Source organism: Euprymna scolopes, chromosome 36 (genome assembly GCF_053919585.1).
Source record: "Euprymna scolopes isolate OS-2025 chromosome 36, ASM5391958v1, whole genome shotgun sequence".
In the NCBI taxonomy this organism is placed as follows: Eukaryota; Metazoa; Mollusca; class Cephalopoda; order Sepiida; family Sepiolidae; genus Euprymna; species Euprymna scolopes.
Genome location: NC_136517.1, coordinates 79,587,252 through 79,659,340, shown reverse-complemented (window position 1 = coordinate 79,659,340; position 72,089 = coordinate 79,587,252).

The window sequence follows — 72,089 nt, the reverse complement described above, 5'->3', positions numbered from 1 at the left end:
ACAAAAACAACCAACCAACCAACCAACTTTTAGTAAAATCACCTACCGAGAGAAGAAAGCACGTAAAAGTAAACAGCATAAACAGTGAACGTACGTGATACTAAATACAGTTTTTCACGCAACACGCCGAGTCGTCAATCCGCGTCCGTATCCACCTTGAAAAGGCCACCTCCTTATGTGCCATTGCTTATAGCTTTCGGTCGAGTGACTTTGACTTAACACTCTGTTGCCAAATGCCAATTTAAACGCGCTTGTCAGTGACGTCATAATGTTCATCTTTTTTGTTTTTTTCTGGGCAGTATTACTCTCAGATGTTTTTTTCTGTGTGACTTTCCCATACACGCCGTTTGTTGTTAAATATTGTAGACTACTCCATTGATATAAAGATGCCTGAAAAAAAAAAATAGCAAAAGAAAACTAAAACGAACGAATCGGAAAAAATATTGAAACAGAATTTCTTTTTTTTTTTTTCAAATGAATAGAAAGAGAATAAGAGATGACGAATATGCCGGCATTTGTACTCACTTTCCTCCTTTCTTCTTTTATATATATATATATATATATATATATATATATATATATATATATATATATATATATATATATATATATATATATACACACACATATATATATATATATATATATATATATATATACGTATGCATATATATATACATGTATATCTATATCTATATCTATATATATATATATATATATATATATATATATATATATACATATATATATATATTAAGAGGTATATTTGTAGGGGACTAGGATATATAAATACCCCAATCCCGTTACAAAAGAATAATGAAACGAATGGAATTGAAGGAAACAAAGACTCAATTGATGGATAAGATAAACGTCGTTTATTTGCTGTTGAAAGGAATGAACGTTTTAGTTATAACATGTCCGCGCGTATGTAACCAATGTTCGTTGCAGGACTGGTGTTGTAGCAAGGAATAGGAAATATGTTTTCATCTCAAGTTCGGGTCACTATCGTTTGTTCGCACGTGGAATTGAAGTGAGTGTTGTAGTGGAAATGAGAATCCAGCGTATAGACAAAGAAGAGGATATTAGAGTTGTCATTAGTTAGTAGTCAGCTACGCGAAGGTGTTCTTAGTGACCAGTAGTAGATGGAGAAAGAAAGAGTGAGAATGTATACATACAGTCTTTAGCTTGTGCCCCATCGCAGGGGTGTTACGACGCGCGAGCGTGCGCCTCCCAAAGGGGAGGCGGTTGGTTAGCCCAACCTCTCTAGCCGAGAGCTAGTCCTAAAAAGAGGATTAGAAACAGCTTGTCTCCTTGTTTTATACTAGTTTTTGGAGTGTCTTTTGGGCATGTGTATTTCCTTAGAAAGCGGAAGTGACGTCGTCCATGTGTGCGTGTATGAGTACATGTGTATACGTAAGCGTGTGTGTATATATACGTGAATGTGAGTGTATGTACGCGAACGTGAATATGTGTACATGTGTGGACGTGGGCGCGTATGTTTGTGTGCGCGTGTGTATATGACAGCTTGAAATATGAATGTGCGTTTTGTGTGAGACTTAAAAAAGGCCCGTACATATTTGGTACAAAACAGGGGAAAAGTGATCGATACGTTAGTAGAGCTAAATATGTTCTTATTATTGCAACCTCGCGAGTATTTGCTAAAATCATTACCAGCTTGTCTCTATAGACGGGATAAACAAATTATCTAGCCCATATCATCAGACAATTTAAGCCAAAATAAATTATAAGAAAAGCTTTTGATTACATACAGATATTAAAAACCTAGAGTTGGAGTAATGGATAGAGAGGGGAGAGAGGGAGGAGATAGAAAGGAAGGAGAGGAAGGAGTGGGGGTAGAGAAAACGTATATTTATATAAATTAAAATTAGAATTAGAATTTAGAAATAAAAGATAGAAGGAAAGAAATGGGATTGAGGATGTGAAGAAGTTGTTTGTTAGAAGGGATAAAAAAAGGGGAAAATATGACAAAGTAAGAGGAGGACGGAAAGGATAAAATAACGGACGTGTATAGTTTCTGCGTGTCATAAAAAGGCGCTGAAAGGGAAAACAAGTGTGGCTAGCGTAAGTCACCAAAGTTAGGAACGGGTCAAAGTGTCTACAAAACTCGGCGACGGTAGCAGTGGTAGAGGACAGATATAGTCAAGATGCGTCCTATTTAAGATGCGTCCTATTTAAGATGCCTCAAAAAAAATAATATAAAGTCTTTTATAAAATAATCGGAAAAAAAAATTATAGACTTATCAAATAATAGATTTATAATTATCAAGAGTAATAAATGAAAAGGTAACATTTATACATTTATTTATACACTAGCATGGGTGCTCAGCGTTGCCCGGGTGTTTGGAGGTGTATGTTGAGCAAAAAAAGTGGTCATAGGAAGGTAGGCTCGAACCCGTACCGCAAAGGAGGAAAAGAACGGGGGAAAAAACTGACGTATTTGCTGTTACGACCACCGACAAACCGGAAGAGACATAGGTTTAAATAAAGGCTAGACAATCGAAAGGAGAAGATGACTGTAAAAAATATCAGCGAAAAAAGCGACCCCCCTGTCAAAAAGTGTCCAGTTGAAGGTGAAGATATTAATGTTTTAGCAAATTTTTCGATATTTGTCGCTTGAAAGGTCGACATCCAAAACGATACTGATCTTGTAAAAAGCAGTCGCCTCTGTCGAAAGTTTTAGGCTGACATGCAAACATACATACATACATTCATTTATATATTAGTAACTAAATTTTCGACCCAAACCGATTAATAAGCTTGCCCTATCTCTGGATACCCTTTGTGTCAAATTTTAAATGTTTAGACCAGAAAGTGTCTGAGTAAGTTGGTACAGATCGAAGCAGTCAATTTTTTTAAAACTTTGACACCTATTATGACCCCTTAACATTTACTGCTTTGGGGTCAAATCAAGTTATTAAGTTAGATCCATGTCCAACGAACCTATATCTAAAATTTCAATTGTTTATACCCAAAATTGTCGGAGGAGTTAGGTAGAGTTCTCAAAGGTCAAATCGTTGAACTTTGACCCCTTAAAAGCCAACTTTCTGGCCGTAAACGGATTACAAAGATTTTCCCAAATCTCAGTACCCTGTATATAATGTTTCGAGTCTGTAGACTAAAAATTGACAGAGTTATTGTGTCGGGGAAATATACACAGACAGACAGACAGACAGACACAAACACACACAGACACTTTCACTTTTATAGATATAGAGATTATTAAACATTTATACATCTTTTTATTGATAGAGTTGGAGTCAAGTTTAGCGGGAAGGAAAAATATAATAAGATGGATTTTTTTTTTACTTTTCAGAACATTTATAGTTTTTATTAACAAAGGTTGGGTGATTTTATTCAAGAAAACCAAAGTAAAGTAAATATATAATCATGGATTAAAGTTTAGAGTTAAGATAATCTACTCGAGGGAAATAGTATTTAGCGGATTAACGACAGCATGGTGTGAAGTTGCTGAGAAGGTGGGATTTATTATTTCTGCAAACAATCAACGAATAATTACTAAAATTTAATAATTTGTCTCTGTCTCTAAAACTAATAATTAAAAATTTTCATGCAAACAAAGAACGCCAGAGGAATATATGTAACTAAGTTATGGGATTGATATGCCGTTATAGAGAAAGAGCCAAAAGAACGAAAAAATAGGACGATCAAATGACTCTTTGGTTAGAACAGACAAAGGAAAAAGTATGTCAAGAGATACTTATTGTTGTAACGGTCAGAGTTTGGAGTGAGCTGGCTGTTTATTTTGAAACAGAATTCGAGATGAAATGACAGGCGGTTGTTTATTTTAGAAAACAAGGTTTGAAAGCTGATGACAGGCAAGTTTTCTTGTTGTAAACAAATACAAACTCGTGATGTTTAAAGGGCATTGATGGATATGTATATATTCCTCGAACACAGAGAAAAGAACAGAAGGAGAAGAGAGGAGAAGGAGAAGAGAGAAGGAGAGAGAAGGAGAAGAGAGGAGGGGAGAAGAGAGAAAAAGAGAGAATTCGATTTTGGCGAATTCAGATGGTGTTAAAGTCGGGCAGAGATGGCTTTTGACTTAAAACACGTATCTCCAATGGCCGAAAAACTTATCTGAACTCGAGTCACAAACTACCGTTTTAAAATAGCTACAGCCAACTTCCTTCAAACTCTGAAATATTATTAGACTATTATTATTGTGAATAAACCCAGATTAATTGTTTATTCGTGTGTGGAATCGTTTTTATTTCCTTTTTCACCACACTAAAATCCACGGCTCTCTTATCGGCGATGTTCGCCGGTAAGCGAGTACACAATGACAGGTCCGGAGTATAAATTTAGACGATCAACTGATAATTCTGTCACTACCCCATATCAGCAACATTAAAACGGCTAAGAATTATCACCGGCAGTGGTCACTGGAAGGACGAAAATAGTGAGCTGCAAACCGCCAGAGTCGGGTCGTTTTCAGGCTGCCGTAATTGGAGTGGAAGAGTTCTGAGGTCGATGATCGTCTCAACCGACCGGCTGAAGGGGGTGACATATAGAGATTTACAATTATTGGATTCTTTTCGAGAATTTCACATTTGATGGTGGGTTTGAGATTATTTTCAAGTAGACTTAAGTAGTGGGTAGTAAAAGAAGTTTTGTTGGGGTGGTATTTAACGTTTAGATTGTCTATTGGTGCAATGCAATTCCAGACTGTAAACATTATTGTTTTAATGGACATTTTGCCTCATTCATGCAGTTTCAATTTTTCGTATTATTCATATTATTGTAATTATTGTTTACAGTTACCCAAGTATCATAGTTTACAGTTATCCAAAGGTGCTGCGTTCAATCCTGAACGAAGGCAGTGAAAAGTAACATTCAAAACAGAGAATCAGCAACTATGTCCCAGAGCCTAGCTGGATTCCGAACACGGTACCCCCGTAATAATAATAAAGGGTTGGGTTCGAGACTCCTAACAAACGGTTCCCCAGTTCGATACAAAACACCTGATGAAGGCCGGAGGGCAAAACGGCCGAAACGTTGTGACTATAACAACCAAGATGAGGAAGTCAGTTCGACAATCTCAATCAATGAAAACACCTCATCTCAAAAATACAGACAATTACTATTAATACATTACATATGAATCAGTCGCCTGTGGAATTTCCACAGGTCCCGTTAGTTAATTATTAATTAATTATGATTGCCATTTTTGTTATAGTTGTTGTAATTATTACTAGGAGTTCATAATTTTTTTCGTTATCCTTATAATAATAATAATAATAATAATAGTAATAATAATAAAAATAATAATAATTATACTTATATACATACATATATATATAATACTTATTGTATATATATATATATATATATATATATATATATATATATATATATATATATATATATACACGGCCTTACTATATTATTATATATTATTTGAATAAATTTTAAACAATTATTACATTTTATAGATAACCTTCTTAACTATATTGTAAAAAATTCTGGTGTTCAAAATCGTAAAATCTGTAAGGAGGTAAGCGACGCCTTTTATGACTGGTTTCCATAGCAACCACGTCGCTTCAGGGAATACTGTTGCTACTAATTCACTGCAGTCGCGGAAAAAGAAGTACCAAGTGAAAGACAGAGAATAAAAGCATGAAAGGGTGATAATGGGGGGATTTTATTGAAAACATACGAGTGTCGTACATTGTTATTACATATGTGTTTATGGGGGCAAAAACAATATGACTGAAATTAAACAAAGAACAAGTGAATTTACTGGAAGCCTGGAAAATTCATGGATTACAATAGAAAAATACGAGCATGAAAAGTAATCTGGTTAAGCTTACACATGGAAAAGTAAAGGACTAGCTGTTAAAACTGGAAAAGAAAAGGACAAGATATTCTAGTAAAAAATATAATAAATGTATGACTAAAAATATCGCAGCATTAAGATTTTTAAAAAAATTCAATTGATAATATTATATAATCAAGTCTTAATGTTGCAATATTTTAATGTATAAATTTATTATATTTTTTACTACAATATTTTGTCTTTTCCATGTTTAAGCTTAACCATAGTACTTATCATGCTCGCATCTTTCTATCGTAATAATATTATTGTTATTACAGTACTATCATTATCATTGTTATTATTAGTGTTTTTGTATATTTAGGCAGCATCCACCGACTTACTATGCATTTGAACAACACTAGCTCCATATACCAGCATTTAGTAAAAGAAGATTACTGTCTGTCCTCCAATTTTAGACAAAAAATACTTAACATAATTAAATCCTTCTTAGATGAGAGAAAAATCCAGGTTGTCCTTGATGGTCGTACACCTAAACAATATGATATAAATGTGGGGTTGCCTCGGGGGTCTATACTTGGGCCTCTATTATTCCTAATATTCATAAATGACCTCCTTGACAAAATTGTCTGTAAGATGGGTATAGATGCTGATGACACCACGCTCTATAACAGACATGACAGGAAAACAAATGAACACATATCTAAGGTAATGGCAGAAACACTAGAGGATGACCTCCCATTTGTAGTAGAATGAGGACAAAAATAGATGGTCACATTCAATGCTTCCAAGACTAAACCTGTTCCTTCAATAACTACAAGAAACCTTCTCTACCACCAATAGCAATGGCCAAAGACTTTTTATCTGAAAGTAAATCTTTTAAACTCCTTAGCCTAACACTCTCAGGAAACATGAGTTGGAACAATTACATTGAGAGTATTGCCAGAACCGCTGCGAAAAAGGTAGGTTCTCTCTACTGTGCTAGAAAGCTACTGACGCCCAAAAGTATCCTGTACCTCTATAAGGCCACCATTCGTCCACGTATGGAGTATTATTGTCATATTTGGGCTGGTACATCTGCTACTAGTCTCTCACTACTAAACAAGGTTCAAAAGAGAGTCGCCAACTTGATAGGTCCTGAACTGTCATCTAAGCTTCAGCCTCTGTCCCATCGACGAAATGTAGCATCCCTCTGTCTGTTCTACAAGTACTTTAACGGTGAATGCTCCGACGAACTGCAACAACTTGTACCCCCACGACGTAAATACCCCCTGAAAAACCTGGCAAGCAGCAAAATCCCACCCTTCACAGTAGAGATCCCTAGATGTAAGAGAGTTTTCTACTCCAGTAGTTTCTTCCGCAGAACCGCGAGACTTCCGGGTTCCTGCTTCCCCAACTGTACTGACATGCAGCAGTTTAAGTGTAACGTGAACCGACATCTTGCTGCCAAACTCCCCACATAGTACCTCTGTAGCTTATGTCCCTGATAGTAGCCCCTACATCAAAGTAGCAATGTGCCTTGTTTGGGGTGAAAATGTGAAAAATAAATAAATAAATAAAAAAAAATTTCAAGATGATAATACAAAAATTTTATGAAACGAAAACAATTTTAGAAAGTTATGAATTCTCGGGCATCTTACATTAAAATCCTACTATAAATAGAAGAGCAACAAGATATTAAAATAACTGGCGAAGCGCGTAAACGGTATGCTGTGCAAATATTGGCCTATGGGCTTGTTGATTTTAAAACTCAGATTTTTAATCGACTTAGATATTAACCGCACCAGTAGATATCTCACTCCTGATACAATTCTCTACATGTAAAAAAGTCAGATACGACCAACGATGGAGTACTGTGTCCACATCTGGGCAGGAGCTACAAGAAGCAGCTTATCCTGCCTTGACAGAATTCAAAATAGACTTCGTAGCTCAGTGGGGGGAGAGTGCCCTTTTCTGCAACCTCTTTCCCACAGAAGAGACGTTGTGACCCTGTCTCTGCTTTATCGTTATTTTCATGGCAAATGCTCGTCTGAGCTTCAATCTATGCTCCCCTCGTCAAACTTTCACGAAAAACAGTCGCTTAGCCAAAACCGCTATCAATAATTTCTCACACTCTTTATCTGTGCCTAAACCTAAATGTAGATTCCATGAACAAAGCTTCTTTCTTAGAACTGCACGCCTGTCGAACTTTAATCCGTTTGCTTGCTTTCCAGCTGACTACACTTTGATTGTCAAGTCCATACTTTGTGGACCAGGCGCGTAGGCAGATCCCACAATTTTAATGAATCATCATTATGCCAGATCAAACATACCCATTCCTGTGTCTCGATACATCTTCTATCATTATATGTGATCAGTTTTCTATAATAGTCAACCATATAGGAGCCTATTCGTGACCAGACACACACACAGGTGTTCAGATTTATATTATAGATATTAGTGGTGGGGCGATTCCAATTTCTTCCCTGATTCCGATCCAATTACCGATTCCATTCTAAATTTCCAATTCAGATTCGATTCTCGATTCCAGCTCCCATTCTTTTAATATTCATAGATAGTTAATTAGAGATTTTTTTTAATTTTTTTTTTATTTTTTTGTTAAATATTCAAATTATTACATAAATCCCCAGGTAATTTCTTGGTATATTTTTTTCTGAAATGTTTACTTGTAATGTATTGCAAATTGAAAAACAACAAAAGGATTATTTTGATTTTAAACAAAGCAAAATTGTATCAGTTCGTCGTTAGTGTACAACATTAGCAGTATCAGAATTTTGGGGGAATTTTTGACACCCCTAACAGAAAACTGCGAATAAAATATAGAAAACTCGTAATTTCTCTTTCTAAAGTGGGTTATTTATTTTCTTTATAGAATATGCTTCCAAAATAAACTATTTAAGTTGTTTGAAAAATAATAGAAATATTATTTTTCATTGTTTAAAAAACAGTGTTTACAAAGTGCGTGCGTGCGCTCTGGGAGCCATTTTGTTACGTAATGAAATCAATTGATTTTTATGAGATGAATATTTTTCAATTTTTAAACTTTAAAAATCTATCAAAATTTTTTTATTCGTTCAATTGTTACGTTTTTTTCAGGGTGAATGTAAAATTTTATGCTCTTTCCGATAAACTAAATATAATATTTTAGACAAACGTTGTTTTATAAATTCACCCCCCCATTTTGGAATGTCTATGAGAATTTTAATAATTAATTTTGGTTGCCACGTTTTATATATCACAAATTGAAGATAAAACATGAATAAATAAAATACTCAAATTTAAAACAACAAAAAAATATCACTTATCTGTAAATTTACCGGTAAATTCAAAAATGTAAATCCTTCTTTTTTCGATAACCACGTGTTTTTTTTGGTTTTTTTTTTACGTGGAAGCTTAATTTTTGTTTAGAATGTTCCAGTCATTAATGGTCGATCAGTTTATATTTTTATATTTAATTCCTGGGTTCCTTTTTTTCGATATATAAAAAAAAGACGAAACCCGATAATGCAGATTTATAGTATAATAAAAAAAAAATTCAGGTATTTCTTTAAGATATTAAAAAAAAAAATAACATTGCATATCTTCGTCATTATGTAATCCGTGTAAATGCAAACATGAAAAATCCCAGTTTTCATGTACGATAGCGTAAAGGCGCAAAAATAAAAAAAAGGACAAGTTATCTCCCTTAAGTCCGGCAAAAATGTAACTGAGTGCTACTGCTGCTACTCCCACCCCACACTAAGCATTCTTTGGAGCAGACGTATTTACTAGTCTTTAAAATTACGGCCAAATCTGTTCATTGCAATGTGGCCATAAAGTGGGTGCCCATTTGATGTCACATCATTATAGAAAAGTTACTTCCACTTTGTGACCATTTGTAAAATTTTTTATCTTGGAAACTACTAGTTTCGTTTGCCGTATATATAAATGGTTATTTCCGTTTTCAGCGCCTCCGAAAACCTTTAAAAGTGGAAAATTTGAAGGAATATAATCCAATATCGAGATTATTAAGGTTTCTGAAGTAGTGTTTTTTTTTTACACTTATAGGCTTCCGTACATAAGTAAGAGATAATTTTTCACAAGCTCCTTGAAAGACACGCGTGGTCGCGATGTGTGTTGGAAAAATCCTTCCATTTAAAAAATACATGGATTATAATACATAAATATGAATAAATTCTCATACAGGAAGATTAAAAGAAAGCATATCTTACTCATAGAGCAGGTGAGTGACATTTTGCCATTTAAAATATATATCGTAAGATTCAACTGTGTTATTTGTTCGACATTCCGTGAAATGTTAAGTGAAGAAATCGAAGGAAAAATAAATAAAATTGTTTATTTCTCTATTAAAGCTTTTATGATATTAAAACTTGGTCTTTGCTCGTTTTATTGAACTAAAATTTACGGGTTTAAATTACGTTTTCATATTATAAAAATCTGATAGAAATATAGGTGTATATTCAAAATGGCGACTCGGCTGAAAATTCCCCCAAAATTCTGATACTGCTAGTACAACATGCTACTTGCAAGTTTTCATAAACAGTTGAAAATAGTCGACGATTGTTTAGTAAAATGAGAAAACGATGTAAGAACATAATATTAACAACCCCCCTCCCCCATTGTTACGAACGAATTTCTAAATAATAATGGTACTATTTATAAAACCATTTTTAACATGGAGATGGCGTTTGGCTTCGTTAACTATTATGTGCCTTGCTTCTATGAATGTTTAAATTTTATTTTAATTATATAAATTTGGTGGGTTATTAAACTGACTTGCTTTGCTGTAAAAAAAAAACAAAACGGACGGCAGCCATCTTTTCTTCGTGCGTTTAACTAAACTGTCACCATATGGCACTTCTCTGTAAAAAAAAAAAAAAAATTAATTATTAATTTGTTGTTGACCCTTTAAAGTTGCTTTAATCCCCCCAAAATTGTTCATTTAAATTATCAAGAAAAATCAAGAAAGCTTATGAAATGTTCGTCAGCATCAGATTATTAACAAACCAACTCATAGGCAAAGCCTTCCTTCATCAGTATTTTGGAAGTTAAAGTCACCACAAATGTGGATGTTGGCAGAAGGATGACAAACAAGATCTTGTCATTTTTTCTGAAATGTTTTAATTTTTTTTTTTCAAGATGAATTAATGAAGCATAATCAATGAGAAAATGTGTTGTTGGGGAAGGGATTAATCACTTTGCGTGTGTGTGAGAGTTCATTACCTATGAACTCGTAATCGGCTGAGCCTATTTTTGAAATTTCAGACGAAAGTACTTGATGTGTCTGAGAATGTTCATACGTTGATTTTGTATCGGAATGTTTGCGATAAGTCTCGAAAATCGAAAAAGCAAGTTCGATTTTATACAAGTACATCAAGTGCATTGGAGAACGAGAATCAACTATAGATATAAAGTGAGAACGTCTGTTTGTGTGTTTCTGTGTGTGTACATTTTTCTACCAAATAACTCCGTCAATTTTCAGTTTACAGACTCGGGATTTGATATACAGGGTACTAAGATTTGGGAAAATCTTTTTAATTGGTTTTCGGCCAGAAATTTGGCTGTCAAGGGGTCAAAGTTAACCGATTTGACCTTTGAAAATTATTTTATTAGAATTATATTTTATCACGCAGACTTTTAAATAAATGTTTTCATAATTATATATTGATACATTTTTATACAATAAATGTTTTCATAATTATATATTGATACATTTTTATTCAATAAATCTTTTGGTTTTCAAATATTTTTCTGTTCGGAAAAAAAAACTTGTTTGTTACTTATTTGCCGCCTTATTTGACCAAGAAGAAATTGGAGTTATCGCCCCTTAACAATAACCGCCGTCTACATACTGCAGAAGTGCCCCCGAAATGACTTTTAAACAATACACTCCCTTCCCCATGTTAAGAATGACTTTCGAAATAATATCTTTATTATTTCAGCGCGATATCAAAAATACATAAGTACTGTGTTTTCTTTTTTGTTGTTTCGTAATAACACAATAATTATTTAAACTAAATTAATTCTTCTAAATAAAATAATCGTTTTCTTTGATAATGCGTAAGTGTTTTCTTTCTTTTATTTTTGTTTCGTAATAACACAAAAAGTGTTAAAACTAAATATTTTTTAAAAATAAATATATGATTTCGTTTTTCGTGGCTTGACTCCATGATCAAGTTTATTTTTTAAAACAAGAGTTAAAAATAATTTAAAAAATATTATGTGCGTGCGTAGTCTCTTTTAAAAACAATATCTCCTTCCAGAACGGTCATAAAATGTGTTTTCAATAGATATTTATTCAATAGGGGACTAAATTTCCTACCTAGCAAAAAGGAACAAGTTTCCGGGTACGAGTTTTTCGGACAACAAAAAAGTAGATGACAAGTGCCATTAGTTATAATTTGAAACCAAAACTTATGAAAACTTCTTGGTAAAATTATGTATAAGAAGATAAATGACTTGAGTGCCATCAGCTACAATCGAAACCAAAACCAAAATTTATGGAGAATTCTTGGTAAAATTATTTATTATAAGAAATGAGAATCCATACTTAAACAATAGTCGGCCAGATGTAATCGTGACACACAAAATAAATAACACACACTCTATCGTATTAATATATAGTATTGTTAAAAGTCGTAAAAACCACGCTTCGTTCCTACTACTAACCCTAAGTACGGGTGGCAATACGAAAAATATAGCAAATACATGTGATTTTATGCTTTTGCTAATCGGTCTTAGAATTAGTGGGAAAAATTATTTAATTGATTAAAAAGTTATAGTATACTGAAATGGGATCAGTTTACGTTATATTTATATGCACAACTGAATCCTAAAATAACGTTTCTGTGTCCTCACACACAATCACCTAAAAAAGTAGAACCTCATATGTTTAGGGTATTTTAAATGTAAATGAAAGTTTTTTTCAAGCTAACAAAATTCTCAATGTTTGATCTTCCAAAATATTTTATAAACTTGTGAGATTTTCATGTATATTTTTACTTGTGCTAAAACCAAACAAAATATAAGGAAACATGAAATATTCCAAAGGATGTGGTGAACAGGTAAAACTAGCACCAGAAAAAAAATGCCAAGCATGTTAATCTTTGATATTAAAGTCCAAAGTCTCTAATAGACACCATATTGCCATTAAACAAAAAGGTGCGAAAAGCCTTTTTAAATCTGTTATATTGAGTAGGCAAGTGAACTCTAAAATATTTACTTTGCTTACAATAAAAACTAATAAAAAGAAATTAAATTAGGTTTGGAGAGTCTGGGGATTTCCTTGCTCCCAAAAAGGTGCCATAAAACTTTTATTATTTAGAAGAAGCTTATGACAACCACCCCAATGTACAGCTGGCTGAGTCCAACGAAATTTAGTCCCCCTCCCGCCCAGAGCGGAGGGAGTTTATCGAGTTTTAAAAACTTGATAAACTCCTTCCGATGGGGACACATAGACATTTTAGCGAATAGATGCAAAACGATTACAAAGGCATTAGGGAAGTTATAAATGACCAATAAATAAAACAATTTCAACTCTGCTAATCAATGTTAAATCTGTAAATGAGATTTATAAACCATTCTGTGGCATTTCTTAGTCTTATGTTGTAAATGAACAAATTCTTATAATAAAAAAAACAATTTGTGCTTGTTTCATTTCAAAATTTTAAAGAATCGGTTTGGAATCGGAAATTAGACTATAATTTTTCCGATTCCGATACCCCAAAAAGTTCCGATTTTTCCGATTCCTATAATTCGTCCCAACACTAATATATATATATATATATATATATATATATATATATATATATATATATATATATTTCTGTGGAAATATACTTTATTTCCTTTTTATATATACCAATCCTTATTTAAGAAGCCCAATGTAATTACAGAGCAATATAATGAGTGAATGACAAAAGTCTATATTTCAAAGTTCATGGCGTTGACCATCTTACAATTTATTCCTTAAATTCAGTTGACATGGCGTAACGTAAACATATTATAAGGAATTTACAGCTTCTCTTCCAATTCTTTGGATTTTAATCATGTCAAAACGCACTTTATTTCCTTTTGATGGATTGATTGTTGCTATATCGGGTTTGTATTACTGTACACATAGATTTGAAAAAGTGGTCAAAAAACAAATATATAACAAATAAATATTATCAAAGGCAAGATAAGTTACTTTTCTACCTAACTGGATATATTTTTCGTGTCTTTATTCAATGTAACATGTTTATTCAGCTCGAAAAACATGCAGTGTTTACCGATGTATTGGAAAATTCAAAATGGCGCCAAACATTCTCTTTAACATGGTAAGTTTGGGAAAAGGTGTTATAAATAATAAACTAGACAAAATACTATTTAAAAAACACCGAATATATGTCAACTTATGTCACGGTAACATATATTAAGCGAATTTCTAATAGTATTTTGTCTCGTTTATTATTTATAACATCTTTTCCTGAACTTACCGTGTTAAAGAGAGACTCGGGTGCCATTTTGAATTTTCCAATACATCGGTAAACACTGCATGTTTTTCGAGCTGAATAAACATGTTACATTGAATAAAAACACAAAAAATGTATCCAGTTTGGTAGAAAAGTAACTTATCTTGCCTTTGATAACATTTATTTGTTATATATTTGTTTATTGCCCACTTTTTCGAATCTATGTGTACAGTAATACAAACCAGCTATTTCTTCTAATGAGTTAAGGGCAAGATAGATTCACTGATTGATATAATAAGTAAGTGACTGATTTTGTGCTACGAAACAGATACTGTCAAGAATTGTAAATGGCAACTGAATTTAAGGAATGAATTGTAAGGTGGTCAACATCATGTACTTTGGAATATAGACTTTTGTCATTCATTCATTATATATATATATATATATATATATATATATATATATATATATATATATATATATATATATATATATATATATATATATATATATTTCGAAGTTTCCCACAAGGAGTGTCTCTATTTGTTCAAGTGAGTTGTCTTTTCTTTTCGACACGTAACTACAAGTGTACGAATTTGAGGAAGACGTGTTCGCCATGTTTGTGCGTCTACCCGCCCCAAACCAGGCTATTGTAATGCCAACTTAACTCGGCAAAGTTTACTCTGGATTTGTTTGAATTTTACCCCCACGTTTTCCAGAGCGCACGCACGCACACACACACACACACACACACACACACACATCCACCAAATACTCATTCACATACGTACTCATGCACACAGAGGCATTTTCTTTTATTTAGTCAGAATGAGGCCGACGGTAGAGTTTCTTTCTTTCCCAGAGTCACTCGCTCTTTTGTTTGTGAAGTCAAAAAAGTTACGGCGCCAGTCGACATTGTCTGCAGCCTTTTATGCCGGCCACTTGAGAGCTGTTTGCGTAGACATTGCTTCGTGACCTATTCTCTCCATTATACATCTTTATCATAAATAGCAGGCCGCCTTGCATTGTACAGTCGTAAAATACGCTAAAATAAGATATTTTGATTAATGCAGATTTCCTATTTATTATATTGGACACAATATATAGTAATGATTAGGGCTATGACAACAGCATATTCTTTTCATTGTTTTCATTATTGAGTATACATCCGACACAGTTAGACACAGTTAATAAACCGAGAACCACATCACTCTATATAAAAGCATATAAGATACCAACGAATACACACTCGAGAGTCAAAACAATGAAAAGAATATGCTGTTGTCCCAAGCCTAGTAATGATGTAAAAAGTAAAAAAAAAAAAAAAAAAAAACTCGTATGCGATCACCGAGAATGGAAACCAAAACGTTTAGCTTGCGATTTACGTTTTCCTTCGACGTTAATGATTATACTATGAAGAAATGTCCACTGCAAGGGTAAAAATTAAAACATGAATAGACATTTCGTTACGCGTGCATATTCGTAATGCTGTCATTCGACAATCAACTGGCAAATTTCATTAAAAATGTTTTCACACTTTTGCACCGATTTTCCCCGGCTAAAACCCAATTATAAAGTTTCACATGGGTTCGAATACCCTATATATTAAGTTTCATGTCTGTAGATAAAAAAAACTGACAGAGGAATTTGGTAGGCAAATTTTTTTAACAAAAATATATATGCATACATAAATATATATAGAAAGAGGTTTGTGTTTACTATATACATTTTACGCAAATATTATGCAAGTATAAATCATGTAGAATATCTGCATGAATATAATTACACGTAATAGTTAACTAAAGGTGATCATCCCATAAGAAAACCGAAAAAAACTGATAGGGAATTAATTAAAACGAATGTTTAAAAGAATATGCAAATTAGTTAGATCTTTTGCAGATGAATGCATATTCACGACCCATACATAAGAAAAATTGTATTTTCCTTTTAAATAAGTAGAAAAAAGGTTCGTCTTTTTTCTTCTTGGTCTTCGGGTCAAGACCTTTTTTCTGTTATATGTTCTGTTCTGCAGATGTTACAATCAAAGTAATATGTAGGAGCAACTCCACATATCAGACCATTGCTCTTAATCAGTTTTGGTCAATGTAGAGGAAACCCTTCATACCAATTGTCATAATCCAGTTTCCTCTCGGGGTAACTGGTCCCCTTCCCATCACTCTCCACATTAGAAAACGGCCTTGTGCCTAATTTGCTCAGTAGGCAAGCAAATAAATAACTAAATAGAAAAAAAGTTCGCCCTTTTTCTTCTTGGCCTTCGGGCCAAGATTTTTTTCTGTTATCAAAGTGTAGTATCTGTTCCGGCAGATACTGCAATCAAAGTTATATGTGGAGGCAACCCCATATATCAGACCATTGCTCTTAGGCAATCAGTTTTGGTCAATGTAGGGGAAACCCTTCATACTAATTGTCACTATCTAGTTCCCTGTCAGAGGGGCCTGGTCCCCGTCCCCTCACTCTCCACATTAAAAAAAAAAAAACGGCCTTGTGCCTAATTTGCTCAGTGGGCAAGCAAATAAATAACTAAATAGAAAAAAAAGGGTTTCTAATATGAATATCAATACACGCATACAACTTCTCGGAGTATAGATTTAAATAGGTGAGCCATTTCGAGTTCGTACGTTATCACCTTTCACACCTATTAAAAGCATAGGATCGTATGATCAGCAATTATGGGTGATTGCTAAATTAATTTATGTCGATGAATAAAAAAAAACAAGCGATTTCTTCTATTTTAAAATGAATTGTTCACAAATCAGATTAAGTCGTCCCGTCGTTAATGTTAAGTCCCTTTCGGCCGTGATCATAGCGTAGTATCTGTGTTAACTATGGCAAGCAGGGTCAATGGTACAAACCATTATTATTATTATTATTATTATTATTATTATTAATAATAATAATAATTGATTCGAGCGACGGCGGGTCGCTGGATCAATTATTATGATTAGAAAAATAAACAATTGAATTGGAAAAAAATGATATGTATAATAATATCGTAAAAGGAATGTGAAAATAGAAAATAGATGTTAAAATTATTTTTGGTTTGCATAAACAAATAACTAGATTGGGGACATTAGGTTGGTTTTTTTGCCCCCATAAACATGACATACACATATGTAATAACAATGTACCGCACTCGTCTGCTTTCAATAAAAACCCCTTTCATTCTTTAATTCTCTCTTTTTCACATGTTACTTCTTTTTAAGCAAGAGCGATTAATTGGAAGCAACAATAGTCGCTGAAGCGACGTGATTGCTATGGAAACCAGTCATAAAAAAACGTCGCTCAACTCCATAAGTTTGTGCATGATTTTGAACAGCAGTAAATTCATCATAACTTTTGTTTTACTGAACGAAAATTGATTTTTTTTTATTTACAATATATCTGAAAAGGTGATATGTAAACTGTAATAATTGTTTCAAATTTGGTCGAAAAATGAGTGAGCGGTGAAGCTTTAAAGCTGTTCCAAATGACTAATATTTCAGTTTAACCATATATTCAAACACGGTAGTGTTTGAATGATTTATTTATATATATATATATATATATATATATATATATATATATATATATATATATATATATATATATATATATATATTTATTATTTGAGTAATGTTTTAAAAAAGGATAAACATACACACACACACACACAAAATCAATGACTTAATTATTATTTCAATCAGTGAATCTATTATGCCCTTAACTCATCAGAAGAATTAGTTTCTCTTTCAATTTTTGGATTTTAATCATGTAAAATCACACTTTTGACGGATTGATTGTTGCTATTTCTTCTGATGAGTTAAGGGCATAATAGATTCACTGATTGATATAATAATTAAGCGATTGATTTTGCGCTACGAAACAGTACTGTAAAGAATTGTATAAGTCAACGTAATCAAAGGAATAAATTAAAAGATGGTCAACATCATGAATTTTTGGATATAATTTTTGTTATTTATTCTCTATATTGCTCTGTAATTACATTGAGCTTCTTAAATAAGGATTGATATATATATATATATATATATATATATAAGAAAATATATTTCTACAGAAATATATATATATATATATATATATATATATATATATATATATATATATATATGATACAACCACTCTGATGAGTCGTAGACGACGAAACACGTGTCAGTGGATAATTACTTTTTAAAAATAATATATATACCGCTCCCCATGTGGGGATACCAAATTGGTTAAAAGGGAAAATTGTCCCCAACTCGCATTTGGATAAAAAAAAAATGCGCTTTCGTGGGTAATTGAATTCATTCAAAACATATCGCTAACACCAAAACAAAAAACAAAACATATATATATATATATATATATATATATATATATATATATATATATATATATATATATATATATATAATTGAATAATATGAAGTTAGATATAAGTGCCATCGGGTTAAGGGGAATTCGTCGATAGTCAGGCACGATATAAAGCCATAGTCCGTCGAAACAGTAGTCCGAAGAAAGAAAGTATTAGGGACTACTATTTTTATGTGAACTTTTCCAAAATGTACACATGATCTGGTGACGTCATCAATTGATGTGCTTGATGCTGGCCACGGCGAACCATTTTTTAAAAACTATTATTTACTACTGTAATTTTATTTAATAGGAATTTATTTTACATTCAAATAGTTTACTTAAAGATTAAATTATCGAAATGTAAAAAAAAAAGATTCACTATTATCCTTAGAAATAACTAAGTAAAATCCGGGTTTTTTTTTTCAGTGGGGGTAGAAAATAACACAAAACACGTGACTTTTTTGTCATCTACGGAAGAGCAGAAGCGACAATAAAATACCTTGTTAGTTCACTACCCATGTTATTTGTTTATTTAAGTTTTCGATACTTTGGGGCGATTTAAATTATTTATACGAAAGAGCATCCCCATCACTTGAATGCTACTTGGGAATAATTTTCCTTTTTACCAGTTTCGTGCCTCCGACCACTTCATTACTACTAAAATTAAAAACAAACGTTACCGGAAAAAGTTCAGTTTTAAAGTATCTAAAATTGGAAAAAAAAAAGTTTAATAACCTTTAAAATTAAACGTAAATCACAAGGAAAAAAATTATAAAAATAATTTAACAACTAAGATTTAATAGATAATTTGGTTACTTGTTAGTAAACACTAACAGAATAATAGAGTTAAGCTATGAAATTTTAGAACGGCGAAAACAACAGCAGAAGTGAATGTTTTCCAATCAACCAGCTTATTTGGTTCAGTCCCGGCTTCCATATTATACTGCATAAAGCAATACATACAAGAATATCGCAGTGCATGTACAAAAACTGGATTCAAACGCAATATTAATTTTTAATCGGTTTTAATCTGGCCATAAAATAGGTAGCAAGAGCCATGTTTATATTATAAGTTTATATTTAAAAAATATTTTTCACAATTAATTTAAAAGTCTATGTTGTAGCAGACATTTTGAAATAATGGAATTTTAATCGTTTTAATCTTTTAAATATCAGTTCATTTGTAAGAAGTTATTTTGTCTTGGCAATTAAACTGATTATAGTATATATTAATTAGAAAAAACGCTATTTTAAAAAAACATAATAATATTAAATTTATATCAATTTTTTTAATTGAAACTTCAAGGTAAGTTTTTTCAATATGTGTATTTAAACTTTTAAAAAATAAATATTTTTGACTTATTTGAACTCTAATGTTAGCAATGGCCAAGAACACATTGCCTGAAAGTACTTCTTTTAAACTCCTCGGCCTAACGTTTACAGGGAATATGAACTGGAATAGATACATTGAGAGCATTGCCAAGGCTGCTGCAAGGAAGGTTGGCTCCCTCTACCGTGCTAGAAAACTACTTACGCCTGCCAGTATCCTATACCTCTATCAGGCAACCATTCGCCCATGTATGGAGTACTGTTGTCACATCTGGGCTGGTGCATCTGCTGCTTGTCTCTCGCTCCTGGACAGGGTTCAAAAAAGAGTCGCAAACCTGATAGGTCCTGAACTGCCATCTAGGCTTCAACCTCTGTCCCATCGACGAGATGTTGCATCCCTCTGCCTATTCTACAAATACTTTAATGGTGAATGCTCTGACGAACTGCAAACACTTGTACCTCCCCGACGTAACTACCCCCGACAAACCCGACAAGCTACTAAGTCTCATCCCTTTACAGTGGAGATCCCTAGGTGCAAGAAAGCCTTTTACTCCAATAGTTTCTTCCCCAGAACTGCGGGGCTTTGGAACTCCCTTCCGGGATTCTGCTTTCCCAACTGCAATGATATGCAGAAGTTCAAGTGTAATGTTAACAAACATCTTTCTACTCTTCTCCCTTCATAATGACCCCGCTAATTAATTCCCTAATAGTAGCCCCCTGCTTCAAAGTGGCACTGTGCTTTGTTTGGGGTGAAAATTGAATAAAAAAAATAAATAAATAAAATAATACATAGAAATTTATATTGATTTAAATATATTTTATTCGAATTTCGAAATAATATATATATGCGGAGGGAGAAACATGTACTAAACAAATATTCCCCTCATATATTTTACAGAAACTGCATTCTTTATGTAATTTCATTCTAAAATGGATAAGTATACAAAATTTCACGAAAGTCTGACGATTAGTTTGATTTTTGCTAGATTTATTAAACATGGGTATGTTTTCACGATCGGAATGCTTACTACATGGGAACGTTATTTTAAAGCGCCAATTATGTAAACAAGATTTTTGTCTCGCAATTTCATTATTGTCGTACGATGAAAAAAATTTTTGAAAAATTAATATTAGTTTATTTTGCCTTCTTTTAAATGGTACAAAAGTTATATTGATAATATTAATTTATAATAAATTTACATGGTGGGGGGTAAATTCTGTGATGAATTTTGGTTGTTCCCAGAGTTCATCAGAGCATGTGCTATTAAAGTAATGATTAAAGTCTCATCAAACCTTATCCTCGAGTGGCTCTTGGCCTTCACAAGCGATGATTCAATAATGAAGCAAAAAACATTCAACCATTGCGACCCTGTCTCTCAGACACAATCCACCCCTTCCCGACCGTGGTTCGTCTTTATGTTTGCTTAGGCAAGCCAATGATTACACGAGTCCCCGGCGAACATGTACCTCGCCTCTCGGAGAGACATTCGATTCCGACAAACAATTAAACATCAACAAACACGCCAAGGAGACCGAGTACTGAGATGCCCTCGGCAAGAAAGGAAATCTCGTAAACTCACGCGTGATTCACGCAGAATTTGCAACGGGATCTTCTTCGCTAGTTTAAAATCAACGGGTTTTTTCCTTTTATCTGGTACAGACAACGAGAAAGAAATACAATAACAGTTAGACAGGCATATTTCCGTTACCAGCAAAAAAAAAAAAAAAAAAAAAAAAAAACGAAAACAAAACAAAAAACATAATATAATCGGTTTCGTCGTTCATCTAATATTTGTCTTTCTTTCCTTGTCCGTCCACCCTACTCCATTTCTACCTCTAGTCTGTAATACAAACAATTATAAAAATATAAGTTGGCGTTCTTTCTCGGTGCGCAAGATAGCGCGGATGCAACATAACTAAGTAGGTCAGGTTCCAAATCTCAGCTTGAAACACTAACCGTGTCTAGGCATATTGGGCAGCCATTATATTGCGAAACAGCTGTCTGTGGATGAATGTATATATATATATATATATATATATATATATATATATATATATATATATATATATATATATATATATATATATGGCTACTTCATGTAATCACATAAATTAATATACGAAAATATAATTTTATGCGTAAATTTGAGTATTTACTTCAACAGTGCTCAATAGGTAGTAAGTTATAAAAATATATATGGCAATTAAGCTACACAGAGTATTCTGCGTTTCATTCTCGTGGGCCTGAGCCTGACGAATTCTCACGAGAATGAAACGTGGAATATTCTGTGTAGCTTAATTGCCATATATATATTTATAACTTCTATATCTATCTATAATCCTATAAAATCGTTTTTCTTTTGTGTGTATTGATATTCATATTAAAAACTCTCTTTTCCATTTATTTAAAAAGAAAATACAATTTGTTGTGGAATTGCATTCGCTAGCTAATTTGCATATTCTTTTAAACATTCATTTTATTTAATTCCCTATTAGTTTTTTCGGTTTTCTAATGGAATAATCATCTTTAGTTACCTATTACGCATAATTATATTCATGCAGATATTCTACGTGATTTAACTTGTATAATATTTGCGTAAAAAGTTTACAGTAAACACAAAATTGTTTCCATATATATTTATGTATACGCATATATTTTTGTTTAATTTATCTATTCTATATATCTATAAAAGTGAAAGTGTCTGTCTATGTATGCGTGTGTGTCTGTGTGTGTACATTTCCCTACGCAATAACTCTGTCAATTTTCAGCCTACAGACTCGAAATTTGATATACAGAGTACTGAGATTTAGAAAAATCGATGTGATCGGTTTTTGGCCAGAAATTTGGCGATTAAGAGGTGAAACTTAAACGATTTGACCTTTGAGAACTCTACCAAACTCCTCCAACAATTTTGGGTCTACAAACTTGAAATTTTAGATACCGATTCCTTGGACATAGATCTAAGTTAATAACTTGATTTGAGCCCAAAACAATACATTTTAAGGGGTCATAATAGGGGTCAAATTAAAAAAAAAATTGACCGCTTTCTTTTCTCTTTTTTGCTCAACATACACCTCCAAATACTCGGGCAACGGCGGGCACCCATGCTAGTATATCTATAAAACGTGAACATGTCTGTGTGTCTGTTCTGTCAATCTACAGACTCGAAATTTGATATACGGGGTACTGAGATTTGGGAAAATCTCTGTGATCGATTTTCGGTCAGAAATTACACTGATAAGGAGTCAAAGTTAAACGATTTGCCTTTGAGCACTCTACCAAACTCTTCTGACAATTCTCGGTTTAAACACTTGAAATTTTAGATATCGGTTACTTGGACATGCGTCTAACTTAATAACTTGATTTGAGTCCAAAACAATAAATGTTAAGAGGTATAATAGGGGTTAAAGTTAAAAAAATTGACCGCTTTTTTTTTTTGCTACACATACACCTCCAAACACCCGGGTAACGCCGGGCTGAAATGCTAGTACATATATATATATATATAAATATAAATATAAATATATATATATATATATATATATATAAAGAGAGAGAGAGAGAGAGAGAGAGAGAGAGAGAGAGAGAGAGAGATTAACAAATTATACTTCTTAGGCCGGATTAAATAAACGCGGCAAAAGATAAGTTTTTCACCACTATTTCATTAGCATTTTATACAAAGAAACTTCAAATATCATGAAATGGATAATTCTTATAAGGCAAGTATATTCCTACTAAAAGAGAATGAAACAATTTATGTATTACTGAACCGGTGGAGGTATCAACATGTAAGGGTAACATAATTAATAAGTGTAGTGAGATAGTATGCGATTGCTTACATAAAAGCAAATACAAATACAGTTGAAAGTTGAAAGACACATCGAAGTTGAAAGACTACTACAATCGCCAGTGAAACCAAGCGCCATTTCTCTCTCTCTACAAGGGCTTCGGCACTCTTGGGGCTAATACCACCAGACTATGAAGGGAAAAGCAACAACATTTTAACACGGACAGTCTTCTACCCTTGATAAAGGTATGTTTCTATACCGAAAATGTAAACATTATATATATATAAATTAATTTGTTTTCAACTGGAGGACCTGGATATGACCTTAAACTATACGCGATGGTGAGGCCCCAGCTTGCGGGCTTTGGGGAGTGTGGAACCACCCTTTAAATGTCATTGCTCCCAGGTCCGCTCTGACCCGAAGTGGTAGTACCTGTTAGGGTACCAACTGTGGGTTAAATAGAAACCAACACATATATATATATATATATATATATATATATATATATATATATATATATATATATTCTATTAAAAAACTTTTCTTCAAAATCACTGGATTCGGCATTAAATAACCTGAAAAGGGTCGATATACCATAAAAAAAACAATCAATTAACATTGCTTGGTTTTCAAAGACTTTCAATTTTAAATAAATAATTGTTGGGGACGCACCCCTACTACTTGGAATAATGATTTATTCCATGATGTCACTTCTGTGCATGACGTCACTTCCGGGGGACGAACACAGGTTGATGAAGTCAGTCAGAGACAGACTGATCCACAAGTCAGAAACAAGCACAAAAAAATGATGTCTTTTTCGTAAGGACACCAAATCGCCTATGGTAAAACTTTTTTTTTTATTCGATGAAGACATCGATTTGGTACTGGGATGAAAACAAAACTTAAAAAGTTCAATGCGAATTATACGATCAATTTACTGAGAGAAACATTTGATGAACAAATAATTTCATGAAATGGACTCGTCAACTGGCCACTGATTTAACCGCTTAGGTTATTTTTGTTGACCCCTACTAAGAATACAGATCTATTCCATGACTTCATGGCCCTGTCGGTGGGGCATTAGAATACGTCGACTGCCCCCCCCCTGCAGAGGGTAAAAGTCCCTCAATGGGGGTCCTGGATATGGCCTTAAACTATATCCCGTGGTGAGGCCCCAGCTTGTGGGCTTTGGGGAGTGTGGAGCCACCCTTTAATTACCATTGCTCCCAGGTCCACTCTGACCCGGAGTGGTAGTACCTGTTAGGGTTCCAACTATGGGTTAAGTAGAAACCGACGTGAAAACAACAAATATATTCTATTAAAAAAATTTTTCTTCAAAATCTTTGGATTCGGCATTAAATAACCCGAAAAGGGTTGATATGCCGTAAAACCAAAACAACCAACCAACCAACCAACCAACATCCATGACTTCACTTCTATTCATGACGTCACTTCCGGGTAACGAGAACGGTTGCTCACTTACCTCTTTTATGTATTTTTGTTAGTACATATTTATTTAATTGTTACTGTGTCTTTCTCGTGAATTTATCAACCACTAATACCACAACAATAATGTTATAAGTAAATAATTTTCTAAGTCAACTATAACATGCGTTACATAAATTATTATGTCAATAACAACTATATAGATGTATAAATTGTATATCACCTTTGACACAAAATAAAATAATTAACATTAGATACACAGAAAGTGTACTATTGACGATGATAACTTTCTGTCTTGAGAGACAATGATGTTCTGTATCAAGTCCAGTGCGTCTTCTGTGGATATATAGTCCAATTCTGGATTTTTCGCTTTGTGGACACTGGCTGCAGGTGTAGTTATCGGTAGGGATGATGGGCGCGGTAAGAATGATGGGAGAAATAGAGTTACAACCAGTGGCGTAGCAAAGTGGTCCGCTCCGGGCCGCACGTGCCAGAGGGCGGCATTTTAAGACGATACGAAATAAATAAATAAATAAAAATTAAAATAATAAAAAAGCTATTCGTATTATTTGGCTTCATCGGACTTCTGTTCTCATATTGAGTGTGATTTTCACAAAGTTTCGGTCGATGTAACCTACGACCCGTTGCGCAGTGGTTAGAGTACTTGGAAATCAATTGTAAAATAGTGATATTTTCCTGATGGGTGACCGAAAAATACAATTGCGAATTACTTAGGACCTCTATCTAGTCATGGCTGACGGAACAAGAGCATGCTACCCCCGTGAAGCAAATAAAGTTAAATATGATAATTAAAAAAAGGAGGAAAAAGAAAAAAAGCTTTCCACGTTTCTTATTTTCATTAAAAGACTGGCTTTGATGAAGAACAGACGCCATTGTTGCCTGATGAAATCTTTTTAGATTGAAACAGTGAATTTATTGTAGTGAGAAATGGTAATTTTTGTTTAACTTAATTGAATAATATATCTATATATATATATATCTATATATATCTATATATATATATATCTATATATATATATATATATATATATATATATATATATATATATATATATATATATATATATATATATATACTAGCAAAAGTACCAGTCGTTGACTGGATTCAAAAACAGCCGACAGAAAATGGACTCTGATTTATGAAAATATGATAGGTTATGAAAAGGAAGGGCTGTAAAGAGATAGCTTCGAATTTGGGTGTATCAAAACCAAAGCAAAATATGATGAAAGTAAAAATAAAATAGATAAACCCCATAATTTATTATACCATACCTGTTCACACGGAAACACTTATTCTGTGGATCTATATTAAAAAAATCTTTTTAAACTTTGTGACATATTTCCATTCTATGGAGGTCAGGCGCGAACGAACACCCCATAATTTTTTTATACCATATTTCTTCAAATTGAAACATAATTATCAAAGTATACTTAAGCAGATAGATATGAAAAGTCTTTATTAAAGTTTGTGCCTATTTCCATTCTATGGAGGCCATGCGCGAACGCAGACCCCACAATTTTATTATACCATCCCTATTTAAGTTAAAACATATTATCAAAGTATTATTATGTACATCTATATCAAAAACACTTGTAAACGTTTTTTGTTTTTTTTCATTTTTAAATTTTTTATTTCAATACTTTGTGGACCAGGCGCGAACGCAGACCCCACAATTTTAATGAATCATCATTATGCAAGATCAAAAATACCCATTGCTGTGTCTCGATACATCTTCTATCATTATATAAGATCAGTTTTCTATAATAGTCAACCATATAGGAGCCTATTCGTGACCAGAAACACACGCAGACGTTCAGCTTTATATATATATATATATATATATATATATATATATATATATATATATATATATATATATATATATATATATATATATATATACTCGGGTTTTTTTTTATATTCAAAAGTAATGGACTAATGAATTCAACGAGGTTGTTAGAAAGTGCTCAATAAAAAGAGCTGATAATACTGATTATTCATTGAACTTTTGAATAGTCAAGTCGCTGCCTGATGATATCTGTTGTTTGATTGAAACAAGTGGCTATTTGTAGCAGCGGGATGTGAGCATGTTTACAATAAACAAGTATATATATATATATATATATGTGTGTGTGTGTGTATATGTATATGTATATATATATATATATATATATATATATATATATATATATATATATATTTGAACACATTGGGAATGTTTTAAGTACAATAAAATATACTATTTTATGGATAAATTTTTAATGGCTTTGTGTCTAATTTGTTCCAAATAAAATCTGTAAATTTTATAGTTTATTTGCAATTAAGGATTGGAAAATTATAATCTGTGCTGTCTTTGGTCAGAATTCTTTCAAATTGAGGCAATGTTTGCCACAATCCAGAGTATTTCGCTTTTAGAGAGCTGGATTTTCACTACATTAAAAAAAAACTTAAAACTAACTCTGTCCTCCTTTTTCTACATCGTAAGCCTTAGTTCGATTTTTTACGATAGGAGAGGGGGTGCTTCCACCGGGTAACGCCAGTTAAGGGTTCTGCTATTAAGGATGGCGTGTAAACCGACTTTAATGATAAAATTTTTTGGTTGAATCATTGAAATGAAGTCAGGGGTACACTAGTAGTGCTCCTTAAGTAGTAGATATTACTCACTGACTGGCTATAGCCCCACTTCCGCTAAGGGAGGTCACTCTGCATCAATGAAGAACTGCATGTTGTTATTTTTTGTTTTATTTTTGTTTTGTTTTATTTATTTATTTATTTTTTTCTAATTTCCCCATGTACTGATTCATTTAATAAGACTGATAACTTAATTTCCTGGGAAGCAGAGAGTATAAAGTTTATTTATCTTCAATCGAGAAGTGCATTATGTCGGCTAACGACCGCTTCACTTGGATCCGACGTTGGCACTTCCGCTTGAAGCGACGCGGCAGAAATTAACACTACGGATTGTTTGGATAACTAAGATTAATAGAAATTATGCCAATTAAACTTCCTCACCCCCTTCTCTTTCTTAATTTTTTTTATCTCTTTCTTAATATTTTTATCTCTTTCTGTCTCTCTCTCTTTCATTCCCTCTCACTAATATATATATATATATATATATATATATATATATATATATATATATATATATATATATATATATATATAAAGAGAGGGGAGAGAGAGAGAAATAAAAAAGGAACAAACTAAGTTATGTGTTCATCAACGTTTCGTCTTTATTTCGAGACTTTTCAGAGGAAGTCTGGAAATAAAGACGAAACGTTGATGAAAACATAACTTGGTTAGTTCTTTTTTTATTTCTCTATTTTGTAGGGAACACTATTTCTATTATTTTCATAATATATATATATATATATATATATATATATATATATATATATATATATATAATGTATATGTATATATATGAAAAAGTCTATATTCCAAATTTCAAGATGATAACAATCTTACTGTTTATTTCTTTAAGTAGGTTCAAATCCAAAATTCTTTACGGCACCTGTTTAGTTGCGCAGAATCATTCATGTAATATTATGTCAATTTTGAAATTTATTCTGCCCTTAACTAATCAGAACAAATATAATTTAAAAATAATTAAAAAAAAATTATATAGTATAATTTTTACATCGTAAGCCATAATTTGATTTTTTACGAGAGGTGGGGTGTAATGTTTCCACCGGGCAACGCCGGTTAACGGGTCCTGCTAGTCATGCAATAAAAGAAGATTTATAGCTAAACAAAGTTTCGATGGAATTATCAACGGTTATTAACGTAGACAAATTTGATTAGTTTCGTACAAAAATATACATAAACACATACCTTTTCAATTTGACTGCTATCAGTATTATTTAAGAAAATATATGTAGAATAATAGTACATTATAAAATCTATTCTATACTATTAATAAAATTCTAAATGTTTATTTATTTATGCGTGCGTATACCAATAAAACTTTCGAGCGGATGCACAGAATTGAAAAATTCTTTTTTCCCCTGAAAGATGTGAGTCCCTAGATTGTCCTTATCTATATGTGGTTCGTAACAAACAACACTGCGTCACACACAAAAAAAAAGCCGAAAGAAGGGTTCTTTTTTTTGTCGTTTCGTGCAATTGTCGAAAAAGTTACCTGCCCATGTCAAAGGAATTTAGCACTGTCTGTATACAGTCGCGGTAACATCTTTTCGCCATACGCACAAGACTTTTGGCGCAATAGATAACGTGTCTGACTATAGATCAGAAGATTCCAAGTTCGAATCCTAGCAAATTCGTAGTAATTTTAACCATCATTTTATCCAACTTTTACACATTATCCTTACCCTTAGGGCATTTTTGTTTTTTTGCAGTGATTTTTTTTATGCATATAGGAATTTCCCATACTCCGAGTTTACAGGGTAAGCGTTGATGGTAAGACGATATTGAGTGTACTCGATTTTGTGCCGACGCGGTGCAGTCGCTAGTATTCATTAAAATGTTTTATAGTAATGAATATAAATACGAATACAATTCATTAATTTACTGTTGATGACTCTGCATTAAAATTCAAACATGGCGGAAAAAATTGAAAAATAATTGCAACTTCACTCTTAATTTCAGATATTCATTTATTTTATCTAAAGGTGATTGTTTCTTTTTCTTCTGATGAGTTAAGAGCGGAATAAATTCAGAAAAATCCACATAATGATAACACAAATGATCCTGTGCTACGAAACAGGTGCTGTCAACATACTTTAAGAAACAAACAGTAAGATGATCAACATCTTGAAATTTGGAATATCGGCTATTGTCATATTTTTTATAGATACGCTGTAGTTACATTTAACTTCATAAAAGATTGGTATGAATAAAAGGTAAAATATAGTTAGATAAACATATTCCCAATATATATATATATATATATATATATATATATATATATATATATATATATATATATATATATACTCTCGGATAGCGATACAAAATAGTTTTAAAACTAACAAAAACAATAGAAAATAAACAACTAAATAAATTAAATAAACATTAATATACATAAACTATCACACATATATGTATGTATATATATGTATGTATATATATATATGTGTGTGCATTTATGTATGTACATATATATATATATATATTTATATATAAACTAACAAAAAAACAAAAACAAAAAACACTAACCTAGTTTTAAAACAGATCTTTTGCCCGATATAATGCATGCCCATTGGCTGATAATAAGGGGCGCGTTGGATACTGGAAAACTGATTGGCTAACTAAAATCTCAATAGAGGAGGAACATATAAAAACGATAAACAACCACAGAATTCGCGCATAAGACTGAGGAGTCCTAGAGTGGATGAAACGCTGAATATTCAGTGTAGCTTAATCGCCATATATATTTTATAAATTACTATATATATATATATATATATATATATATATATATATATATATATATATATATATATATATATATATATATATATATACAGGGTGTTTCAAAAGTCTTGGGAACATTACAAATGCGTATATCTCATGAACTATTCCAGGTAGAAAAATGAAACTGGTGTCATTTTAAAGCTTGCTTAATCAAGTTTTTGGTCATACTAATGATTTTCGTCTTATCTTTCCATGTGCAGTAATGGCGTTCTCTAAACAAGACAAGGCGTTTTGCGTCCTCCAATTTGCAAAGACTGAATCGTGGACATGTGTTCAGCGTGCATTTCGCAGGAAATTTAAAAAAGAAGTCCCTGAAAGGAAACCCATTGTCAGATGGCATGCTAAATTTGTGAAAGATGAGTGTTTGTGCCCAAGTAAGCAGACAGGTCGCCCTTAAACTTCAGAAGATGCAGTTGAGCAAGTCCGGAAGCCTTTCAGCAGAGCCCCCGTAAATCAGTGAGAAGAGCCAGCAGGGAACTTCAGCTTGCTCCAGCAACTGTCTGGCGTGTCTTAAGGAAACGACTGCAAATGGTACCTTACAAGCTCAAGTTGGTCCAAAAGTTGAAGGACACTGATAAGCCACTTCGCCGTGACTTTTGCATTGCAATGCAAGAGAAGTTGGAAGATAACGGCTTTGATGACCGGCTTGTTTTTAGCGATGAGGCGACCTTCTATCTGAATGGCAAAGTTAACAAGCATAGCACTCGCATATGGGGTACTGAGTGTGACTTTTTCCTTTGGGGCTTTGTCAAGCAACAAGTCTATGTGCCGCCCCTTCCAAGAGATATTGACGAACTAAAGGCTCGAATAACGGCAGTTGTGGGAACCATTGACGTCAAGATGCTGGAACGCGTTTGGCAGGAAATTGACTATCGACTAGATGTCTGCCGTATGACGAATGGTGCTCATATTGAGCAAGTTTGAAGATTCCCCACAAAACTTGAAACTTTAACCTTTCCAACGGTACCAATTTCATTTTTTAACTCCTAATAGTTTTTGAGTTATTAAAAATCTTTATGTTCCCAAGACTTTTGAAACACCCTGTATATATATATATATATATATATATATATATATATATATATATATATATATATATATATATATAAATGTACATACATGTTATTAGGTAAATATGTGTGTATGTGTATATATAAAACACACAAATACACTCACACATATGCATATATATGCATATATATACACAGTCACGCATGCACACAGCCATCCTTGACTTCGTAGATGAGCATTCAAATTCCAGACTTGGATTGAATCTTTTCACTAGAGGTAATTGTTATTTCCTACACTGATAGGAACGCAAATTCGAAACCTATGTGTCCATAGGTATCTGAGTGACCTATTGGCTATGATATGTGTGTGTGTCTCTCTCTCTCTCTCTCTCTCTCTCTCTCTATATATATATATATATATATATATATATATATATATATATTTATATATATTTATATATATATATTTATAAATATATATTTATAAATATATATTTATAAATATATATATTTATATATATATGTATATATATGTGTGTGTGTGCGTGCGTGTGTGTATATATATATATAAAATTAAAAAAAAATGAAATAAAATAAAAATTACAATTAAATTTACCGAAATGATCCAAGATGGTAAAACTAAAGTATATTATAAATATTAAAGAATTAATATTTATAAAGATGTAAGCGCTCGATATATATATATATATATATATATATATATATATATATATATATATATATATATATATATATATATACACACACACACACACGAGGTACCTTAAATAAGTGTCTAGACTTTTTTGTACTGGCATTTACAATTGTCGCAGACACTTAAAAATTCAGAATGCTATTGCTTTACATCTTCTGAGGTGACTGATCAATTTTTATGATTTCGGGTTTAAAGGAACAGCTAGACCAAGAATTGGAATACATCCTACTAAAGACTGATTGTCACAGCTGGTGAATTTCAAAAATGCAATCTCGACGTGAAAAAGAACGAGCTGCAATAAAATTCTGTTTTAAACTTGGAAAATCCCACTGATACGTGTGGAACGCTTCAGACTGTTTTGGACCACCTTGCCTGAATTGAGTATCATTTTTCGAGTTGTATAAGAGAATCAAAGAACGCAAAGAGTCTGTGAGAGATGATGAGGTGTGTGGGAAAAGTAAGATAGTCAGTATTAACTATATACTCATTTATTCGCGAGGAACTAAAGATGCGGTAGATTGGCTCAATTAAACCAGTCCACAACTTCATCCTTGTTATATACTATTTGACCAAGACGGGCATCAAGACAGATTCTAACCTTCCTTATCGATGTGACTCATTGACACGCTTACACAAGAGGAGTTCCATGCAGCCTTCCAGGAGTTGCTGGAACGATACAACAAATGTATTACAGCCGGAAGATATTACTTAAAAGGAGACTAGAGTTTCATGTGTTTGCAGGGTCAGTTGAGCAATATGCGGGCAAGTGTTGCGATAGAGGATGATTGGTCTCTTGATATTGACCTATCTCGGGAAATGAGTCGTTTTTGTTGCGCAAAAGAGCGTAGAAGACACCTCAAAACGACGATTTTTTTAATTATCGTTCACTTCATGCGCCCCACTCTTTATCAAGCATTTTTTGACTTCCCAATTTGTTTTAAATAGTGAACGACTGTTGAGTGGTCGACTTCGAGTTCAACAGCAACTTCTCATGTGGTTTTGTGAGGATCGGCTTCAATTAAGGCTTTAAAATGTTCGTTATTAACCACAGTCGGTCGGCCGCGACCGTCTTGATCTTCGGGGCTCTCATCACCATTGCGAAATTTCTTGAACCACAGTTATGTCACACATTCCTTAGTGATTCATGGGCCAAACGCATCATTGATATCACGAGCTGTCGCGGCAGCTTTTCAACCTTGTTTGAACTGAAACAAGAAAATCGTGCGGATTTGAATTTTGTCCATGCTGTCGAAAAGCTTGAAAAAAAAATGAATGACGAGATTGAGAACGGTAACTAATAATAGGATTCGATAGAGAGAAAAAATGCGCTTCAAAATGATATATAACATGGCTATATATATTAATGAATTAATTCAGAAATCATATATAAAAGTAACATATGTGAGAAAAATATATTGTTTTTGCACCAGACCAATATATATGCATACGACAATTTAGGAATACTCGGCCCCGGAACACTCGTACTCAGAAAATGCACAAATATATTATTTTCTAGTCAGAAACCTACAAAAAATTATGATATCCTGACTTCTAAAACTATATCACCCTATCTTTCTGCCGCCATTATTGCCAGTATATATATATATATATATATATATATATATATATATATATATATATATATATATATATATATATATATATACTGCTGTTATTGCCATTATTGCCAGTATATATATATATATATATATACAGCTGTACCCGGCCACGCGTTGCTGTCGCTCATAATGTATACATTTTGATACCCAAACAATCTTTTCTAATATATATATATATATATATATATATATATATATATATATATATATATATATATATATATGAATAAAATAAAGCAAGATATAAACGATGCTTTAGACGTTATGTGAATAATATATGCATTTGGACGTGCAAAAATCTTAAAATCCATCCCAGATAGAGCAAAACGAAGACTTATTGAATCTGCTTTAATTTCAAACATCAACATCAAACAAAGAAAAGGATTTTATAATGTAGCCCCAATCATAGGTAATATAATAATAAATGAACAAAATATTAACTTAGATCCTGGTTGATAAAAAAAATGCATATATGTATATAACCCGACCCCCCTCCACACACTCTAGATATAAATTCTCTTTTCATCATGAAACTTTTTCTCTCCAGAACAGAAAGAGAACTGAACTTCTCTTTCGCGTGTGATATGACCGTCTTTCCTGTACATCTTCGCCTAGAAATCCTGATGATGTCCCCTGAACTAGGGACGAAACGTTGATTTTATTTTTGTTTTTACTCTTTTAGGTTTTTCCTTTTTATTCATATATATATATATATATATATATATATATATATATATATATATATATATATATATATATATATATATATATGTGTGTACTTATATATATTAGAAACGTTTATTTGGGTAACAAAATTTATATATTATGAACCACAGCAACGCGTGGCCGGGTACAGCTATATATATATATATATATATATATATATATATATATTAAGAAAAGATAAGGAGTAAAGTTACATAGGAATTTATTACATCATAATTATTTAAAAATTTTTCATCTAAATGTTTTTACAGTCTGTTGACTTTTTATTTTCTCTTTTGTATAAAGCCGTCTTTTCCTCCTCTTCTGATGAGAAGAATTTAGTTTCGAAATGCCATGACCTTAAATTGTTTCTTCCTTTTTTTTTTCTTTAATTCCGCACTGATCAGATATTTGTAATAAAGTTACCTTGTAACTTTATCCATTATCTTTTTAATTTTTCCATATTTTGCTCCTCTTAAACGGGTAGAGCTTTTTCTATCCGGATAGATTTGCCTATTTTTTTAAAAATTATTATTTCATGTAAACTCAGCATGTCTCCCCCCAAAATGTATACACAATCCTAAACTGTCTTTTACTTCAACAGCGTCTTTATGCCTCCAGTAGCATTTTAGAATGATTTTTTCTTCGAATGTTAGCCTGGCTGCCATAATTAAGATCGATGAGGTTAATCTGCAAGGGAAAAACAAACATCTGGTTTAAAATCATTTGAAATTTGTATACATCTTTTTGGGACACCATATATATATATATATATATATATATATATATATATATATATATATATATATATAGAGAGAGAGAGAGAGAGGGAGAGAGAGGAGTTAAGTAGACGATTTTTTAAAAACAAATATATATACACGCATGTATATATATATATATATATATATATATATATATATATATAAGTCATACAGACGGTCGGGTTTTAATCCTGACTTAAAGTAGTTGCCTTTCTAGCCGCACTGATGAGCTGTGAAACAGCGAAACAGTACCGTATGTGGATGACTCTCTCTCTCTCTCTCTCTCTCTCTCTCTATATATATATATATATATATATATATATATATATATATATATATATATATAGTGGAAATGGTAATTAATAAAAACTGAAGAAAGTGCTCAATACTGTTGTAGAGCAAATATGCGTTTTATTTTTTTATTACCGTATCTGAGGAAGCTACAGACGGCCAAAAAAACAAAAAAAAAAAACCGGCCGAGTAGCTGAAACAATAATGTAACTTAACAGGAAGATACGGTAATAAAAAATAAAACGTATATATATATATATATATATATATATAAGTTTGTGTTTTCAATAATCTTTCTACGCAAATATTACGCAAGTATAAATCATGTAGAATATCTGCATGAATATATTTACACGTAATAGTCAAGTAAAGATGCTCATCACATAAGAAAACAAAACAAAAAAAAACATAATGGGGAATTAATTAAAATAAATATTTAAAACAATATGCAAATTAGCTAGATCTTTTGCAAATGAATTCAATTCAACGACCCATGTATAGGGTGGGCCACAAGTCACTGACCCATTTTAATTTTAAATAACATCACTCGTAACCCTGGAAGTGATTGTATTTTACAGACATGGATTATCATACACTAAGTGTGACCCCTGCTAAAATCTATTCCAGTTGACTCAATCGATATTGACGTAGGATCTCTAATATGTGTGATTAGAAATCAGATTTTTAAAGGACATCTAAAATTTGGAGTTGATTCCATCTGCTATAACCTTTTCCAAAGTTTCTGGCCTTATTTCTATTATTTCTCTAGTGGCGTTTTCCTTTAGCTCTATTAAAGATTGATACTTGTTGACAAAAACCTTTTCCTTGCGATATCCCAAAAAATAGGTGCATCTTTCATATTGAAATGTCTTCGATAAGTTTTTTTGTGTTTTAATTATTGAGCCTTGGCTTTTATTGTAAAATTGTACAATTTCTGTACGTTTGACGATAGTGTATTTTTCCAAAATTAATTTCCAGAATCTGAAAAAATGAAAAATATAAAGAAATTAAAAAATACATGGAAATAAAAGACTGAAATAGATGGCTGTTTGCAACTGTTTACTCTGAAATACATACTATATATATATATCTATATCTATATCTATATCTATATATATATATATATATATATATATATATATATATATATATATGTGTGTGTGTGTGTGTGTGTGTGTGTGTGTGTGTGTGTGTGTGTGTGTGTGTTATAAATAAAAAACTAGAAAAAATACTATTAAAAACCCGCCGAATATATATCCAGCTATGTCACGGTAACATATATTGAGCGAGTTTTTAACAGTATTTTATCCAGTTTGTTTATTTATAACACCTTTTCCACAAATTTACCGTGTTAAAGAGGGATTGGGGCGCCAGCTTGAATTTTCCAATACATCGGTAAACACTGTATGGTTTTCGAGCTGAATAAACATGTTACATTGAATAAAAACACGAAAAATATATCCAGTTACGTAGAAAAGTAACTTATCTTGCCTTTGATAACATTTATTTGTTATATATTTGTTTTTTGACAACTTTTTCGAATCTACGTGTACAGTAATACAAACCCGTTATATATATCGGACTGTGATACACATGGTTGGATTCGATTCCTAGAAACAGTCAAGCCACGCTGACGAGAGGTAGTTACCTTGAAACATGCATGCAACTAGATTATTGTTTTAAAAATAATAAAGATAAATAAAAAACGTTATATACGTGTTGCATCCATATACGTCCAAATAAATTATGGGCGACTTTCTAAGTAAATAAAAATGAGCTTCGAGGCGGAGCCACTATTTCACCGTATTTATCGTTATAAAAACAACAACAAAAATTTATTTATCTATCTGTTTCTCCCTCTCTCTCTCTCCCTTTCTCTCTCTCTCTCTCTCTCTCTCTCTCTGTATATATATATATATATATATATATATATATATATATATATATATATATATATATAACGTTTTTATTTTTTATTTTTATTATCTTGTTTTCGACATATCATTTCTGGATAATTCTGAGACTCTTGCCACTTTTCTGACTTCCTGTATTTATTCTAATAGAACAAGCGAGCGCGTCTTGAAAGAGCGTCGAAATAAACTCGCAATAATAAATAATTCTCCGTTTTTGAAAAGGTATCATCTTCATCCCGTCTGCGGACTTGTTGGCCATCGCCAAGACTTACATAAATAATCGTAGGAAGCTCGACGGTATAAAGAGACGGCACGGCAGTCAAACACTTGCCACCCAAACCCGTCTTCCAATCGCCACCACACGCTCTGCAAAAAAAAAAAAAAAAAAAAACGCGTACCCTCACTCTCTAACTAACCGACACATTAGCTCTTACACCCAGGCGTTAGAACATCCGCTATCTTTTTCGCCTTTTAACTCGAACGATTTCTCACATATACATGCACGCACGCACGCACGCACCCGCGCGCGCACACACACACACACACACACACACACACACACACACACACACACACACACACACACACACACACACACACACAATCCCTCCTTCTCTTTCTTTCTGTTTTCTGTTACATCACCTCTCTTCCAAGATGAGGGGGTCGTATATTAACCTATTCAAGCTTGGCCTACGTAAATAGAAGACCCTTTCACTAAAATCACGTAACATGCTGACGTAGCAAAATAAGTTACAATGACCACAATTAGGCGATAGACGGCTCTTACGAGGATGGTTAATTTCTGTTTCAATTCTTAAGGAAACTGCGGAGGGATTTTTAAAACGGATTCAAAACTTGTATTTCCTTTTCCGAAAGAAAATTATTTGACATTTGGACGCGCGTAATTAAAAGGGAGTGTTTTTTTTTTTTTTTTTATATAGTGGAAAATATTTAGTGACATTTTTTTATTACGTATATTTAAAAACTAATTTTAATTTTAATAAGCAGCCGTTTTCAAAAAATCCTCGTAATGTATATTATTTAAATGGAATTCATTGAATTGAGTTTTACTTATTAATTTTATTTATTGCGAAATATTATCCTCATCTTTTCTTAGTTGTTTCATTACCTGACGAAGGCCAGAGGAATAGTTGGCGGAAACGTCGTGAAAAAAGTAAGAAAAGATAATAGTCCGCCATAAATAAAATTAATCCTCGTAATAGTCATCTATTGCTTACTCGTTCTTATTGTACTTTATTTTGTGACGTTACGTGATTTTAATGAAAGGGCATTCTGTTTTCGTAGGCCACGCTCGAATAGGTTATCATGTGTAATTACCGAGAAGTCTTTTAATTAAAAATGAAGGTAAGCCACTGGACTCAAACAATGCCGATTCACGAGAGATGTGGTTGGTTATTGCGCAATCCTTGCCTCACAATTACATGCACAGCTGCTCCATCAGGGGTATCCTTTGTCTTTCGAGACTGAATGGAGATATCGAGAAATGATCTATTGAATATTATATTGTACCTAATATAGAGTACTGATTTCAAAAGAGTAAAAAAAATGACTTGGGTGCCATCAGCTAGAATCGGCGGAAAACGATTAAAATACAGCAATGTTATATTATTTAACTATTATATTCAATTCTCTAGGATCTTCGAGTAATATAACGTTGCTGTATTTCAATTGCTTTCCCCCCATTTTTTTTGTCAACGTGATTTTATTTGTACATATTCCTGCTTTTTTTTATTCCAAAATAAATCCCTCGATACAGCTTTGATAAAGTGAGGGCGAAACCGGTCAGCTGACTCCCCCATTTTTTTTTTCTTTTCTTCTCTTCACCCCGTTAACTTTATTTTAAACGTTGACTTTATTTTAAAAGATTTTAATCATGAATTTAAGTCACCCCCCCCCATGACTGCGTTATATATATATATATATATATATATATATATATATATATATATATGTGTGTGTGTGTGTGTGTGTGTGTGTGTGTTATGTGATTATTTACCGTTCATGTATTTGTTCCGTTCGCTGCTGCCCTTTTCCTATATTAGTTATCTCTTTATTTTCAATAACATATTGAAATATACAGGGAAGAACAATAAAATTCACGCCCTAAAAAAAAACATGCTTCCATTTCCGTCAGGTTTTTTTTTTAATTTTGTTACAGACCATCTACTAGTTGTCCAGTTGTGTACAAATCCTAAGAGTGATAGGAGCCTTCTGTAATGTCTGAAAGTTACACAATGTTCAACAATCGAGATCGAAGATGCGCCGCTATGCAACTCATGCTCTCTATCAATCCAAGTTATGAAACAAGGTGATAAAAACAGTCCTCCAGACTTTGAAAAGTAGTGATTCCTATGTAAAAAAAAAAAAAAAAAAAAGAATTGCGTGCACTTTTTCTTTTGTAAAAAAATATTAAAAAAAAAACATAATTTTGTTTCATTACATTTAATATGTTTGTTATTTGTTTATCAAAAAACAAAAATAAATAAATTGGGTATAAGCAACAACTTTGAAGATGAGGGCAATAGTTTACAAAAATGTAAATTAATATAATACTACATTCGGCCAGTAATTAATACTCCTTGCTTAGCATTATGAAGTGAGAATCACTTAGAATTATGAGGTGAGGATCAAGTGTAAGTGAAGTAATCCCTGGAAAATAGAACCGCTCTCCCCTACATCTTGCTAATGCAAAAGCCTTTTCGAGTCGCTCTGGATTCTTGTCAATGATTTTCTTTTTTACTTATTTTCAAAATATAAACCCTACCTGGCAGTGTCGGGCTGGAAGAGCTAGTACGCCTATAATATAAATCTCACCTATCTGTTTAACTGTATGTATGTATGTATGTATGTATGTATGTATGTATATGTATGTATGTATGTATGTATGTATGTATGTATGTATGGCTAAAACTTTAAAAGTTTACAAAAATGGATATTTTTACTTTTTTTGGACGTTTCTTCCACTTTCTTTCTTTCATAATGCTGACATGTTGTCACACTTCGGGTTTCGTTTCGTAAAACATCAAAATACAGACCGTCTCTTTTATGTATCAACGTCTGTTTCACGCCCTGGAGTTTGCGACGACTACATCTTGCTAATCTCACCTAACCCGACTCCCGCTCCCGGACGTGGAAACAACTCTTTCGATCCTACATCTAACAAGGCCCCCACTCTCAACTGGCATCATCTCTCAACTAAAACCTACGTGTACACCATGGGGTGCTCAACCGGGGTCCACATAGACCCTAGGGGTCCATGGAATATTTCTGGGGGTCCACAGGCAAAACATAAAACTTATTATCATAATTATTATAGTTGTTGTAGAATACCTTATTTGCATTAAATTAGTTTTCATTTTAAAATAAAGCTTAATTATATAATATTTCTTGGATAATTAAAACCTCAAAATTTATATGAGTGAAAAATAGAAGATTGTCTTGTGACCAATAGTTATGAAGGGGTCCACCAAGATAAAAAGAAGGGAAAATGGGTCCATGAGTAAAAAAGGTTGAGAACCACTGATCTAAACTCTTCACCTATCTCCGCTAACTGATATATTTTTTGTAACATTCCTTTCTATTAAAACATTTTCTTTGAAAAATTTCCTCTGCATAACATTTAACGATATGAAGAATAATACCTGTTCAAAATTATTTAGCGTTGCCCCGGTACGCTAATATAATACTACATTCGGTCAGTAATTAATACTCCTTGCTTAGCATTATGAAGTGAGAATTACTTAGAATTATGAGGTGAGGATCAAGTGTAAGTGAAGTAATCTCTGGAAAATAGAACCGCTCTCCCCTACATTTTGCTAATGCAAAAGGCCTTTTCGAGTCGCTCTGGATTCTTGTCAATGATTTTCTTTTTTACTTATTTTCAAAATATAAACCCTACCTGGCAGTGTCGGGCTGGAAGAGCTAGTACGCCTATAATATAAATCTCACCTATCTGTTTAACTGTATTATGTATGTATGTATGTATGTATGTGTGTATGTATGTATGTATGTATGTATGTATGTATGTATGTATGGCTAAAACTTTCGACAGAGGCGACGGATTTTCACGAGATCGGTATCATTTTGAAGCTCGACCCCGTGAATGACAAATATCGAAAAATTGGCTAAAAACATTAATTCCTTCACACTCAACGGGACAATTGTTTTACAGGGAGGGGTCGCTTTTTGCGTCGATACTTTCAAAAGTTATCCCTCTTTTCGATTGACTAGTCTTAATTAAAACCTTTGGCACTACCGGTGTGGCGATGGACGCAACAGCAAAGACGTCACGTTTTTTCACGTTTTCTTCCTCGTTCGCGTTACGGGTTCGAGCGTACCTGCCTATTACCGCCCCCCCTTTTTTTTGCTCAACGCACACCGCCAAACACCCGAGCAACGCCGGGTACCCAGGCTAGTATTAATATAATTGTCAAAGTTTGAAAAGGAAAACCCAATAAGTAAGATATACTAAGATATACTCAACGGGTATCATTAAAATATATACATATTTACTTACGTGCATAGTTTCCCTTTCAACCCATCCACTCGCAAATAATTCCACCTAGGGGGTTGAGGGTATTCGTAAACGCCGGCAAATAAAATTGTTTTATTATGTCGCCGTATATTTCCATAAAAACCTAATGAATTTCTATTTGGATCGTAAAAGCAGTGAAAATCATTGACTCGTGGCCATCTTAACCCGGTTAGGGCTTACTTGGTTCGCTCACCTTCTATTGTTTGGGAGGCAATAAAATACGGGAGATACAATGGCTTTTATTTCACCCCCCCCCTTTCCAAACCGTACTCCCCTCTCTCCCTCCTCTTCTTCCCGCAACTCTCAGCTCACGCCATATGTTGCGAGCGTAAAAATCCGTCTCCAATGTCGATATTAAAGTGTTGGCTTGCTATTATTTATATCACTTCGCTTCCACCGCAGGTAGATGTGGCACAAGTTCGAAAGGTGGAGATAATCAAATCCGCTCCTCTAAAGAAGGAACACTCGGCTTAGTGTTTGGTTTACTAAACACATAGATTCGATAAAGTTGTCAAAAAAAAAACAAATACATAACAAACAATTGTTCTCAAAGCCAAGATAAGTTACTCTTCTACCTATCTGGAAAAGATTTTAGTGGGTTTACTCACTTTAAAACGTGCAATCGGTTCGTAAATCGCACACTGTTTATTGATATTTTTGAAAAACACAAATGGCGACGAGCTCTTAGTTGAATACGTTAATATGAATACGCCTGTTATATTGTTGCTCTATAATAAAGGGTTGAGTGCTTGTTGCGTCATCTCTAATAATGGATTAGAAGAGATGACGTGTTATATTATATATTTATGTTGTATCATGAAGGGAATCGTGTGTGAGTGACATGTATTTTCAGAACCTACCTCTGCTTCTTCGATGTTGGATTGTTGGACCATCTGGAATTTCTCGTCCTGGAGGGAGACTTGATACCTGTTTTTGGATGAAGATTCAATCACTCCAAGACAAGGAATTAGTTCTATAGTTTATTTCATTTTTCCCAGATGTCCTGCAGAAGGTGGAAAGTGAAATCGGCCTGTGTGGGTTCTTCTTCTACATACGTCAGCGTTCGTCCCCCCCACCCCCAGTGAAGAGGAGGAGACAACGGGAAGCCGTCCGTTGTCTTCTGAGTCCAAATCAAATCTCAACGATTCAGCTAACCTGATCACATGACTCACACGCAATCAAATCAGCTGATCTTTTACTTCCGGTCAACGTGTCTACACTATAATTCCCCTCTCCCTCTCTCTCTCTCTCTCTCTCTCTCTCTATCCATTCTCTAGCAGCCAAGATGGCTGTGAATCAATCGCATCGATTCTGAACATCTTGTACAACAAATGCTCTAACAAGGGCAAAATGCCTAACAACTGGAAGAATGCGTCAGTTACAACACCCCGTCAGAGAGGAGACGTGAAATGTAATAAAATTTACAGACCAATTAACCTACTTTCAGTTGTTTACAAGGGATTCTTCCAAATACTCCTCAAAAGGATGCAAAACACACTCGATAGAAAACTAGACAATTCAAACAAGTTTCCACTTGAATTTTCCACCATTAACTACATTCAAGTTTTAAGCCAACTTCAATAAGACCGATATAGTACTTTGTTTTGAATTTGTGTGTTTGTTTTCTATGGACTCGAAAACGGCTGAAGCAATTTTTATGAAATGTCACACGAAGGAACATATGCCTGGCGGTGTTCTTAGATACGTTTTGCGTCAGAATGTTTTCAATAAATATCGATAATCGATAATCGATAATCGAAATAATCTGATGAAAGAAGGAACAGGCGATTTTGACCAAAATTAACACCATACACAGCCTAACATCACGAGTGCATTTGATAAGTTTTATTACCTCACAAGTTGAAAGGCTCGACATAATAAAATCAACAGTAGGTTCTTTGATATAACGGGGGCGCATTCGAAATAAATATTCCACTTGGAGTATGATAATTAACTTTTTGCATTTTAAACTTTAATTCGAGTCATTATATATACAAACAATTTATGAAATAAACAGCAGGTTCTCTACAGTGCAATGTAAACTTCGATGTATTGGGAAATAAATCATAGCAAGCGGCATGTGAGCTTCTTTCCCGGTGCACCGCGATTAGTCCCCGACTAGAGCAGGCAATAAATCGATTTGATTGAAAAAAATGGGCGATTCCATCGATTTCAATGACAATACAAATATAGGAGTATGGAACATTCGTTGATTATTATCAATTCCCCGGCAACGTTGGGTCACCATACTGGTATCGATAGAAAGGAGAATAATTTGCTCAAGTACAATTTGCCACACACACCACAAGAGCTTTATTTAAGACGTGAACCGTTTAATTGTTCTTAAAATGACCACTGGAGAAAATACAAGGCCATGTTTAACAAACATGCCACAAAAAGGCCCCAGTTATAGTGAACGGGGAAAATATTGAGGAAACTGAAAAATTACATCCATCTAGAGATGACGTAGAGAAGCGACTATGATAAGTTTGAAATCACCCGATGAATTGAGCTTGAAGCGTTAGCCTTTTCCAAAAGAAGACAACGTCATGAAGAATGAAAAGTTTAGTATGAAAATTAAACAAAAAATGTTCAACGAACACTACATAACTATTATGATATATCGTAGTAAAATATGTCCACCTAATAAGACACCAATAAATTAAAAAAATAACTAAGAATGGCAAAACGTACATTTAAAACACAATATGCTCGCCGCCGATTTGTATGAAAGAAAAAGATCTGGATTAGACAGCAATATACAGGATGCAGCAGAAATATCTCCCATATTTTTTTTTTTTTTTCACATAGGAGTCACCACTTATCAAGGCCCAGAGGTCACTGGAGGATGAGGTTAAATAGTGTACAGTAGTCAAGGGGACAATATCGTAGCAATCGTCAGTAGTGGAAATTTGGGAAATCGGATTACTTAAGAGGGAACTTTGGCCTTTTGGTCAAGATCAAAGTGTAGTATCTGTTCTTCAGATGCTGCACTTCATTTTCTTGTTCTCTTTCGGTGGAGGAGAAATCCTTCACGACTGAGACAATTTTTATTTTTGTACCTTTTCTCCACGTTAAAAAACAACCCTGGTGTCTAACTCTGTCCCGTGGGGAGGCATAGTAAATAGGTACTTAAGAGGGAACTGCTCATCACGAATTTGTTTACATTGGACTTGAATATTCTAGTCAGATGGAAAGCAGGCAAATTGAAGAAAGTCCCACAAGTGTGCAGTTATAAGAACGAAGGTTTTTTCATGGAGGCACAGATAAAGAGTGAGCGAAATAATTACACACACACACACACACACACACACACACATCTCTCTCTCTCTCTCTCTCTATATATATATATATATATATATGATGATTGCAACGTCTTGTCAGACGAGTGCCACTCCCTCAGACACTTAAAATCCATGAGCCCAAAAATGATTTCCATCGCCACAGGACCATTTTCATAGACAAATGCTTGAGGGAGTATCCATACACAGATGATGTTACAGAGGCTTAGCTTTGTACGACAGCTAAGTCTCTCTCTCGGTTCAAAATGTTGAGATCCAGCAACAAGCAAGAGCAAGATAGCCAGCAACAAGTTAAACTGCAGACCAGCTTAATGCGGGTATTGGTCTCCCGCCTTCTGCTCTTTTTTAAATCAGAGATTTGCTTCACCTAGAAAGGTTGCCTTTATCACGGCTTACAGGAGCTCTCTCCACCCCATATATATATATATATATATATATATATATATATATATATATATATATATATATATATATATATATATATATATATATATATATAACACAAGACTGTTTTCATCAAAGAATATCGTAACTGACTTCCATCAAACTCGGAATTCCTCGAACAGAACTGTTTTGCATCACTTTTATATAGCTTTAGGAAGCTGAAAATCACAATATCATGATATCTATATATACATATGTCGAGAATCTTTATTCTAATTTGAATCAACAATCCATCATATGAGCTTGATTCTAGAAAATATCTAAAATTTAAAGCTGGAGAGGTCTACAGAAGAAATTGAAATTAAGGGAATCTGGCTTTATCCAATCTCTGCACGAAACACCCGTCTAGCTGAGTCCACTGTGAAAAATGTCCCCCACTCTATATCTGTGCCTAAATCAAAACGCGGATTCCATGAACAAAGCTTCTTTCTTAGAACTGCACGCCTGTGGAACTCTGTTCCGTCTGCCTGCTTCCCTCCGGACTACAACTTGGATGTCTTCAAGTCCAATGTAAACAAATTCCTAATGAACCGCCCCCTTAAGTAAACACTTCAGCAAGTCTCCTGACTAACGTAATGTACTTGCAATAACCCTTATCCCTGAGTGGCTTCCGGGCCTTGATAAGTGGTGATCACTGTGTAATGGATGGAACTGCCTATCAGTGTGTAGAATTCTTTGAATCGTTCGATCCGATAATCCCAAGGCCAAAGCATGTTTACCAGCTGAACGTGTAGGAGAATTTTATATTCCCTATAAACTTCCTCCTTTGAAGGAAGCTGATATAGTCCGCTGAGGACAAGTTATGACCGGTTACTTAAATAATTTCACGTGAAACAACATTTCATGAAGATTGCACAATCGTTCATAATTATATTGTGGCACCTCTACATTACGCGACCGGGCGTCATTGTTATGGGGCGATAATTCCATTTTTTTCTGGGTTAAATAAATAACAAACAAGATTTTTTTTCCCGAACACAAAAATGCTTGAAAACGAAAACATTTATTGTATAAAAATGTATAAAAATATAATTGTTAAGACATTTGTTGAAAAGTCTGCGGATGGAAAATATTGGGCATTTTTGTAATTACAACAATATTGGATTTTTATGAAATAATTATTTTTTGTTGTTTTTTTTTATTTAACAAATACATAATTTCAATGAAACATTTTTGGAATTAAAGCAACTTTGAAGAGTCAACAACAAATTCATAATTTATATGAAACATTTTTAGAATTCAAGCAACTTTGAAGGGTAAAATTCATAATTTATATGAAACATTTTTCCGAATTAAAGCAACTTTAAAGGGTCAACAACAAATTTATAATTTATATGAAACATTTTTCCGAGTTAAAGCAACTTTGAACGGTCAACAACAAATTCATAATTTATATGAAGCATTTTTGGAATTAAAGCAACTTTGAAGGGTCATCAACAAATTCATAATTTATATGAAACATTTTTTTCCGAATTAAAGCAAATTTTAAGGGTCAACAACAAATTCATAATTCATATGAAGCATTTTTGGAATTAAAGCAACTTTGAAGGGTCATCAACAAATTCATAATTTATATAAAAAATTTTTGGAATTAAAGCAACTTTGAAGGGTAAAATTCATAATTTATATGAAACATTTTTCCGAATTAAAGCAACTTTGAAGGGTCAACAATAAATTAATAATTTATATGAAACATTTTTCCGAATTAAAGCAACTTTGAAGGGTCAACAACAAATTAATAATTTATATGAAACATTTTTCCGAATTAAAGCAAATTTTAAGAGTCAACAACAAATTCATAATTTATATGAAACATTTTTCCGAATTAAAGCAACTTTGAACGGTCAACAACAAATTCATAATTTATATGAAACATTTTTGGAATTAAAGCAACTTTGGAGGGTCAACAACAAATTAATAATTTATATGAAACATTTTTCCGAATTAAAGCAAATTTTAAGGGTCAACAGCACATTCATAATTTATATGAAACATTTTTCCGAATTAAAGCAACTTTGAACGGTCAACAACAAATTCATAATTTATATGAAACATTTTTGGAATTAAAGCAACTTTGAAGATCAACAACAAATTCTATAATTTATATGAAACATTTTTCCGAATTAAAGCAACTTTGAAGGATCAACAACAAATTCATAATTTATATGGAGCATTTTTGGAATTAAAGCAACTTTGAAGGGTCAACAACAAATTCATAATTTATATAAAACATTTTTCCGAGTTAAAGCAACTTTGAAGTGTCAACAACAAATTCATAATGTATATAAAACATTTTTCCGAATTAAAGCAACTTTGAAAGGTAAAATTCATAATTTGTATGAAACATTTGTCCGAATTAAAGCAACTTTGAACAGTCAACAACAAATTCATAATTTATTTGAAACATTTTTGGAATTAAAGCAACTTTGAAGGGTCAACAACAAATTTATAATTTATATAAAATATTTTTCCGAATTAAAGCAACTTTGAAGGGTCAACAACAAATTCATAATTTATATGAAACATTTTTCCGAATTAAGGCAACTTTGAGGGGTCAACAACAAATTCATAATTTATATGAAACATTTTTCCGAATTAAAGCAACTTTGAACAGTCAACAACAAATTCATAATTTATTTGAAACATTTTTCCGAATTAAAGCAACTTTGAACGGTCAACAACAAATTCATAATTTATATGAAACATTTTTCCGAATTAAAGCAACTTTGAACAGTCAACAACAAATTCATAATTTATTTGAAATATTTTTGGAATTAAAGCAACTTTGAAGGGTCAACAAAAAATTTATAATTTATATAAAATATTTTTCCGAATTAAAGCAACTTTGAAGGGTCAACAACAAATTCATAATTTATATGAAACATTTTTCCGAATTAAGGCAACTTTGAGGGGTCAACAACAAATTCATAATTTATATGAAACATTTTTCCGAATTAAAGCAACTTTGAACAGTCAACAACAAATTCATAATTTATTTGAAACATTTTTCCGAATTAAAGCAACTTTGAACGGTCAACAACAAATTCATAATTTATATGAAACATTTTTCCGAATTAAAGCAACTTTGAACAGTCAACAACAAATTCATAATTTATTTGAAACATTTTTGGAATTAAAGCAACTTTGAAGGGTCAACAACAAATTTATAATTTATATAAAATATTTTTCCGAATTAAGGCAACTTTGAACGGTCAACAACAAATTAATAATTTATATGAAACATTTTTCCGAATTAAAGCAACTTTGAGGGGTCAACAACAAATTAATAATTTATATGAAACATTTTTCCGAATTAAAGCAACTTTGAAGGCTCAACAACAAATTCATAATTTATATGAAACATTTTTCCGAATTAAAGCAACTTTGAACGGTCAACAACAAATTTATAATTTATATAAAATATTTTTCCGAATTAAAGCAACTTTTAAGGGTCAACAACAAATTCATAATTCATATAAAATATTTTTCCGAATTAAAGTAACTTTGAAGGGTCATCAACAAATTCATAATTTATATAAAACATTTTTCCGAATTAGAGCAACTTTGGATTGATTTTTGTTCAGAACCATTTTTTTAATTGAAGTAAGAAATAAATTTTGGAATAAAACATTTATCGTCCCATGTTCTTTGATCGAAAAGCGGCACCTGGCGACAGTTTAGTGAAACATGGCGGTCAGCCTCAAAATGCAGAAGTACCCATTTTCTTGCAAGGCAACAAGTTTAACAAGTGATAAATATTTTAATTTCGAATCGCAAAGTTATGAGATACAAAATTGTAGCTCTCACCGAATGGGGTGGAGCATTGTCATCTTGTAAAATCAAGGCGATCTCACCATAAAAAGCAATAAATAATCCAACTACGCTTAAACATTCTTCAGAAATTAACTTATATATAATAGGTACTTTGGGTGCGTGTGTGAGTTCCCTATTGACTCCAAAACGGCTGGACCAATTTTTTTTATTTTTTTGTTTTGAAATTTCACAAGAATGTGCTTTATGTGCCTGGGACTGTTCTTAGATAGGTTATTTATCGGAATGCCTCGAATAAATATCGAACATCGTTAATCGAAAAAATTCGATGAAAGAAGGAACAGTCCGATTTTTCCTAAAACATCACAAGTGCAAACAAAATGTCCCGGCGTATAAAACGAACATTTGGTTCTTTCATAAGACAGGAGCACATTCTAAATTAATGTTTCGGTTTAGAGCACAATGGAACTATTATATTTAAATTTTTGCACTTAAAACTTGTATTGAAGCCATTATATAAAATAATTTCATAAAATAAACAGTACGTTCTCTACAGTGCAATGTATATTACAATGTGTTGTGAACTAATTCGAACAAAATGTGTTTTTTACAACATTTTCACTGTAATTTTTATAACACGTAAATATATTTCCCCCTTTTAGAGATTAACTTTCGTCTGCTATTATTCCAACACAATCAAAATTTAGACGTAAACTAAAAAAAATATTTATGAGTAATAAGTCTCTTTTAAGAAGCAAAGGTGTCCGTTGTCTTCGGCCATTTTTGATTGTACATAGAAAACACTCACGAAACATTATAAGGGCAAAACCAGAATGAAATAGGAACGCAATAGTTACTAACCTAACCGCTAATACCTTTCACTTGCTATTTATTTTTAACTTGCATTTTGGTCAGTGCTCAAAAAGCCTCAACCGGAACTAGCCCCTATGATTACAAACCTGTTTAAATATTACCTTAAGAAGAAACACCTTTGAAAACTTCATCTACCCTGTATTTAAAAATTCCGGATGTCGGGCATCTCCTTCTCAGTACAGACCAATCAGTCTCCTGTGCATCATGAGTAAGTTGCTGGAATCTGTGATGATCAGTAAAAATAACCTCCTCAATGTTATGCAATATGGTGTCCGTTCTGCGAAATCTATAGCCGATGTACTAACTATTATATCACACAGGATTTGTAAATTTCTTGACAGGGGATTCTAGAGCAATAACTCTCGACTTATCAAAGGCGTCTGACATAGTTTAACTCTAATCTACAACCTCTCTTGTCAAATTGTCACATAAAGCACTCGACTAGCTGCAACCACTTAATACGATTTTCCCCAACTCCATATCTGTGCCTAAATCTAAATGCAGATTCCATGAACAAAGCTTCTTTCCCAGGACTGTCCGCCTGTGGAACAGTGTTCTGCTGGCCTGCTTCTCTGTTAAATACAACATGGTAGCTTTTAAATCCAATGTAAACAAGTTCTTGTTGAGCTGTCTCCATAAATAAACACATTCTACACAATTTACACCATTAATGAATACTTCACTACATTAATTAAGTCTTATCCTCGAGTAACCTTCGGGTCTTGATAAGTCGTGATTCCTAAGTAAAAAAAACACACACAAACTTTTCTTTGTCATACAAATACAAAAGTCTTTTTTCAATAAAAACGATTAAGAGATATCAAATGATAGTTTTAGAAACACTGGAAGAAGACCTCCAATCTGCAGTGGAATGGGGACATAAATGGATGGACACATCCAATGCTGCCAAAACTAAGCTTGTTGCCATCAATAGTTACAAGAAACCTTCTCTACCACCAGTAGCAATGACCAAAGACACATTACCTGAAAGTACTTCTTGTAAACTCCTCGGCCTACAGTTCACAGGGAACACGAGTTGGAACAGATACATTGAGAGCATTGCCAAGGCTGCTGCGAAGATGGTGGGCTCTCTCTACCGTGCTAGAAAGCTACTTACGCCTGAACATATTTTGTACCTCAATGAGGTCACCATTCGCTCAGGTATGGAGTATTGTTGTCACATTTGTGCTGGTGCATCTGCTGCTTGTTTCTCACTCCTGGTCAGGTTCAAAAGAGAGTCGCCAACCTGATAGGTTCTGAGCTGTCATCTGAGCTTTAATCTCTGTCCCATTGACGAAATGTTGCATCTCTCTGCCTGTTCTACTGGTATTTTAATGGTGAATCCTCTGACGAACTATAAGCACTTGTACCTCCTCGGCATAAATACCCCAACAAGCAGCAAAATCTCACCTCTACACAGTAGAGATCCCTAGATGTAAGAAAACCTTCTACTCCAATAGTTTCTTCCCCAGTACTACTAGACTTTGGAACTCTCTTACGGTATTTTGCTTCCCCAACTGTACTGACATGAAGAAGTTCAAGTATAATGTGAAGACATCTTGCTGCTCATCGCCTTTTATAATACTCCTGCAACTTATGTCCCCGATAGTATCCCTCTACATCAAAGTGGCACTGTTGCCTTGTTTGGGGGGAAAATGGAATTTGATAAAATCACTATTTTAATCGTAAAATCACAACCATAATCGGTCCTGGATATGACCTAAAACTATATCCGATGGTGAGGCCCCACCTTGCGGGCCTTGGGGAGTGTGGAACCACCCTTTAATTGTCATTGCTCCCAGGTCCACTCTGACCCGGAGTGGTAGTACCTATAAGGGTCCCAACTATGGGTTAAATAGAATCTGACTTAAATATATATATATATATATATATATATATATATATATATATATATATATATATATATATATATATATATATATATATACTCCATTAAAAATCGTTCTTCAAAATAACTAGATTCGGCATTAAATAACCTGAAAAAGGGTTGATATGCCGTTAAACAAAAACAACCAACCAACCAACAACCTTAATCAAATCTATAGGCGTGGAAGATTAATGATGAAAAGTGAAATGGGTTATTTATTTTATTACTTTCTTTCTAAGAAATATAATTACAAACTCCTTTACTCGTTCAAAAAATTTTAAAGGATGTATAATAAAAAGTTAGACAAAATCTATATTTTTCGAACGTCGTAATAATTGTAATGCTAACATTCATTTTTCAATTTTAAAAATATTTGTTTAGTCCTCCGAGAAATGGGGGGGTCTCTGTAGATTCACCCTTGTCCGTTCTTCCGTTCGTCCGTTCGTCCGTCCGCACTTTTCTCAGTAACTTCGCCTTTGAATCTTTTGAAAGTTTTCACAAACATTAAACACGATATGAGTAAAAATGCAACAGAACCGATTTTCCGGGAAAACTCCGGTTGCCCCCCTAAGAGTGCCTTTCGGGTTAAAATGGCTAAAATTGACACTTTTGTGCTTATTAAAAAAATTGATGCCTTGGATTTTTATAAAACTTTCTGAAAAGTTGTAATAAACTGATTTCTATATAATTTTGTTTGTCTATAATTCACGATAACTCTTGAGTGTGCCTCAGGGGCTCTTTTAGGGCTCATAAAAACACTCCATTTTTGGGACTATTTTACCATATTTGTCCAAAGTTTTCTGTGTATGTTTATTTAACAGTTTTGCATGGTGCTGAACTCAAAGTTAAGGTCTTGGGGACTTTTGAGGCTAAATTGGAGGGGGGGGGTCAAATGATTGACTTAGTCAGTTATTTATTTTTTCATGGCGCAGAACTGAAATTTACAAATGTAAAGGCCTAAAACTGCACCGTTTGTTCATTGTCACCAGGATTTGACATCCCCTGAGGACTTTTGGAGCTAAATAGTGAGGGGGGGGGCAAATGCTGAACTTTTTTTTATGCCTCGTTCACTGTGCACTCACGGGGGACCATGCATGCTTCACTTAACTTAAATTCAAACTCAAGAAAAAAATGTGTTTTCGCATAAAAATCAACACAAGAAGATTGTTGAAATGTAAAAAATCAAATGAAACGACAATTTTTAAAAGAATTTCAAAAAATTAGGTGCTTTCTCTCACTCGTATCTTTCGTATGCTGAAAATATTTTCGTATGCTGAAAATATTTTCGTATGCTGGAAATATTTTCGTATGCTGGAAATATTTTCGTATGCTGGAAATATTTTCGTATGCTGAAAATATTTTCGTATGCTGGAAATATTTTCGTATGCAGAAAATATTTTCGTATGCTGAAAATATTTTCGTATGCTGGAAATATTTTCCTATGCCGAAAATATTTTCGTATGCTGAAAATATTTTCGTATGCTGGAAATATTTTCCGATGCTGGAAATATTTTCGTATGCTGGAAATATTTTCCTATGCAGGCATAAAAAAGTTTTCACATTCGTAAACTGAAAATATCGTAAGCGGTCTTTCGTATCTAGAGGTTTCATTGTACAGTAGGACCCCGGGATACTGTGACCCTAGGATACGTTTTTTTTTTTTAAGTTTACGATGTGGAATACGAAGTCTTTCCAGCCCCTAGTTACGCCATTTACCCCGGCTTACGGTGTTATTTTTAATGTCATATACATGTGTATTTTGTTACTAATTTTTAATGCCGTATCCCGGGGTTCTAATGTACTTTGATTAACAGAGTTGTTCCCTATAGTTTTGTCACTTTAAGATAAATATGGAGAGAGAAAAGTCATCAGAGAATTATTTTCCTAAAAATAACCTCAAAATAACGTCGATATCACACTATAGAATGAGTACATGTATTATGACCACGTGAAAATTATATAGAAAGTGTGTATCATATTAATAAGTGCTCTATTTTATACAAATTAAAAAGTTCGTTAACGGACATTCGTCTAAGTACACGGACTTACGGCTTTCATTTCCGCAGAGGAAATAGAGAAAACTAGGGGATCTATTTGCCTATAAAGTAAGCGCCGGGTTATTTTATTTGTTGTGTTAATTAATAACCTTTGTGAAGTTAATTGTGAAGTAACTAAAGAGAACGTACCTTTTCTTCCTTAAATGTGTCGGTCGGCACTAACCCTATTCGGGTTTAACTGGCTTCCTCAAGAGGAGAGAGTTTCATGGGAGCATGAAATTTACAAGCAGTCTCCAATCGCATATATATCCCTGTTAGGGAAGATAATGACGTTAGGTGTTTGCAACTCCTGCACGGAGGTGTCGACGTCCTCCTAAATATAGCGCCTGGAATTCCAAAATTGGTCATCAATTTTAGTAATTACCAGGCTCACTGTTGCTTAAACGGTGATCTGACGGGAACCAGTGTGTCAAGGTGATTATGCCGTACATACCGTTCCTTAAATTACGTCATAGTGGAAGTTATATTGACAATGACAAAAGAAACAAATCAATTAAGGACGTAAAATCTTTTAGCTTTGTTTTTTACACAGAGAGAGACGAAGAAAGATGTGTCTTGTTTATTTTACATGTGTACACGAAATAGAAAAGAGCATGTCGAATGCGAGCCTTTATATAAAAACAGCCAAAGAGGAGATAACTCTGAGTAATCCAATCCCAAAAACACACGTCATCGCTTAACAGACAAAGGAAGAAAATTCCAGGTTAATGAAGTTCTTACAGCACACAAGCGGCAAAGGAGGACAAATCTTCAAGTATTAAGAAAAACCCAGCAACATTGATAAATTTCCAATACAACCATGCTCTCATTTTTCTACATTACTCTAAAGAAATACTTCATCTACACATCCATTGTCTTCCACGATGGATTTTACATTAGAACACAATTTTATTTATTTATTTGCATATTTTATTCATTCATTTGTGGACTATTATCCCCATCTTTATAGTCGTTGTTTCATACATTTCCCTTGCCCTTCGTCAGGTGGTTTACCACGGGAGGAAAGGAATGCTGAACCTTTAACTGTATCGTTAGTAATTACTGCCTTCCATAGTTATTGTCGTCTCACCACGTTTTGACCAACTAATCCCCTGGCCGGCTTTGGGTGGGATTGAAACCGCTATCTTTCAAACAATGCTCACCTGGAACTGTAAAGATTCAACGTCTCTATCCACTGCACCAACGATCAAGATTGGATTTTTAGGTCTTAAATATCCAAGTGTTTTGTTATCTGATCTTATATTGTCGGTTCCGTAAGGAATTGTATATATTATTAAATTATTGGAAATTTTTCTGCAAATAAATAAATAAAATATACAAATTGCTCATCTAAAAATATTCCAATAATTAAATAATATATACAATTTTAGTTTTGATGGAGATCACCTACTCACGGTGTTCATCTCAAAAACTTTCAAACGACTATCTACTTCTTTCTCTCTCTCTCTCTCTCTCTCTCTCTCTCTCTCCTAGAGCTATGTGACGTCACGTCCTCTTCTGCCTACTGCACTGGTAACCCAAATCATGATATATATTAACAACGTATCTACTTACGCCTGAAAATATTTAACAATGGGTTTTGTTTAAGATGTATTTTTAAAAACACCACACACACTCTCTCCCTTAGAGCCATGTAACGTCACGTCCTCTTCTGCTTAAAGTCCTGGGAATCCTTCTTTCTACAGGAAACACGCACTCTCACGCAATGGATTTTATAGGTAGATATGATTTTAATCAGGTAAATACAACCCGACCCACACCTGACAACATAAGTGGTCCCCCGTTTCCTTTTTTTATAGCGTCGCACTGCGTAACAGCAGATGTGCTACTGCGTTTTTTTTATATTTATTTCGTCTACATATTTTTTTTTATCTATTTTCTAAAAATGACCTGAAAATGACACATCGAGTGAGTACAAGAATAATGACTAAGTAAAAATTATATAGAAGTGTACTATATGAATGTGTGATATGTTTTACAAAAATGGAAAAGTTCGTTAACTTTCAAAACACACATATTCGCGGCTTTCATTTCCGCAGAGGAAATAGAAAGATGACCAGGGAATCTATTTGCCTATGAAGTAAGAGCTGGGTAACTTTATTTACGTGGACGGATAAACTGACTACTTCTCTCTCTTTTTCTTTCTCTCGCTCTCTCGCTCTCTCTTAGAGCCATGTGAAGTCACGCCATCTTCTGCCTATCTGCCTGGGAATCCAAATCATGAGATATATTCTAGCAACGTACCTTGATTATTTAACAGTTGGGTCTTGTTTAGGATATTTTTAAACACACACACACACACACACACACACACACACACACACACACTCTCTCTCTCTCTCTCTCTCTCTCTCTCTCTCTCTCTCTCTCTCCTTCCCTCTCTCTTAGAATCATGTAACATCACGTCCTTTTCTGCCTACAGTCCAGGAGACTTTTCTTTCTATAGAGAACACGCACTCACACATAATGAGTTTTATACATTAGATATGATTTTAAGAAGGTAGATACCGCCCGACCCACACCTGGCAACATAAGTGGTCCTCCGTCTTCTTTTTTTTTCTTTTTTTTTTTTTTGTGGCGTCGCACTGCGTAACATGATCCAGTTTTTGCGAATACCTTTCCGCTACACATGTCACGATATGAGGTACGATATGAGAAACTTTTTTTCTTTCTTCTCGCATCTTTTCAAACAGTTAAGCAATTTAGAAGAATGCTTTCATTGTTGGCGAAACGGAGATACTAGTAAATGAATGAGAAATAAGTAAGAAAAACGTAACGCAATTCAAAAATGATCACAAATAATACGATACGATATTTGCTGGGATTGCCAACGACTACGATCATAGCAAATACTTGTCTTTTACGTGCGTCCTCGCATCATATGGTGAAGGCTCTGTCGGTCGATCTTTAAGCTAGCATGCTCGATGATTCAGTTAGATGTAATATTTTCGTATAATTTTCGTATTATAGTTTTACTATTTACATACGACAAATTAAGGCACGACAAATTAAGGCACGACAAATTAAGGCACGACAAAGCATGGCAGCGGCTCTTACTCTGTTCATGTTTTTTTTTTATTACATTTTCATCCCAAACAAGGCACATTGCAGATTTGTATTACTGTACACATAGATTCGAAAAAGTTGTTAAAAAAAAACAAATATATAACAAAGAAATGTTATCAAAGGTAAGATAAGTTACGTTTCTACCTAACTGGATAATTTTCTAGTGTTTTTATTTAATGTAACATGTTTATTCAGCTCTAAAAACATTAGTGTTTACTGATGTATTGGAAAATTAAAAATGGCGCCCGACTCTCTCTTTCACACGGTAAGTTTGGGAAAAGGAGTTAAAAATAAAAAATATACAAAATACTGTTAAAAACCCACCGAATATATGTCAGCCTATGTCACGGTAACATATATTGAGTGAGTTTCTAACACTATTTTGTCTAGTTTTTTTTTTTTATTTTTAACTCCATCCCAAACTTACCGTGTGAAAGAGAGAGAGAGAGAGTCGGGCGCCATTTTTAATTTTCCAATACATCGATAAAACTGAATGTTTTTCGAGCTGAATAAACATATTATATTAAATAAAAACACTAGAAACTTATCCAGTTAGGTAGAAAAGTAACTTATCTTGCTTTTGATGACATTTATATATATTTGTTTTTTGACGACTATTTTGAATCTATGTGTACAGTAATAATAACCCCACATTTCCACTTTGATGTAGGGGGCTACTATCAGGGACATAAGCTACAGGAGTACAATGTAGGGAGTTGAGACGCAAGATGTCGGTTAGGTTGACATATTCAGGCACGATAAATTTAAGCACGACAGATATAAGCACGACGGCATGGAATATTTAGCTCCGGCAAATTTAAGCACGATAAATGTTAACACGACGGAGTTAAGCATGACAAATTTAGGTACTGCGACTTTAGGTACGACAAATTTAAGTTCAACAGATTAACGCGCAGCAAATTGCTCCTGCTATGTTTTACTTTTTATTTTTGCTAAATATCTTTGTAAAATATGAGAGGTTTTTTTTTTCAAATTAAAGAAGAATATTTTTTTTTTAAAAAGAGTCAAACATAAAAAGAAATTATAGTTCTCTTAATTTAAAAGAGAAAAAACAGGTTTGCTTACTATTTTAAGGCAGATTTGCCGTTTAGTTGTACAAATAGCCTCCAACCCTGTTATGAGTCATCACCGGTATATATATCCAGAAGTTTGTTGATGTATAATTTAGTTTAGATTAGCCAAAAATAAAAGGAATAAATGCGTTTTATTTTATAATTTGAAATTTTTATTGTATAATTAAACATTTAAAACATTAAACAATACAAATAATACGTTGTTTAACAAATAAAAACAAAAGAAATGAAAAATGCAGTTTTACCATGATTAAATATGTTTTATTTTATAATTTAAAATTTTTATTTTATAATTTAAAATTTAAAACATTGAACAATACAAATAAGATTTTGGTTTAATTTTACATTTTATATTATACTCAGATGCATATGATGATACGTCTTCACAAAATTCAATCAACCTTCATCTTTCGTTATTTCTTTTCGCGAACAAAGCCAACATTTTAATCATATTGTTTCTATTTTTATTTTTAAATTATACAATAAAACACATTTAATCATTTTAAAACTTCATCTTGAATTATTTCTTTTTTATTATTCGTTAAGCAACATGGTTAATTTTAATTAAATTTTAATCACAGGATTACATTTTCAATAATCACGTTAATATAAACAAACATCTGTTTGCGATATATACACCGGTGTCGATCCAACGTGCCCCTTTCTTTTTGAAGATGAGAACAGTAGTCCGACGAATAATAATAATACAAATAACCAATCCCTAGCTCAAAAATTCAGAAACGGCATACTATTTTTTATATCGTAATTATTATTTTTTCTTATAGTATTATTGTTATGTTTGACGTTCATCTTCGTCGCCAACTGTTATGTTTGCAGGTTGAATCAAATAACGTATAAGGCAATACAAATGAAGACTCAACAAACAAAGGTAGATCAATAAGAAGTGTATTAGGAAAAGTATATTTACAGTATATTTACATAATGGTTGTCAAGTAAGAAAGTATTGGCTGGAGAACATATCTGCTCTCGGCTCGGCCTTCGGTGGCTTCTGGTTAGCACACACTCAGACTAACCGAGTCTTGCTATTTATGTGCAATATTATCCACATATGTAAATAAGTGGGTGCCACCACAACGATTATCATAGTATTTTTTAATATTAAATATTTACCGAAAAACTGACAATGAAAAATAAATATATCAATAAATTATTTAATTCTCCCAAATCCCGGCCCGTCGTCTGAAAAAAAAAAAAAAAAAAGAATGTTCATATTTTACAAAGATTTTTTGAACGAAAAAAAAAAAACAACAAAAAAAAAACAAAAAAAAAAACAAAAAACAGCATGCCATGAATAATTAGTTTTCTACCTTATCGCTTTCCATAATTGTTGGATATGTTAATAATTGTGACACGACAATTACTTAGGTACCATTTATTTTAGGCTCCCTTGCACTTTAAGTAAATGGAAATTAGGAAGATAAAAAAGGAACAGCAGTCGTTTGACACCGGTTGAAAGAATGCAATTTGATTGAATAGAGAAATAGTGACGTCATTACTATGAAATATTGATAAAATTTAAAAATTGAAATTATTGAAAAAGAATTGGAAAAGAATTTAATAACTAAGTATTTAATAATTAATAGTATTTTTAGAATTAAATTTTTTAAGTTAAGATAGAATTTAAGACTTGAAATTATTGTAAAAGAATTTTATAAGTATTTAATAATAGTATAAAAATAATTAACGTAGAAGTATTTTTAAAAGAGTTAAAGCATTTAAGTAACAATTCGATCGCTGATTTATAGTGATCTATTTTACTTTTATTTTTAATTTAAAAAAAAATACGTTGCCTAAACAGTTTTCTTTTAATGGTTTCTCCCTGAAATGCGCAAAAAAGTTGTTTCCACTTTCTTCGGATTTATCTCATAGACTTTTTTTTATCATACGCGTATTTATTTATTTCTAAAACAATCATTTATTAAAAAAAAATTGTTTTCTAATATTGTCAATTTCAATATCGTTTCTTTTTATCATTTCTAATTAATTAAAATTACGCTTAAAAAGTTGTTTAAAAAATTGCTTTAAAAAATCCTGCATTAATAAAAATAATCTATTTAAAAAATGTTTTCTAATATTGTCAATTTCAATATCGTTTCTTTTTATCATTTCTAATTAATTAAAATTACGCTTAAAAAATTGTTTAAAAAATTGTTTTAAAAAATCCGGCATTAATAAAAATAATCTATTAAAAAAAAATTCTGTTTTCTAATATTATCAATCCATTTTATTTATAAAATGACGTCATAATTTCTCTATCCAATCAATGGCATTCTTTCAACCGGTGTAAGACGACTGCTGTTCCTTTTTTATCTTCCTAATTGCCTTATTTTACTTGAAATTCAATTATTTTTTCATTATTATAATATAGAATCACCAAAAACGAATCCAACATAGAAAGGAAAAAAATGTTTCCTTTAGTCAAAAGAAAAATATGTTTACTTTTTAAAAATTGTAAATCTAATATATAAATGGCTAGCTGTATGTCTGTCTGTCTGTCTGTATCCATGTTTTCAAACTCTATCTCCTCCGAAACTAAAAGTCGCAGAGTGGCGCTAGGGGCCTCAAATGATTGGATTTTTTTTACCGGTCGTTTTTTTTTTACCGGTCGTTTTTTTTTTTTTTTTTTTTTAACCAGTCGTTTTTTTTTTCTTACCGGTCGTTTTTTTTTACCGGCCTTTTTTTTACCGGTCGTTATAGGTCTTTAGCCGGTAAGAATTGTTTTTAAAGAGCCAAAAATAGGTAAACATTGAAAAGAAAATCGTTAAACATTTTGTACATTCATGTCAGTTAATTTTTAATCGCTTTATGTGCGTGTCACGTTGGTACAGTGGTAACGTTACCAGCTTTGAATGCTTCTGTTTCGATTCTAGTTGATGACATATGAATACATTTTTTTACTTTTGAAATCAAGACGAAATCTGGACAAATTAAAATATCATATTTAAGCGTATTTTACGTCCGGGCAAAGCTCACCCCCTAGTGTTTATTAATGCTTACAATCTAATTCATAAAGCTCGCTATGTCTGCTTGTCTGTCTTTCTGTCCCCATATTTACAAACTCTATCTCCTCCGAAACTAAAACTCACAGAGTGGTGCTGGGGGCCTCACAGATTTATTATGTGTCTTTAGTCAGTTAAAATAGTTTTAAAGGGTCAAAAATGGGTCCAAATTGAAAAAAAAAAATCGCTATATATTTTGTACATTCATCTTAATTTAATTTTATTAAGTTCATGTTGGTGCCACGTTGGTACAGTGGTAACGTCACCAGCTTTTCTTTCGGTTTCGATTCTAGCTGATGGCACTCAAATAATTTTTTTTTTTACTTTTGAAATCACGACGCTATTATAATATATACGAAATCTGAACAAATTAAAATAGCATATTTAAGCGTATTTTACGACCGGGCAAAGCCGGGTCCCCTCGCTAGTTCTATATAACAAACGACTGAAAGATGTGATTTTACTGTTTAAATTAGGTACATGCAAAATGAATAGCCGGTGCTCAAAATATATAAACATTTTGACTCCATCCCTTTCCAAAGAATTCACCACCAAGGGAATTAAACAATTTTAATGAAATGTTCAGTATTTATAAAAAAAATGAATCCATTATGGTTATTTAAATCTTAGTGAAAATGTATTATTTTTTTAGAACAAAACACTTATAGTAAAGTTTTGTTTTTCAATAGTAGAAAAAAAACATGAAATTTTGCTTTTTTTATAATAATAAACCATCGTAAATTGCAGCAAAAAAAAAAAAAAAAATTCAGGAAAAAAAAAATAAATAAATAAAGCCCCTAAAGTCCGTATTAATAACATCAATATAACTCCAAGAAAAATTAATCATTGAATTAAGCTTTTTGTTTTTTGCGTATTTTCACACACAAAAAAACTTATAATTGCAAAACACATTTTGCTCTTTTTTGGGGTTGGTTGTTTTTGTTTTACGGCATATCAACCTTTTTAGGTTATTTAATGCCGAATCCAAAGATTTTGTAAGAAAAAAAAAATTAATAAAATATATTTGTTGTTTTCAAGTCGGTTTCTATTGAACCCATAGTTGGGACCCTAACAGGTACTTCCACTCCGGGTTAGAGTGGACCTGTGAGTAATGGCAATTAAAGACTGACTCCATACTCCCCAAAGCCCGCAAGATAGGGCCTCACCACCGTATATAGTTTAAGGTCATATCCAAGACCATTGCTCTTTTTTTAAGATTACATTTTTAGCGTGATTTTTATATGCTAGATTCTAATATTTTCCTTGGGTGAATGAACGTAATAATATTTATATAATCTAGAAAAAAAAAATAATGAAAAAATTTAAAAGGAGGAACACACAAAAGTAATTATATAAAAAATGGTAAAAATTATACAAACTTTCACGATAGGAATTGATTTTCTGACAAGTTGTTTTTAGATTTACTTCGATATCTTTGAACTTTACCTTACTAATTATCTTTGGAACAGACATAGAAAACTAATATTTATCTTTCAAAGGATTTTTACAATTAATTTTTTTTTTTTTCTTACACAGTGATCACCACTTATCAAGGCCCGGAAGCCACTCAGGGATAAGGGTTATTGCAAGTACATTACGTTAGTCAGGAGATTTGCTGAAGTGTTTAATTAAGGGGGCGGTTCATTAGGAATTTGTTAACATTGGACTTGAAGACATCCAAGTTGTAGTCCGGAGGGAAGCAGGCAGACGGAACAGCGTTCCACAGGCGTGCAGTTCTAAGAAAGAAGCTTTGTTCATGGAATCCGCGTTTTGATTTAGGCACAGATATAGAGTGGGGGAAATTTTTCACAGGGGATTCAGCTAGACGGGTGTTTTTCGTGAAAGATTGGCGAGGGGGGACCAGAGATTGGAGTTCAGACGATCATCTGCCATGGAAATAACGATAAAACAAGGACAGGCTCGCAACGTCTCTTCTGTGGGAGAGAGGTTGCAGGGTAGAGAAAAGTGCATCCCCCACTAAGCCACGAAGTCTATTTTGTACTCTGTCAAGGCAGGATAGGCTGTTTTTAGCAGCTCCTGCCCAGATATGGCAACAGTATTCCATCCTTGGACGTACTTGGCTTTTATATAGATAGAGAATTGCATCAGTAGTGAGATATCTTCTGGAGCGGCAGAAGGATCCCACCATCTTTCCAGCGATCTTGACAACAGACTTGATGTACGTGTTCCATTTCAGATCAGGAGTAAAGGTCAAACGCAGAAGCTTGTCAAAACACGGAGCCTCACCCAGACGAGAGCCATCCATCACAATTGATGCCAGCTGGGGATCAGAGCGTTGTTTAACTTCAAATTTAGCTAACCTTGTTAGTTTCCGAATGTCACCGTGCAAACATTTTTCATCATGACTTCTTTTTTTCACTTGTATTTTTTTTTTTTTTATTTTAATTTTGGAAATTTAACTTTAGGCTTTAAATTTTTCAAATACAATCAAAACGTAAAATCCAGCTACCGGAAGTGGATACAGTTGATTATGTAACGAAACCGAACCGAATACACGACAAACGAAACCATATTTATTTTTAAAAAATTACTTTAGTTTTTAACATTTCTTATTACGAAACAGAAAGAAAAGAAAACACTTTTTGTATTATCAAATAATAAAACAAATTTTTTATTTAGAAAAATTAATTTAATTTTAACACTTTTTGTGTTCACGAAAAGCAAACAAAAGGCACCTGTGCAGTATGCGGACGGCGGCCATCTTTTCTTGGTGCGTTTCACTAAACTGTCGCCAGTTGTAATTTGTTGTTGATCCTTCAAAGTTGCTTTAATTCAAAAATTGTTTAATTAAAATTAATTATTTGTTCGATAAAAAGCTATTTTACTTCATAAAAATCCAATTGTTTTATTAAAATTATATTTTCTTACGCAGACTTTTCAATAAAATATTTTACAATTATATATTGATACATTTTATACAATAAATGTTTTGGTTTTCAAATATTTTCTTTTCGGATTTTTTTTTTTTTGTTACTTATTTGCTGCTTTAGCTGGCCAAGAAGAAATTGGAGTTATCGCCCCTAGTAGTGCCACCCTAGGTGTGTCAGAAATTTCGTGAAAAATAGTGAATAATTCCACTCCGTCTTTCCAAGCTTTTAACTCCTCGAAAAATGTAATTCAAGCCCTAATTATTTTTCAATTAAAGGAGCAAAGACCAAGGTTTCATTAAAACAAAAACAAAAAAAAAATCAACGTGTTTTTTTTTTAAGGTTTTAAACTTCAGACTTTACAGGTAAATTTCTAAAAACCACTACTTTTTTGTTTTAAATTTGAATATATTATTTATTGACCTTTTCTCTTCAATTTGTGATATATAACACTTTGGTGAGTAAATTAATTATTTACTTTTTGATAGACATTTCCAAATTGGAGGCGTGAATTATTCGACCCCCTATCTTTCCAAGCTTATAACTACTCGAAAAATGTAATTCAAGCCCTAATTTTTTTTTCAATTAAAGGAGCAAGCACCAAGGTTTCATTAAAAAAGAAACAAAAGAAAAAACAAACAACGTGGTTTAAAAAAAGTTTTAAACTTCGAACTTTACAGGTAAATTTCTAAAAAACACTACTTTTTTGTTTTAAATTTGAATATATTATTTATTGACCTTTTCTCTATAATTTGTGATATATAAAACTTTGGTGAGTAAATTAATTATTTTCTTTTTAATAGACACTTGAAAATGGGGGGGGGCGTGAATTAAAAAAAAACGTTTGTCTAAAATATTATATTCGGTTTATTGGAAAGAGCATAAAATTTCACATTGACCCTGACAATATCGTAAAAATAGAATCAATAGAAAAATTTTGATAGATTTTTAAAGTTTAAAAATTGAAAAATATTGAGTTCGTAAAATTCATTACCGTTTAAAAAAAAATATTTCTATTACTTTTAAAACAACTTTAATAGTTTATTCTGGAAGTATAATCCATAAAGAAAATAAACAACCCACTTTTAAAAGAGAAATTACGAGTTTTTTTTATATTTTCAGTTTCGTGTTAGGGGTGTCAAAAATTCCTACAAAAATTCTAATAAACCTAGTGCCACCCCCACAAATAACTTTTAAACAAAAAAATTCTAATATTATCAAATAATAAAACAAATATTTTATTCAAAATAATTAATTTAGTTTTAACACTAACATAATAATTTAATGAATTAGTTTATATAATAATTTAATATTTGATAATAAAAATTGTTTTCTTTTTTATTTCGTAATAATACAAACTATTTTTATTCTTCTGAATAAAATATTTGCTTTCTTTGATAATACATAAATTTTTTCCATCTTTTTTTGTTTCGTAATAACACAAAAAGTGTTAAAATTAAAGTGTTTTTAAATAAATATATTGTTTCGTATTTCGTGTCTTGACTCCGTGACTCCGTGATTAAGTTTATATTTTTAAACAAGAGTAAACAAAAAAAAATAATTAAAAAAAATATTATGGGGGTGCATAGTCGCCTTTAAAAACAATATTTCCACTCGATATTTATTCAAGAAGTGACCAGTTTTCCATACCTAGCAAAAAAGGGCGAGTTTTCCGAGTACTAGTTTTCCGAGTACGAGTTTTCTGGGTACGAGTTTTCCGGGGACGAGTTTTCCGGGCACTGATCAAATGACGTGCCTAAATATTATTAGGATAGGGAATCAGCAGAATCAGCTCAGTGGTTAACAACACGGGCTGCATGTAAACCTGAGTATACCAAGTTTAACCCAGCATGTTTACTTAGGGACGCTAGTAACCTTCACGTGATCCCTCCCTCATAAGTACCCGATATCCTTCTAGAAATAATTTTATTAGAAAGATATTAGGAAACGAATGCCAACAAAAATCATTTAAAATTTTTTGCTCAACCACAACAACAACAACAACAACAACAACAACAACAACAACAATCATCAGCAGTAGGAGCAGTTGTCGCACATTTATCGTGCCTTAATTTGTCGCAAGTAATTAATAAAACCCTTATTTGGATTATTCGGGTAAACGTTTCAGACATGCTTTACAACAGACAACCTCCTCCCCCCAATAAAGGGTAAAACTTGCGGAGAACGCTTTGTTTTACGGTTGTTATAAAAATGGAACGAAAATGCAAACTTCGTTCGATTTTAATCTTTGTGTGTGTGTGTGTGTGTGTGTGTGTGTGTGTGTGTGTGTATGTGCATGTGTGTGTATGTGTGTGTGTGTGAGTGTGTGTGTATGTCTGTCTGTGTGTGTGTGCGCGCGCGCGTGCGCCCCATAACGAAAGTAATCGAAAGAATAACAGTCAACAATCGTACGTTTTGAATGAATTCAATTGTTTACGAAAGTGCTTGTTTACCTAAATGCGAGTTGGGAATAATTTTCCCTTTAACCAACTTGGTACCCCCACATGGGGAGCGGCATACATATTGTCTTTAAAATATAATTTTAAAAATATAATATATAATATATTAATAGATTATTATCATTATATTTTAAAAACAATATATATATATATATATATATATATATATATAAACGAATGATTTTTTTATAAAAATAAAATTTTATTAAAAAAAAACGAAATAATTTAATTTTGGCAATGTCGACTTTTATAGGTTTTCGGGTATGCTTACAACGAATAAACACCCTCCCCCCACCATGTTAAGAAGAGCTTTCGGAATAGACACCCCTAACCTCCCTGGGGGTTGCAACCGGCCTTTTCCCGGAAAATCCGTTCGGTTGCTTTTTTTTTTTACTCGTATCATGTTTAATGTTTGTGCAAAATTTCAAAAATTTCCAAGGCGTAGTTATTGAGAAAAGTGCTGACAGACGAACGGGCGATCAGACAAGGGTGAACTTACAGGTCCACCCTCTTTTTGTCGGGGGGGGGGGCAAAAGCAGTTACAAATACCATGAATAAACATTCGGGGGACCAAAAAACATTGTGCAAAAATTCTACATTTTAACATTGGAGATTTTTAAACATTTTCACGAGATCAAATTTACGTAAAATAAAATATGAAACTGAGAGAGAACCCAAATTGCAAGACTAATAAGTTCTTATTGCCGATGTGATTCCTCGGTTAAAGCACATGCACACCCTCAAAAATGAGGCTTTACTTTTTGGGACAATGTGTATGAACACTCTGAAAAAACAAAAGAATTATTTTAGAATTTAGATCAAGCGATCAACTCCGTATAAGTTTAATGTAAAATGATCCTTGAATGACATCTAATCGTTCTAGTTCAATAATAGAGGTAAGTCCCTGTTCATATTTGCGATCTCAAGATTTGAAAAATCACCATTTGAGAAGAGGTTTTTCCTCGAAATATTTCATAGAACACTGTAACTCACGGTACATTGTTGTGTAGCAGTTTTACTTTTATGATATCTGTTGTGGAGACGCCTACTAATTAACATAGGCGGGTGAGTGAGATATATAAAGGTACCAATCACCAATACCGGGAGAGTCCGGCAATGACCGTCAAATAGGCAAGACGCTTATGCTGGCTCCAGTAAGACATGCAACACGCCACCTGCCGGAATATCTCCAACTGAAGTATATCTGAAGACATGTAAATATGAATATAACTTTTCTTCCTAATATATTATAGTATACCTTTACTTTCGTGTTCTTGTTAATTATTTGTGCAGACACAACAATATCATTTGTTTTTGTTTTCTTTTCTCAACACCGACAACATTCCATGTTTTGCATTGTGATAGCCTTCTAATACTTACCATTATATATGCCTCACACAAGCTACATTTCTCAAGTAGTATAAAAGGCGAGTGTTTAAGTAAATGGAATTCGTTGGGGTCATTTACGAGAACTGATCCCCTGAGCCGGTGGATAGAACTGCAAACGAAACAGTTATGTATGTGGATGACTATATTTTAAACTTTCCTCTTTGGGTAGAGCACTGTCGTAGATATATTTCACCCGCTACTTAATTGGCTATAAAGTGAGACTCGATGTTGGTTTGTTTGTAAATAAACAAGCAGCTTGAGGAATGTAAAAGCGGTGGGCGAGTGTTTATTTAAATGGACATTTATTGAGGTCATTTGCGAGCATCGGGTGGTGGGTAGAACTGCCGACTATCAACGTGATGGTTGTACGTTCAATCCCCGACTAGGAAAAGATGCTAGTCTAGCCGCACTGAGGAGTTGTGATACAACGAAACTATTGTGAATGAATGTATATATATATATATATATATATATATATATATATATATATATATATATATATATATATATATATATATATATATATATGAGACGTGTTTTAAATATTCTCTCCAGTGCTTTTTCTGTGCACATTTGAACTTTTCTTTTAATGATTTGGAACTCATTCCATTTGTGATTTTTTCCAAGGAATTCTGCCTTTTGGATCATTTTGGACCATTTGGAACTTACCTGTTGGATTAGAAATTTTTAATTCGACCGTCTTTGGATTTTACCATTCTTGGATTTTTTACCCTTCACCGGACTATCCATTCATATGAAATCTTTTTATCATTTTTCTTTTACCTCCTATTCCCCTTACCTCACCTTTTTTTTTTAACCAAGTAAGATCTGTGACTTACTTGTAGTTTCATTAAATACTTTTACATGCAAAATCCGATCCCGCATTTTGCTAATTCCTGCCCTCTGATGAGAAGGAGAGTATTTCTTCGAAATTCCACGGATTAAGGACTATCCACTTATCTTGTGCGTCCTTTTTAAAATTAAATATGTTTTTAACTCTTTTTCAAGATGTCTTTTAACATGTTTTATTAATCATTTGTTCATGTTATAATCTCTATTTTCTTTTCGGTTTTATTGAGCTTTTACATCTGGTTGAGATTACTTTACTTGTAAATATTAACTCTTTAATATTTATAATATATTTTAAGTTTACCATTTTGATTATCTTGGTAAACTTATTGTAATTTTTATTTCTTATATATATATATATATATATATATATATATATATATATATATATATATAAAGTTAATCGTTTACTTGAAACGTGCTTCGTTTGTATATACCACTCGTAATGGATTAATAATAATAATAATAATAATAATAATATATATATATATAATTATTTACTATAATAATTAAATACCTACAGACACTAGTGTTTCGTCCTCTCAGGAATCGTCAGTGTCACGATTAACACCAGTCGATAGATTTGAACCCGGCAACACGAGCTATCTCTGGCTCGATTAGCAAAGACCGTATCCATTCGGCTACCATAAACCGCGAGAAATAACGTTGAATTTTAAACATTTATTTTTAAATGTTTTTAAGGCCAGTCACAGTGCTCTAATCGTTATAGGATAATCTATGTATAAGAGCTAAATTGACCGACTTAATTCAACTGGAAGTTCTCAGCGATAACAACCGAGTTTCTTAAAGGGGCTGACATAATTAGTTACTATACTGATTTAATATCTACAAACACTAGTGTTTCATCCTTTCAGGAATCTTCAGTGCGGGAATCTTCAGTGTCACGATTATAAATGTAACTTTGTCTCTGTATGTGTATGTGTGAGAGTTCGTGAGTCTATAAGACTCTGACACGGCTGAACAGATTGTCTTTAAAATTTATAGAACTTTAGTGTATAAGTATTGGAGTGATTTTAGTAAAGTTTTGTTTCAGAATATTCACAATAATTACCGATAATCGAAACTGTTATTTTAATTTATCTGTCACCGGCAAAGCCATTTTTTAAAATGTCGTCGCTTAGCAACAATGATAGAACAACAGGCTGTGAAAATTCTACTGTGGGTAAGGTGATAGCGTGTTTTTTTTTGTTTTTTTGGCATGACGTGGTCTGTAGATTCAAACTCCGCACGTAATTTTTTTTTTTATTAACGGCGAATGTTATTAGGCAGTGAGGGTACTGTTGCAGGTTCGAAATATGTTTCAATCATTTCAGTTTTAAGCTTTGAAATATGGATAAGCATTAAAAACTTTTTACAAACAGAAGTTTGAACATGTATCAGTTTTTAATGCATGCATCTACGAAGTGTAGTTGGGATTTTTTTAGACGACATGTATATATTTCGCCGGACACTTTATCAAGAATTCCATAAAAGTCTTGTCCATCTTTCGCTAGAGTTCCTAATTAGTTTTTAAGGACACATCCATGTGCGTTGGGTGAGGGTGAAAGATAATTGAACAAAGAGAGTTTGGTTAGATGGTTTAAATATTAAGAACAATTGGGGGGGGGGACAAAGCAGCTCCGGCTGGATTAGGAGGAGAACAGGAAAGATGTAGACATTGTGTTCAGCGTTTTTACATTATACACTGATAAGCTAAAAAAAAACCTGGTAAATTAAAATTTTGTCCAATGAATAGTTGTTATGCAAATATCACATTCACTGTGCTGTTATGCTCAACAATTTAAAAATACTTTATTATGAGACTATTTTTTAATCAATCAATCAATCAATCAATCAATAAGGGTCTTATCACTCAATGAGGAACCCTCCCTGGACTTTAGCCATCTATATCTGTCCCGAGCTATCCGCTGCCATGTGGGGGCCATGTGTTGTATAAGACCGTCCCTCCATCTCGTTCTTGGTCTTTCCCTTGTCCTCTTATGTTCATGAGGTGTCCATTCCGTTGTCCTGATGGACCATCTGTTATCATGTTGTCTGACTACCTGCCCTGCCCATCTGTGTTTGGATGTTTTGATGGCAGTATTGATGTCAATGCCTCTTGTTTGTTGACGTATCCAGATGTTTGTCTTTCTGTCTTGTAGAGTGGTGCCTAACATTATCCTCTCCACCTTCCTTTGTGTCACTGCCAAGATTTCACTTTGGTGAGTTGTCAGGACCCATGTTTCACGATTGTAGATCATCACAGGTGGTACATATTCATTGAAAATCTTCCCTTTGATTGACATATTTGCTTTTCGTGATTGTCTACATTTTCCCAAAAGCTGCCCATCTCAATGCTATCCTTCTCTTTATCTCAGGAACGAGATCTTCATCTTTCGTCATTTTCTTTCCCAACTAGATGTAGTTTTCAACTTCCTCAATGGTCTTTTCATCAACAATTATTGGCGACTTGGCAGCGTGCTGGTTTTACATCACCTCGGTTTTGCTAAGATGCATGTTGATGCCAACCGGGGTTTTTTTAATAGTTACTTTAATAGTTCTATCAAATATGATTTTCTGTGAAATTGTTGAAGTCAATACAATTGAAGGCCAAAATTTCTTTAAGAATATTTATTTGTAACGTTTTCACTAATAAATAAGTATTTTTATAATATAGTTAAGCTAAAGTCAAAATAAAAAAAGTCCACACAATAGTTAAGGGACAAACTGCTTAAAATATTGATTATAATGTTTTCTTTGATAATCAGTGATAT